We start from the raw sequence: 72,089 nt of genomic DNA, 5'->3' as shown, positions 1-72,089 counted from the left end.
TGACAAGCTTGTCAACAAGGTCACAACACCACCTAGATATGGGCTGTTTTTTATGTAGCTTGAACACCTCAACTTACTGCAATTTTGTGGGTATATTCTTACTCATTAGTTCTTAGACTCCATCCTATAGGCATTATGTTTAGTACGAGTGAAACACACTATTTGCCTTCATTATTATCATTAGGCTCAATCTCGGACATAATGTTCATAACTTTGCTACGAACATCCTCTCTTTGAATAGTTTGGCACAATTAATTGAAATTTGGTAGTAGATGCGACATAAGAATTTGAGTTCGGAGACTTTCATATTTAATCCTGAGTATAATAGGAACTTTAAGACATCTTGTTCTTTTAAAAATATTATTTATAGGCATCTGGGTCTAGGCTGGCTGTCGATACTATAGGAGCTCATCATAGTGACTATACGACTGATTCAAGTAAAGGTGTGTTTGCTATTGTTCTTTTTCAAATTTGAAATGTGAAGTTGCGATTGATACACTAGGGTGTAGAATATTCTACTCACTATACATTTCCTTCAATGTATCCCACATTCTTTTTGTTGTCCCTTGATATAAGAATAGATTAAGATTGATCTGGCCAACCTTTGACTGCCCACTGAAGAATTGGTAAACAGCTTTGGCCCAACTTAAGTAGTTGGTGTCATTTAGAAGAATAGTAGTTATTTTTAATGTACCATGATTTTGGGCATTGTTGTTGTTTTTCAAGCAGTTGGATGAAATTATAAGCTATATTTCCTTGAGCCTCTACCATGGTAGCAAAAAGTGCACCAACCTGAGATTGTTAGTTGAGCTATGATACCATGAATCCTACCATGATAGGATTCATGTATAAACGTTCTTCGACCATTATGGATACATAATAATAACTGTGACCAGTTACATATTATTCAAGATGCTAAGGAAAAAAAATAGAGATAAAGATCCAAAAACACTTGCAAGCGATTAAAAAATTGTGAGAAAATATCTCTTAGATATCCTTCTTAACATAATGCAATGGTAAAGAGATCTTAACAAATGCAAATCAATATCTATGGATATCAAGTTTTATGATATTGCTATTATCTACTTTCCAATGGGTAGTCAAACTATCGTCTTCATTGAAGAGTTAACAATTTCCAACAAAAACTACAAAAGGAAAAATCATAAATAAACAAATAGACAATAGGTGCATTTTTTGTTATAAGTGAAAATTTTTACTCTAGTTAACCAAAAAAATAAAGGTAGGTCAGAAAACCTTTATGTGTGGCAGTTCTAAGAATTAGAAGGTCATCCACACATTTAAAATGTAGTACCTAATTCAGAAACTGCAGTTGTGAGTCTGCATTCTCCATCACAAAAATCACTACTTAACTTCATAATAGAAGAGCCATACACCATTGCCATCAATTTCTAAAACCACTTGGATTCTCTCATAGGTGAACCGGTCTAATTAGTGCATTGTTCTGGGACTATTCGTCATTCGTCAGTGTAAATCTAGCAATCATGTCTACTCCTTAGAATCGTTTCATTTACAAGAGAATTATCTCTATAAAAGGAGAACTACATTTTGTCCTGAGGAAAAAAAAAAACAAAATGAAAAAGGAAAATTGGGTTTCTTGTTTAGCATTTCTAAGAGAGGACTATTTTGAGATAAACACTCTCATTCCAATTGAAATTTTGTTCAACCTTTAGTTTTCTTGACATGCTAAGGCCAACAAATGGAGTAGAGGAGATCTTTGCAAAAGAGACAAGTTATCTTCTTGGCATTCCCTTTTTCAATGCATATGGAGGTCTTTGGGAAAAAGTACATAACATTTAGTGAATAAGACATCATTATTTTTTCTTATCATGTGTTTTTTCTTTATTTATACATCAATATGTTTTCATGTCACAACCAAAACTAAGGGAGGGAATAGGTAGCTAGGTAGCCACTGAAAAGCAGCAAAGGACATAATAATTGATAGTGTACTATCTTGGACATGAACCAAAGAATTGGCATGTAAAGCAAGTCATGCCACTACTATCTAACCAATTTTAAACTTATGGCTAGAATAAGCTTTCCTCTTTCATATATAGAGTTATGCAATTGAAGGGGCATCTCCAATCTCTAAAGAAGGGAATACACTTCATTGATGAATATCTTCAAAAGGGTGAGACCATTTCACAACAATTGGCCCTTACAAAGGAGCTTATTTTTTATGGTAGTTAGATTCTACAAGTCATGCTATGATTACAATCATCTTATTTTGTCATTAGGATATCTATTACCACGTGGGTAGACCTTACCACTCTTAAAAGATTACATGGATTGCTTTAACCTCATAAATCTTATCTTCAACTCACTGAAAAAAATAAGCAACAAAATGAATATGCTATATCAACTAATTATGCTAGTCAAAATCAACAAATGCACAACCATGGCAAAGGAAGTTACCACGAGAACAATAGAGAAAAAAAAATACAATAACCATGGGGGTCAAGACTAGAACAAAAGAAGTGTATTGTCTCAATGCTATGGAAAGCCTAACCAGACTATTTGGACCTATTTTCATTTACTTCTCGCAATCAAAGTAAACAATGTATCTTCTCCTGAGGTTTATTTATCACACCACCATACATGATAGGGATGATGGAAATAGGAACCCCAATTCAAGGGCGACCCACAATGGAACTAGTGATCTAGACAATCTTCTATATATATGTTATATAAATGATGAGATAGAATATCAATTACTAGAGGCTCAGGTTCATATATTTCTAATATTAGTCACTGTAAGTTTAAAGTTTTCTGGTTGTAAATTTGTGCTCAAAGATATACGGTATGCTCATTATGCTACTAAAAATTTATTGTGAAGAAATTCACTAGAGGTAACCATGATATTTTTTGGATCCATCCCGACTTCTCTTTTGTGAAGGTTCAAAAAACAGCAATTTAAATCATGTGTGGGATGAGCAATAATGGTCTCTATCAACTTCAACTTAAGAACAAAGGCTAGCAAGCAAATGTTAGAGAAAGAGTTGACATTTCCCAATGGCCCTAATGTCTTGGATACCCTGCCTTCAAAATAATGTGCCAGATCATAAAGTGTTTTACTTTTCCATTTGTCCATATATATAACTTTAGTAAAATTTGTAATGACTAATAAATATTAGTTAGGAATAAACTATTATTTATATTTTAATGTACCTCGGTATGTTATTTTTCAACCTTTGAAGCTTATATTTTCACATAAGTAGGAACCAAGCCCAACTATTAGGTGGCTTTTAGAAAATACCTTAAAAACTTGGTTTCGAAAAAACCAAGTTTTGTGAATACCTAATTAACAACCTAGTTTTGAAAATCTAGTTTCAATGTTTGGATGACATGACCAAAAATTTTTGGAAGGGGGCGAAAATCAGTTTCGCTGGTAAAACTTGGGAGAAGGCAAGTTTTTCAAGAGCTTAATGAAAACTTGGCTCTCCAAAATTTGGTTTTAGCAACACCTAATTTTGATGTCATCTAAATGCAATTGAAATGTTTTTTTTTTTTTAGGTAAAACTCTATGGGACTGTCATCCAAGTGTTCCCTTAATCTTGATCAATAAATCAATATTATGTGTTATTTGTGGATTCCTTTGCAAGATACATTTGAATCTATATGATTTCTCAAAAATCAAATGTTTTGAATGTTTTATGAGTGTTCAAAAACCAAGTTGAAAATATGTTTCATAGGAATGCCTTCCAAGTGATTGTGTTGGTGAGTATAAAGTTTTTGAACTATATATTTAAGCCAATGAGATAGTTCAGATTGTTTCATGCTTTCATATTCATAAACAAAATGGATCTACTAAATGCAAACATCGAAATGCTGTAGATATATGATTATGTTTACTTGGACAATTGAGTGTTCTCACAAAGTATTGGAGTTTTTCTTTTAGTACAATTGTTTACCATATTAATCATCAACTTACACTTTTTTATGGGTATCAATTCCCTTTTGAAAAAGCTTTTCAAACAAAGGTTTGACTAGTATGTTTATTTATGTTGCTTTAAACCTTATCTACATCATAATCTAAACTTCAAATCATCATGGTATATGTTTGTGGAGTATAGTTCTAAATGTAAGGGATATCATTGTTTGGACATGAATACATTAAAACTTGTTGTCCATCATGACGTAGTTTTTGATAAAATTATTTTTTGTTTAAACCAATAATTACCCTAGACTTGAAAATCAACGGTGTGTCATCCTTTCCTATTCTTGTAGCTCCTATGCTTCCCAAGTCCTTCAAATTTTGAGTCTAGCCTAGATCTAACTATCATTAAAACTCATCTCTTCACTCACTTAGATCATCATGAGACCTAAGAAGAAAAGTACACTACTTCAATGTTTTCATCTCTTATCCTAGAAGAATCAACACTACAACATATTTGAATTCATCTCATTGTTACACAATCACAAGATGGGACCTTTATGCTGAAGGTATACTCTTAACACAAACTCATAAGGATAGCCCTATTTTCTGTTCTTCTTGTAGACTAGGAACCTTCCACCTATACCAAAGTTAGCCAACACTCAATGGAAAACATGTTGTGGATGATGAGATGCAAGACCTTACTCAAAAAAATATGAAATTTGAGATCTTAAACCACCTCAGCTAAGGGAACACGTTATTGTATATAAGTGGGTCCCTTCAATATCAAATGCAAATCTAAAAGTGAACTTGAATGGTATAAAGCTCTACTAGTGGCTAAGGGGTATAATCAAGAAGAAGGAATCAATTATCTTAATAATTGAGACTTATCATCAAGCTCAATGTCATCAGAACAATATTATCCATTATAGTTGAACAAAATTGGCACATTCTTCAACTAAAAGTAAGCAATATTGTCTATGAAATAGGCTATATGTCACAACTACCGTATATAAAGATCCAACTTGACACAATCATATTTTCAAATAAAAAAAAACATTGTATGCACTTAAACAACTCATCACACACAGTACTAAAAGCTTTCTCATAGACAAAGTTAAATTGGTTTTCAAATGTCAAACCACTAGTATTTATATTTTGGTATGGTTATTTATTATACATCAAGGAGTTCTACATAGTTATTTTCTGGTTTATGTCGATGAGATCATTTCTAGGACTTCTCACATTTGTATATGCTACATTATCTAACAACTCTTTTAACCTTTCTTGCTCAAGGATTTGGGAGATCTTCACTACTTCCATGGCACTGACCTACCTGATATGGTTTTATACTTGCTCAATGCAAGTACCTTATAAACTTACTTTAAAAAAGTAGAATGGTGGAGTTAAATCCATTTACGTGCTTAAGGACTTGTAGTACAGTTCTCATATCTACCTCAAAAGCACATTTTTACAATCTCACATTGTGTATACAAGTGCTTGGAGCACTCCAATATGTATATATTACTAAATAGTGAATACTAGTAGGTTGTGCATGACCAACTACTGAACACTAGTAGGCTGTCAAGCGAATATTTAGATATTTAATGGACAGAGTTTGTCACGTCATTTTCATCAAAAAGTCTTCTAATCTTCCACTTCAGACATTTAATAATGCATGTTGGGCATGTAGCATCGATTATAGAAAGTCCACAAATAAATATGCCATTTTCTTTGGTTCAAAACTAGTTATTTTGGAGTTCTGAAAAAAACAATACATGTCATCGTCTTCTAAATTGATTATCAAGTTATGCAAACACTTCTGAAAAATTGATTTGGGTTGAAGACTTATTGCAACAACTCTAAGTTTCATTTCAGAAACCACATGTGCTTTGTTTGATAATGGCAATGCAATTTAACTATATGTCAGCTCACTTGTTTCTCCATTAAGGTAGAAAACATGTTGAAATTGACATACACTTTATGTGAGATAGGATTGATAAATAACAATTGTAGGTCAAACATAATATATTGGATGCTAAAATTGTAGACATATCCACGAAGCTCCTACCTATTAATCAATTAGTTGCACCATGGGTCAAACTCAATGTCTTTCCAAGATCCTTGAATTTGAAGAGTGATGTTATAGAATACAAATGTGTTGATAAATGCAAATGAGCCATGCATGTCGATATTGGTGGATCAAACTCATATTTAGATCAAGATAATCAAGGCAAAATGCTGATCAACTTTTGTTCAAGATTTTGTTTGAATACTTATGTTGCCAAAATGCTGATCAATTTTTGTTGATTCAATGTATTCTCTCTAGAATTAACTATCTTGGGAGGAAGAATCATGCGTTTGTCATCACCAAGACTCATCCCGACTACAGAACAACAACAACAGTTGTTCTTATCGTTCTTGAATATTGTCTACCATTCATTCTACATCATTGCTTGCCGCTCATCCATAGAAATATCATTAGTTAACCAGCTTTTACAGCTCTCATGATCGCTATGTTTTTGTGCTAAGCAAGTTAGGAAGGGCTATGAACATTGGCTCCTTTCAGCCTAGATGCTAAGTTTATTTAACCCTCAATTAAAGATCAGCTATGGGTTTTCCATAAGCACAACACCACCATATAAAAACAGACTTCCCAACACTGTGTCTTGTTTAAACTTACAATTGAACTGATGTTTAAAATTATTTTCTACGTTCCTAGATAGTCAGAAGGTTTTGTCAAAGTGGCAGCAAATCTTCAGCTAAACTCTTATAACTTTATTGCATTCAAAGAAAATATGGTTGGCATATTCTTTGTCTACTTGACTTAAGCAACAAGAGTTCCATCAAACATGATTGGCAGATTCTTTGCCCACCTGGAACCCATTGATCATCTTGATTAGAGGTTTCACTATTAGTCAAGGGGCCAGCCATTGGTTTCAGTGGGCAATCTTCAGGTCCATGCTTGTACACTGCAGGTTTTATAGACAATTTGTTTGCGCCTCGTATATCACTTTATGAGCTAGATGTTTCCATTGATGTATAGACCTAGTTCACTTGAGGTATGCTTGGACCAGAAAATCCTGTCAGATCCAAGCAAAACCACTTTTTATTCTAGTTTTAGTTGGCAAATCAATATTAATCGGGTCTCTTTTTAAGCCATTAGCAACACCTTTGAATTATGGTCAATCCAAGGAATGGCATGGTAGCTCCACATCTATATTCATTCGCATGGGCATTCCCACCTTCCAACAAGTAGCAACCATGGTTTTACCATTAATAGACCATGCCTTGCATTGAAGCACAACAAAGTTCTTCCTCATTTGCTACTCGGATGAGGAAGTCACCTTTAACTAAGGTAGTAAATTTAGGTGAGCATGATTTTCCCACAGGCGAGAATGCTCTCTAAAAGCGAACTGGTTGTTGACAATTACCGTTGAGGTTATGTCACAAGACATGCAACTACAGCCCAGCAAAAGGCTTAAAAATCTACTCATATTCCTCATCTGTGATCCAAACGCTCGGACGGCCATCTCTTTTCCTCATATGCAAAGGTCTCTCCTCTTTGCTTGTTAAAACTTATGTCCCTATTGAGCTCCTATCACTGGATTTCCTACTCCCTAGACCTTGTCCCTGCAGCGGCCATTGTCTTGAGTCAATTCCATGCCCAACACTGGAAAATCGGCCCTTAATGTTGATCTCCATCGACCGGAACCCTAGCCTCCTAAGGCTGAAATTCCACAAACAAAGGCACTCGACAAAAGGTAGTCTCCGTAGAACTCATTACATTAAGTTCTCACTTTTAACATAATTTGTTGGTGCTCAGGGGCGGAGCCAGAATTTTTTTCAGGGGTGGGCCAAACGGTCCATCGAACTTATCCGAGTATGGCCAAACTAAATTCGAATTTAAAAAATACATTACCCAACCAAAAATTTTCAATTTTTATAATGTAAATTTTTTTTAATTAGTTGGGGTGGGACCACGACCTAGGTGGGCCCCCCTCCCTCTGCCCCTGTTGGTGCTGATATTAGCACTTCATTAACATCGACGAGAAGGCAGCATCAGTGTTGAACAAATTTGTGAAATGTGTCCTTGAATTAGCAATAAGAAGGGACTAAGACATGCAATGGTTGTCTTCATCAACCACGATGTCATTGTTCACCTAACAAAATGTAGTCAAGTAGCCAAAAAAGTTGAATTCATCTAAATTCACAAATGCTAGAAATTAAATGGCGATAAACTGGTTAATTGTTATGTTGGAAGTAAATTTAAATCGAGAAAAATAAAAAGTTTCTAGTGGTCCAGTTCCCACCAAACTGTTATGATGCTTTATTAATTTTGTTTAATAGGAAAGACGAGAAATGGAAGTGGGATATTCTACATGCCCCAAGGCCAATTAAGACATCTGAATTTGAACGTGAAAGGGCTCACACTAATTAGAAGAAAAGAAAGAAAAAAAACATTGTTAATTGGCAAATTGTTAAGGGTGTGTTTAGATACACCCTGTTTTGGAAATGTTTGGATGTTGCCAAAATTAGGTCTCCAAGAAACCTAGGGATGCAATGACTCGAATTTGAATAGGATAAACATGCAATCATATTGCCTTTTTAGAATGCTCACATATTCAAGTTCAAATTCAAACAAAGAAAATTCATATCTGAATCCAAATCTGAAACGTTTTGCAATTTAAATCTGATCTTAATCCCATATTTGAATTCACCTGCATATCCAAGTTTGAATTTTAAACTGAATCCGGCTAATTTACAAAATCTAAGGGCATTGGATATAGGATATTTATTTAAAACTAAGTGGTTAAGTTATTTTTTAAATCTAAGTTAGATCCAATATCTTAAACAAATATTAATTTCTTTTCGTGTCCGACTTACTAAAAGGGTTGGGTTGAAATATGGATTCCATATAAGATATATTTACAATCATAGAAAAACCTGGTTTGACCGAGAACTGGTTCTCAACCCCGTTTTCTCAACCAGGAAGCTCTTCGTATGTCCCGAGAAAAGCTGGGAGCACTACTACCAAGAAAACAGTAAAAGCTTTACCTGATAAAAGTCGGCAGTGCTCTTTATAATGTTGGCAGAGATGAGGAAAAAAAGAAAGGAAGAAAAGCTAAGAAAGGAATACGAGAAAAAGCTGGCTGCATGTAACTCATATTTTATTGTTTTTGATCTTCAAACACAAAACGACGCCAATATATGCTCGCAGGAAGGGAGGAATAACGCGCTTTCTACCTTTTATACTTCTCCCAACAATTGCTAGCGTCCAACGCCTGAGAAAAGGGAACGTAGCTGACATGGGACGTGCAACCCACTTCTTCGTGCTTTGAGGTAAGGGTGAACACGAGCCTCAGCTTGGCTCGACTTCTATTTTGCATGGCTCGAGCTCGAATCGAGTTGTATAATGTTAACTCGAGCTCGGCTCGATGAAGCATGTCAGAGTTCGAACTCGAGCTCGTTCAACTCGTTTAGGCATGTTGTTACCCGAGCTCGCTCAACTCGTTTAGGCAGTTGTTATCCGAGCTCGTTCAACTCGTTTAGGCATGCTATTACCAGAAGCAGTGTGGTTATTGTTGCAGTGCTGCTATGGAGGGAGATCACAGTGGTGGGGGAAGGGCAATTGATCTTCCTGAATCATTTAAATTTTGAAACCCTCGCACCCGAGCAAGGGTTTTCCTAAACCTTTCAATGATTCATTTATTCTCATCTATTAAAACCAATGTTGTAAAACGCGTATCGTAAGCCGTATCGGTCGGGCTTTAAGATACGCCGTATCGTAACGTGTCGTAACCGTATCGAAAATTTTTAAAAAAATTAATAATAAATCAAAAAAAATTAAAAAAAAATCGAAAAAATCATAAAAAAATCAGAAAAAATTAAAAATAATAAATTCTTCATAGAAAACATATTTTAGTCTTTTAGATAATGATAGACTTATTAGTTTGCTAAATGCTATAAACTTACTCATTCACGGTTCATCATTCATACTTCATAGACATCAAAATTCGTAACAATATCATTATTTTTCATCTTCATCTTCATGGTTTAACAAAACCTCTTTCCTAAAAAAACTCCTTTCCTCCCAATGGAAATCAACCACCCATGCACAAATCCATGGTTTAATAGATGATTTCATGGTGAAAATCGATGATTTCACAATGTAAATCGATGATTTCCTGTAAGACAGTACAATCTATAGATTAGAAATGAATTAGGGGTGAGTTTTTATAAAAAAAAAACTCAAAAAAATGGGGTTCAAGCCCCCCTTTTTAGAAATCACCCTGTATCGTCCCGTATCGGACGTATCGTACGATATAGGTACGATACACCCCCATTTACGATACAGGGGGTGTATCGTATCGTATTTTGTAAACGATACGATACGGCTCCGTATCGTAAGATACATACAACACTCATTGAAACCCTTTCTCAACCAAGGAAGGTTTTTAAACCCTCGCACCTTTGAATGATTCAAAACCTTCTCTCTTTCATTAATATGCTGAAACCCTCACTCTCCAATAAGCGAGGGTTTCAGAACCTAAAACCTCGCTCTCACTCACTGTAGAAAGAGGGTTTTGAACCCTCGCTCCAGCAATAACAAAGGTTCTCGCTCCCTCGAGCAAGGGAACGAGCGAGGGTTCCTCTGCTTCAGTGAGGGATGGATGAAACCTTCTCTCGGGTTTGAGGACTCTTGCTAAGCGAGTGAGCGAGTTCTTTTTAGAGAGAGAGAGAGAAAGAGAGAGAGAGATACCTTAGCTCTGCGCAACTTACCGGCTGATTTCTACAGGTTTTGTTTTTGTGTTCATAGTTGTCCGACTTATCGATTTGGCTCCAAAATCTTCCTCTTCACTTAGATCGCTACAAAGCATGGTCAGGAGTGGAGGTTGACTCGGTTCCACCTGACTCCACACACACCCTCACTCTTTCTGACTGATTTTAATATATTATATTAAGTTACAAGACCAGTAAACTCTTTCCAATCCCTAAGAATTAATGAGAAACCAATCTAAAATGAATATCTATTAATTAATATGAATATCTATTGATTAAAAGAGACAAAAATCTGAAAAATCTAAATTGAAACGAGGGTCAGAATTATAAACCAAATAGGGGGGGGGATTTAATTAGCGTCGTGTATTTGTAGACAAACTGTGCATCGTTATTATATTTAATATTACTTATTCTACTTTGTTATGTTATTTAATATTCTTTATTGAGTAGGGGTGGGTATCGGGCCCTTCCAGTCCGGCCCGGCCCATTTAAATTAAAAAAATATTTTTTAATTATAAAATAATATTTTTTAATATAAAATATATTTATTAAGAATAAAAAAGTATTATTAAAACCAAAAAATTAAAAAAAATATTTTTTTTTATTTTACCAGACCTAACCGGACTGGGCTGGGCTGACCCTGACCGTCGCAGCCCAAACCCGGCCCATATTGGGCCAGACCGGCCGGACCCCAACCTTATGTGTGAGATACTACATTTGAAAGGTACAATGTATAACCATCAAAGTCTCCAAGCAATCCACAACTTTGGGAGTGAAAAGAAAGAGACAGCCTTGCACCTATTTAATATTTTTTATAAAAAAAACGAAAAACTAATTTGGACAACAAAATCCATTTCATACATTTTCTTTGATATTTTTGTCTTCTTAAAAAATATGCTAACATTGTTTCATAACTAATTTCAAATTTATACTTTTGTCTCAAATTCTTATTTCCAAGTTTGGGGTAAATAGTTCTCTTGCCCAGATTAACTGTCTTTAATGCCCTTGCTGCCGCGCCGTACATTAGCAGCCATGCCCAAAAAAAAATGGCAGAGAGGATGTCTTGGATTTATTCAGCAGAGTGCTTGTACAACTGGCGGCCCAGTTCCACTGGAAATGTACCTTCCTTTTACAAAACTAATGCACCTGGACAAAACTTTCGGCCAACTGAAAACACCCTTAGATTTTTTTTCCCCCCTGTTTTGTCTCTGCCACCAAATCCAATTGAAGTTAGATTTATTATCTCATATCTAAAATAATTTTATAAACATCTTCTAGTTTTTATTGGCATCTGCTTCCAAAACTCACCCTGTTGGGCTGAATGTGCAGTAAAATCAACTACATTTTCAGTACTGGAACCTGCCTTTCGGAGCAGAAGACTTGAAAACGAGTTGTTGGTCAAATTATACGAACTTATTGATCATTGGTGTGTCATAGAGCTCAGATAAAAGAACTTGTGAAATGTTTGCTTTGCAGATACAAATTATTTATAGGGTGGAAATTGTGTTGCAAACAAGTTAGCATGAGGATTGTGTCCATAATTTTAGATTAACGCAAATTCTTTCTTCTTTTGTGTCAAAATAATATGTCGACAATAATGTGCTTAGCTTGTGCTAGCACTCAATTTGAGAAGAGCAAGAACCAGAAATGGCGTGCATGTGATTTTTATTTTGACAAGAGACTCTCTGTTGTCAGGTTAATCGATTATGAACATGTATAAGTGGTGGGGAAAGCAGTCATTAGGGGTCGTTTGGCATTAGAAACATCGACATGAGTATGTTTTAAAATAAGAGTAGATTCATGAAACATTTGTGAATCTTATCTAATTTTGGAGTTTATTCATAAAATACTAATGTTAAACGGCACCTCAGATTTTTTTTTTTAATATATTCACTTTTGTTCTTATGCTAGCATCCAAGTTGGTTTGAGCGGCATTTGGATGACAGCCCGTAACCACATTTTGGTTTTACCTTCAAAATGCTAGTTCAAGCGTGTTTCGGTAACATCAAAATTGGATTTTGCCATAACCTAATTTTGTCAAAACCAGGTTTTCATCAAGGGCTTAAAAAACCGGGCTACCATGGGTTTTGTCAAGCAAAATTGATTTTTGCCTCCTTCTTCATGTTTTTGTTTTATCATTCAAACATCCAAATTTGATTTTAAAAAATAAATATTCTAACCAAGTTTTTATAGAACTTATTAGTTTTCACAAAACCAAGTTTTTTGCGGATTGTCTTTAGTTGCTAAAGGAGAAAATATTTGTTAATTTTTTGCACCTAAGCACAGCCAGAAAGGCGCGGCTAATTAAGCATCATCCAAAAATTTCAAATGTTTTGGTCAGAAAAGTCTACTGAAAATAGATTATATCAAATGTTACACAATATTTTCAGCTCATGTCGCTTTTGTAATTTGTACATTCTAAGTGTAGTGCTTTAGGAGGAAGCCTTATCATTTCTTTTAAGCAAAGATTGTGTAGGAAAACATCGCATTAGGAGATTGCGATGTTCCCACCGGAGAATGGGACAAGGAGTAAACGACGCCTACCTTCCCTCACCAGAGCCTCTTATCCACCAATCAAGGTACGAATTTAAGGTGCGGGTCAGCTTTTGGTCCCGGTACGGGGGCCTGACATCATTATCCTGGCTCCTGGATCTGGTACGGTTGGTTCGCATCCCAATGCGACTCAAATCTTGAAAATGGTAGAAGCATTTTCATCAGGTCTTGGAGTCGGAATGTGAACCTGGAATTGGAACCAGTAAATAGATAACTGTGCTTGTTTTACCTTCTGTTCCAACAAAAATGCAGCAATATTATCCTTTTGTACAGAACGGATACGAACCATATATCATCTGAATTATCTGAGTTTCCGAATAAGAGCAATATCCCGAGCTAACGTGATTAAAAGGGACATGATCTCTATCAAGCGAAACGCGAACTACGACCCGGTGTTGTGGCAGTAAAGATTGTGTGTACTATTATGCGTGCGCAGAGTTTAAGTTTGCAGTAAAAAGAAGGGAGATGTTTTTGAAATTAAAAAAAAAAAAACAAAAGTTTTTTTCTATGTGAACAAAGTACTTTTATTATTAATCATATTCTGCATGAAATTTTGTGCACTCTTATGATGCATATAACTAGCTTTGGTGTTGTGGCCCTACCTTGATACGTAAGGTACGTGATGGCCCAATGAGATCATCCAAAGATCTCAGCTATGTAGATTTAAAGTGCCTGCCAGCAAGCAATGAAACGAATCCGATGCTGTTCGGGAGTGAAGTTAGAAATTTCTTGTTAAGACAAATTTTAAATTTGATGACATCAATATGCAAACGAGAAAAATTGCTCTAATGTGTTTTTATAAAAATAAATAACTTTTGTTGATTTGTTTGGCCAACTAACCACACGGCACCCAAACCTGCCTCCACCCACACCTGACGCTGTTGCATGTTTCTAGAATCCATTGTCTATATGCAATTAATGAATTGAGACCTCCCCAGGTACCCGAGGAAAAACAAACACTACCATAAGAGTGAGTGGGGAAAGATATATTACCTTGTTCCTTTCATGTTTTGGCCTTCTTTATTTTCATCATCCATTCTACCCTAGCTTGTCCATCCACCTAAAACTTCAGTTTCCGAGTAAAATTATTTTAGGAGTTAAATCGGTCCTCAAAATTCTATACAAGTGGGTCACTTGTGGGCTTGTGTGAGCCGCTATCAATACAATCCCACAAAATTTCATAATTTACACGTTGATACTCTCAAAAATTTGTTCATTTGTATATAATAATTGTCATTAAAAGTTTAAGGCTCTTGGCCATAATTCCTATCTCGGCTACTATTATTGATATCTAGTCGGTAGGGCTGCACAATTGCTAGCTCGAGCTTGACTTGAATTTACTTGTTTAAAATCAACTTCAAATCGATTCGTTTACAAATGAGTCGGGCTTGAGTTCAAGTGTACGGTGTCAATGGTGCCAAGTTCAAGCAGTGACTTGATTCAATTACATAATAAATATTGAATTATAATAAAAAAATAGTTAAATAGTAGCAACTAGACAAGTTAATCGAGCTAAACGAACCAACTTCGAGTTCAACGTTATATTGTCGAGTCAAGCTCGCACTTATTCTATGAGCTTGGGAAACTGAACCAACTCTAACTCAACTCGACTCTTTGTGCAGCACTATTCGTGGGTCCTATCATTGTCTTACAAACACTTACTATTTTATTGCACAATTTATATGGAAATTAATTGCACTTAACATGTTCCGGCAATTAAAAGAATTCGACCACGACAATAAATTTATGTGATCAACTAAAAAGGCTGAACACGTAAATTCGTATCCACAACTAAAGTTAAATCGCGAGAGTGACCAAACAAAGAAGCAACATCCGGACATCCAGGAACGTCAGACGCTTACCCCACTCTTTATTACTTTTCGCTTTTAATAGTGGGGAAGCATGTCGCCTTGCGAATGCAACTGTCCTTACTGTAAATTCCTCTTGCACGACTTCGAAATTTCACTCTAAAAGTTGCCAACGTAAAATAAATGAAAGTGGTTTACCCAAAGGGATCTGCATAGAGAAAAGGGCAACAGAAAGAAGGCTGGTAGATCTTCAATTTTTGTTTTCATTATAAAGGAACAAACAATTAGACCTGCAATTTTCCTTTCCAATAGACGACGACAATGAAAATGGAACAAACACTACAAAAATTCACGTGCCCTTTTGTCCTTGAGGAAATGGGCTTGGACGTACAAACGGGCCCTTGGATTTGGAGTTTATTGAGTGCTATGCCTTTCCTTGTCGCCCAAACCATTGGCAAGAAGCATTGGCTGTGTACTTCAAATCTCCCACTTCATTGTTTGGATCCCTAGCAATCACTACAACAAAAAATCCGTTAATTCTGGCACTGAAGTAGCAATAGTTCTGTCGCAAAAACCAGAAGCACGCTGTTTTAGAATAAACCTCAGTTCCTATCCGCGATAAAGAGCAAGGATGGCTATAACTCCTCAATCCATTAGCAACGGCGCTGTCCATGATAACTCGGGATGTTGGTAGAATACTTTGTAGAACAAGAATTAACTATGTTCTTCTAAGTGGTGGAGCAGTACCTAAATTGAAAGGCGCACCATTACTTCTATTGATGTTAATGCAACCAAAAAACTCAACAGTAAGAAAATGGAGAGACATTTCGATCTCCATTGCAGATAGTGGGTTGTCAACTTCTTGCTCACTCAAAACTAAGGTTTTTTTTTTTTTTTTTGACTCTCTAAACAATGATGGCATGTAGTAGAGACCTAACTGCTTTGTCAATAAGAAAACATAAATTAAAATAAATATTATTTGGAAGCAAAGAAAACAATTATAATTCAAATATATATAATTTTAAAACACATTTAAAATTGTCATCTAAAACGGAAATGCAACCCATTGTTGTTTTGGCATGGGTGGACACTGCAAAAAAAAAAAAAATACCGGTGAATTAAATCACCGGAGAGAATCGTCGGAATAAGAGAGAATCGTCGGAATAAGTCCATTCAGGTAAACACCGGTATAGATTGGCATGGCTACGAATTTCATGTCAACGGCTCCTCAAAACGGCAGAAGCCGTCGACCGACTTGTTTTCTCTCTCTCCCAAAAAATTTTCTCTGGAAGGACCTGCTGATGAGTCCCGCTCCCCCATCCGAGCAGCTCTCAGAAGCTCAGGAGAGAAAGAGAGAGGGAGAGAAAGAGAGAGAGAGAGAGAGACGAAGATGCGAGTTATGGTAAACAGACAGAGACGATGATGCGATTTATGGGACGGAAGCACGTCTCTCTCTCTTGAGAATGTCATCATCGAACCTCCTCTGCCTTCCTCTCCAAAAATTCTCAGGAAGCCATCTTTCGTGCTTGCGTCAAAGGCAGGAGAACTTCCTGTAGCTAGGGTTTTTCTTCTTCTTTTCTCTTCATAGGTTTTCCATTTTTTACAATATCGCCAGGAGCACCTCAATTTTCTCTTGCTGTCTGGCTGGAAATTAATGTTCGTCGTGGAATTTGTTTTCCCTGCCCTGCAGATTCTCCCTTCTTAGATCCTCATTGGCCCCCCCTGAAGAAGAAATGAAGTAAACCGCCGCTTTCTTGCTTGCTGTTGTCAGAGGAAACCCTCAAAAGGACTGGTAGGTAATTCTTTGTTAGTCATAAGCACTAGTAGAAAGAAAGTGCTTATCACTTTTTATGTCTAATTTTTATATAAGGTCTCAATTTTACTAAGATTCCATGGCTGCAATTTGAATTTTTCTTCTTATTCTAATTTTATTACATCCTATTTTTATTGCAGCCCATTGTTTGGCTTGTCACTGTAACTAAACTTAATGTCTGTTTATCAGGTCCCAAATTGGCGTTCACAAGTATTTTGCTAATAGTACTTTTTTTCTTATTGAATGCATGCTAACGTTATTTAGTGTTGCCACAATATTCTGCGAAAGGCATATTTCCCATCTTATTTTTGCGTCCTTCTTTATCTACGCACAGGAGACGGGAACCTCACGCAGACGTCAGAGGAATGCTTGAGGTCAGCCACACTTGAAGCTTCCACACAAATAGCTGAGCATACACGCTTCTCAAAATATGTAGTTGTACAACCTTTTCTTTTTTCTAAATATATGTTACCAACACAAATATATGTAAGATGATAGGATTGTACCAACACAATTGTACCAAATGTTTCAAAATATATGTCACATGACTATCTTGCGCTTCTTTCTTGTATATCTTGGTTTTAACTTATCTTATGCTTTATGCCTCAGATAGGGGGCGAATTGCAGAACAGGGTGAGGGGCCTTTTGGTTCTCCATGAACCACTTATCTTATGCCTGTTTTCGATCTTCAATGTAGCTATCTTGTTAGTATTGAACTTTCTAAAGATTGTGATCGTAACTATAGTGTATTTTTTACTGATAGAATAGAACTTATGTTGGTATGGTTGATGAATATTCTAACTTGATTTATATATATTATTTATTCCAGTTCACTTTCTTAATGCCGGGGCAGTATTGCTAGCTTGTTCACTATGTAAACTCAAGAAATTGAATGCCTTAGCTTTGACCTTCTGTAGACTGTCATGGTTTTTCTTTAATGTTAAGCTGTAATCTAAATAGTTGTGTGCTTTTTCTTTTCCTTTAACAGGGATATCGTCTCCTAGTTAAGCCACGTTTGGTAATACACGAGTATTGGTACGAGTATTGACCGTTCTCGATGTCTTTACATATGATAACCAATTCAAGGGCTATGTTTATTCTTAATGTATTTTATTTTGTCTTAAACATCTTTTATTCTAAATGTGGTGCGGTGTTTGAGGAAACATTGAAGATTTGATGTTTCAAATTTTTGAGAAAGTTTTTGAAGACTCATTTGAGAGTATAAAACGCTTTGATTTGAGAAATCTTGAATCGAAAAATCATTACAAATATTGTTAGAAAACATTTGAAGATTACATTTTCAAGTCAATTTAGTGTTCTCTTAAGAAATTAAGTAGGTTTGACACTTTTTTCTAATTTGGTTGCTACTTAGCTAGAACTCCATCATATATTGCATAAGTTCTTTTAGAGAGGTGTTTGTGATCATTCGTGATTTCACAAGTGAATGTGAATATATGAATGCATTGCCCTTATATAGTTAGGAATAAATCATTCATTCCTATCATAACATTTATATAAAGACATTCCTACCATCGTAAGCATCTAAGTTTCTCATTTTTTATTTATAAAATTGTCATAAGTATTTTTATGAAAAGAAAAAAGTTTTTGAAAGTGGAATGAGGTTTTAGACTATCAAACATTATTTCAATATTGGGTCATTACTTGAGTTTTGGTCTTAGTGAAGTAGGCAAATGTGATATTAAAACCTTAGATCTTGAAAGAAAAAATACTTTAGTCCCAGAGTAATACGGAAAAGGGGATTTTAAAATCACAAAATAGAACTTTTTTGAAAAAAGAAAAAAGAAGTATATATATATATATATATATATATGAGCATGTGAAAAGAAACTATTATCTCAAATGGAGAGGGAGAAGAAGATTTTAGAAAAAGAGATTCTAGAGAAAATGAGATTTTTAGAGAAAATGAAACTCTAGAGAGAGAGAGAGAGAGAGAGATACATGTATATATTCATATGTACGTGTATGAAAATTTGTAAAAGAATATTTTAAATCATAAAAAGAGAATGACAAAGAGAGATAGTTATGTGCATGTATACGTATATGCTCTCATGAGAGTTGAAATCAAGAAATAACTTTAAAATATCTGACTTCAATTTTTCTATGTAGATCGGAAAGGAACTTGGGCACATGCAAGAGCCTAGGCCAAGTCTCCAAGGCCTCATTAAAGAGAGTTGTTTCTTTTGAAAATCTTTTAAAAAACATGATTCCAAACACTTTTATATGTGAACATAAAACCATAATTATTTCGTTTCTTATAAGAAAGTCTATTTCTTTCACCATTGAGTATGAAAGAAAATCAAATACACATGAAATGGGAGCAACGTAACAAAGCACTCATTGGGCTTCCTAATCGGGTGATTAAGAGAGAAGCTCAATATAAAAATAACATGAAAATGCATTTTAATATGTACATATTCGTAAATGGCTTTTTCACATTGGATAATCTCAATCTCAATATCAACATAATAATGAAAAAAAAAATCTTCAAACAACCCCTCATTTTCGCCGTGCATTTGCTCATTAATTAAAGAAAATTAATCTATCACACATGCACATCATCTCAAGTATAAAAGATGAATAAAGCAACATAACAAGCATATTTTTAGAAATAAATGAAAAAATAAACTTTATTTCGCCTTGCTCATACTCCCAATGCACCCAAGAGTAGCTCTCAATTCCGGATAAAAAATCGTTAGAGCTTTTTTGCATGGTCATGGAAAGATAGCAAAGGAAAACAAAAAATGAAAACAAAATGAGGACTACATATCTCTAATATCTTCTCATGCTCCCTTGAAGAGTTGGAACTTAGAGAAGAAGAAGAAGCAAAGAAGCGAGAAATGGAGAAAAAAAGCCAAATAAAACTCTAAGCCTTTAAATGAAGAAGCACTAGAGATTTAACCAAGGGTTAGCCTGTGCCCAAGGGAAAAGATTGTCTGGGTATTTATAGGGAGTTTTAGAGAAAAAATTCAAAATTTGAATTTAACAAGATTTTCATGTGAATTCTAAATATTTATGAATAATTTCAATTTTTTTAAATAGGCTTTGACTAAAAAGGGATTAGTCATTAGCCTTCCAAACACCCCTTTGGTGTGTGGGCCAGGCTATTGCCCACCGAACAGGGCCAAACACCCCACCCTCCCCCACCCCCCCCGCCAAGAGGTGGTTTTAGCTAAGAAACGAGCATGCGCAGCACACGCAGGCCTCGTCTCGTCGCGCAGTGCGCTGTGTAGATCAGCGTGTGGCAGCGTGTGACACATGAAGGGGCGCTCATGCGCGACCGTGTGGTGTGCGTTTGCGAGTGCATTTGTGAGTGCGTGCGTGTGCGGCCCCGCTGCACTGAGTTCATATAAATGGGGAGAATTGCCCCATTAATGTCTTGTATGGATCAATAAAAGGCAGATTTTGAATATATATTTAAAAAAGGTAAAAATGTTTTGTTGCAAACGGAGCCGACTCCGTTTTGAATGATTTCGGGCTTGTTTTAGATCCGAGTTGGATTTAATTGGCCGTCCTACACATTCTAATGAGTGGTTTAAGCATAGAAACACATCTTAACGCGATAATGACACATAAGACAGAGAGAAGGTCCGTACATGAGCACGACGCGCTCATAGCATCAAATTTTGTTGTTTTGATCTCGGCTTTGGATTTTGAGTTTGAAATTCTTGCTTTAGATCTAAACCTGTCTTTATTCGGATTCAAGAGTTGGATTTTGGATTTGAAACTCGCATCTAAAGTTGGGTTTTGAATTTGAATTTTGTTTTTGAGTTCAAACATGGGTTTAGAGATTCATTTTAGATTGAATAGTCGCGAATTTGTTTTGGGTCTAGGATTGGACTTAGTGTCTAAAAATTTAAGTCCAAATAACTGATAATTTCGTTTGGGTGAAAATAAAATACAGTATTTTTGAAAAAATTTAGGGTGATAACAGATGCCCTCTTTGTTATTAAGCCGGCACTACCCGCACTTAGTGATAAAGATAGGCTGGATTTTTTAAACAAAACATACTTGGGGTGATGTTTCAGGTTTAAACCCTTACCTGAATGGGTTATTTGAACTAAATGTTGTAGGTTTAACCCTTTACCTACACGGGTTTACTGAAATTGAATTCAAGTTTAACCTTTTTGAATTGGTTGTCTTGACTTGCATTGCAGTTTAACCTCTTACCTACGTGGGTTGCTCTTACCTTGCGTTGCAGGTTTAACCCCTTACCTACATGGGTTGCTTTTAGCTTGCATTGCAGGTTTAGTCCCTTACATACATGGGTGGGTTGCTTGATAACAAGTGGCAATGCCAGGAAAGTACCCTCATCCCTTCAAATACTTTTGTTGAAGCTGAGAATAAGACCCTATTGCTCTTCCATTGGTTATGACAAAAAGACTTCTTATCACCTCGAGTGTCTTATGGTGAAGTTTTTGCTTTCACTAAAGGCTGGATTTTGAACTTGCTTAGTAAAATTCCCCAAACTAGAGGGTTGAGCTTATTTTGAAAAGCTCTTGGCCAAATGGCCAAGTTGCTCTTGCTTCAAAAGATTCCCTTGTCCAGTGCCATGGATGAGTTAGCTTTAGAATGTTCCAAATCGCGTGATCAAATATTTAGCTTAGCAATTGAGTTGATTTGATTGGGATATGCTTGTGAAAAAAAAAATTATGTCACAAAAGCAATTTAGAAAATGCCTCAAAATATTCATAATTAAACAAAATTCCTATATGTTAGCAATTGCCATGACCCATAAGAGATAAGATCTGATTCAAAACATAATGCACCATCTACTGGGTATGGGTAAAAGATAGATGGTTGATGTCTTAGATTGAGATTGGTGCAAAGAAAATAATGGAAAATGCCCCAATAAAAAGAAGGTGTGGGCCAAATTATATAAAAAAAATTGATATATTTTTCGCTAATAGAAAAATGAGGGTGGAAGGTCATATCATGCCTATGAGGTTAGATATAAAAGAATTTTTTATTTGTCTTTAATGACAAGAAATTGAGACAAAGCTTGTAGAAAAGAAATTTGTTATAAGAATATGATCAATAAATAGTGACTTTCATAGCGAGATATCAAGTTGATAATGTAGGAAAATAGAGAAAATTATGGGCAATCTATTACATGTGAAGAACCTTAATTTTGAAACGATTAAATCTCAAGTAGAGTAGAAATACGCGAGGTTTGATTTAGGAAGATATAGACTCAATAGGAGTGAATGAATAAGTCAAAATTATGATTGAAAACAGAATATACTCGAGTAAAGCAAATATTGGTAATGAACTTGGAATAAATGATGATTTAATAAAATCATGGAAGTAGTAAAATAAGAAGAAAGACATATTGTGGTTATTAAAGCTAGAAAATTATTTGGATAAATGTAAATGAGAGAAAAAAATAATGCATGACCTGAGTCAATGAAAGTTGGTAATTGAGCCAATAGATAGGTATTTTGTTCAAGAATATAAGGTTGAACAAATGAGGATTGACAAGGTACGATAAAATGTAGATTTTGAAGTAATTATAAAAAAAAATAGGCTTGCAGAATGATAGAATTTAAAAAATCAATGTCACTTAGGGGCCGTTTGATGGCCTGGAAAAAAATTTCTGGAAATATATTGCTGGAAAGCTGGGAAATGGAAAAATGGAATGAGAAAAATTTTTCCGATTCCAATTTTGGTGTGTGTGATGACTCAGAAATATATTTCCAATTCTATATTTCTGAGTTTGATGGTACAAAAATATATTTCCAGAAATTTAATTCTTAGTTTGATGATATGGAAACATTTGTCCAGATTTACAAATGAAGAACATGCATAAGAAAATAATGACATGAACACAAATGAATGAACTGCATAAGAAAATGTCTACCATAGAAAATGTGAAGTCACCTTAATCAAAATAAGGGTGCCACTTTTACAACTGAAGCAATTAATGACTCAATGAGCAGGTTCTTAGTTTAATTCACATAATTCAATCAAGATTTGCATAATCAAACATATAAGATCAGACCACACAAAACCATCACAATTCAACCTATTTAATTTGTAAATTAGGCTATACTTGGTTCCTTCTGGTTTCTTGTTGATTTCTTACTTTTCTTTCATCGCTTTCTTCCTTATACAATTACACAAAAAATCAATATTCCGATAAATTTCTCTGTTCATTACAACTGCTTGCCTTGAAATGAAAGCAACCTTCATTAAAGTTCGGTCTCAATTCTTAAATATATAGTTCTTGACAAGTCAATCTCTATGGAATGACATAATTTGTCATTTTTAGTCATATTTTAACCAAGCTTGTAATCCTAACTGATTCTTTCATCAAGCAACTCAAACATACATGATACAATAAAGTAGTCATAAAGGATAATTTAAGCAACTTAAATTCGATATCAGCATCTAAACTTGAATCTGTTTAGCATGTAACTAAACAAATCAAGGTTCAGCAAGAGGTCAATTATGTTCATGGATCTCATCTTCTTTGTGTTCAAGATTTCTCTCAATGCTATCAGTTGCATATACATTTTCCTCGAGAGGCCTTTTTTCCTGCTGAGGTTTTCTATCTGTTTCTACTTCTCCTCCACCTCTGCACCAAGGGCTCGATGCTTTTCTTGAGAGAAGTTGTCAGTGATTGCATTTCCACAAGCTTGCTCTTCAGCTCAAACTTCTGGTTCCCAAGGGATTCTATTTTGGCTTTCAGGTCCTCGATCTTCACTTTCAGCTCGCTGGACAAATCTTTTTCTCTCCGACAGAGGTCAAAACAGGTATGATTTCCCAAATGAAGGAAAATCAGACTTTTAAGTGACTGAGATGATGACAAACTAACAACCAAGATACTGATTCAGTTTGTTCATGGACATAACATCAATGTACTTGAGCAAACCCAAACACGAATGCTGATTAAAGATTCAGAACCACAGTATCTAAAATACCCCATCTAAGAATATTCCCAATTGGAAGGAAAATACAGCTCTAGTCTCTTACACAACAAGACTCCAAGCCTTGATAGAACAGCAATATAACCACCACCAAGCCAAATCCAGTAATCAGAAAATGGACTGTACAACCCATAATACCAAAAAAATTATAAATTTCTTCATAAATCATCCCAAAACAAATCACCAAGTTGCATATCAACACGAACGAGAACCAAAATCTTGGCGCTGGACTTTATTTATAACCAATATAACAGGCTTTCAACCATAAAAATCACACAGGCTTCAAAATCCTCCTCAAAAAAAAACACCGCATTGCCAACGCAAGGGAAAACCAAACTTTAGAAACCTATTGCCAATAGATTACTAAGCTACAAATTTTATTTCACAACAAATTTCCTGCAAATAGCACAGAGTTAAACCCTCGGTCTGCTACATTTATGTCAAACAAGTAAAATTTGTCAAATAATAAAACAAGCGGCAAAAGATGAGCATAACTAGTGGCAAATAAAGAGAGCAGACATGTAGACGGTGGAGGCTCACCGTTTCAAAGGGAAAATAATGGGACAGAGACGGTGGAGCCTCACCGGCGGACGGCTGGAGGATCACGGCTGTCCAGCGGAGGAGAGACGGTCTCTGTGATGAGGAGGAGAGAGGGAGAGGGAAGGAGAAAAACGCAGCAGCAGCAGGACGATGCGAAATGTTGACGACTCGAAAGATATTTCCACCTCTCGCGGTGGAAAAAAATCCGTTTTCAGGTTTAACGGGCAAAAATATTTTTCCGCGTTTGATGAATCGGAAAAGTTTTAAAATTTGAAATTTCTTTCTTGCGCTACGGTAATTTTCCGGCCCATCGGGCCCTTAAGTAATAGGGTTAAAGCATGAGCTTATGTCGTGGTCTTGTTGAAGATTACATAAAGTTGATCGAAAAAGATATTGATTTAAATGAGAAAGATGGAATGTAAAATTATTAAATTGATCAAAAAAGTATATGGAAGACACACATGCATCCATCATACAATGATAAACGTCTAGCATTTTCTAAAATCACATTTTCAAATATTTTTGAATAATTTTAATTTTTTTTAAATAGGCTTTGACTAAGTGGGATTGATCATTAACCCTGCAAACACCCCTTTGATGTGTGGGTAGGGCTATTGCCCACCCAACTAGGCCAAAACCACCTCCCCAATACCTCGTTGCATAGGCCCCGTCTCGGCGTGCATCTGCATGTGGCAGCATGCGACGCACAAAGGCGCGTGCAAGTGTTTGCGCATGCACTAGAGCGTGATTGCACGCACCGCCATGCTAGTGCGGCCCTGCCGCGTCGAGTTCGCATAAAGGGGGGCGAAATGCCCCTTTATTGTCTCATAGATTTCGCCTCCCTAGCCTCTTCGGGGTCGTTTAAAAAATAAAAATAACAAAAAGAATGTAAAAATCATATTTTAAATATATATTTAAAAGGGGTAAAAATGGTTTTTGTTGTAAACATAGCCAACTCCGTTTTGAATGATTTCGGTCTCGTTTTAGATCCGAATTGGGTTTGATTGGTCACCGGCGTATTCTGATGAGTGGTTTAAGCTCATAAACACATCTTGACGTGAGAACGAAATATAAAACAAAGGGAAAATCAATGCATGTGCACTCGACACTCATAGCGTCAAATTTTGTTGTTTTGATATCGGCTTTGGATTTTGAGTTTGAAATCCTCGATTTATATCTAAACTAGGGTTTTAGATCTAATTGGGATTCGAGAGTTGGATTTTGGATTTGAATCTCGCGTCTAAAGTTGAGATTTGAATTTAAATTTTGTGTTTGGGTTTGGACTTGGGTTTAGAGATTTATTTTGGATCGAATAATCACGAATTTGTTTTGGGTATAGGATTGAGCTTAAGGTCTAAAAACTTAAGTCCAAATAACTGAGAATTTTGTTTGGGTGAAAATAAAATAGTCTTTTTAAAAAAATTTGGGGTGATAAACATTTTGGTAATTGAAAGCTACTTTTATTTCTTGAATAATTATAACCATCTCATCTGGGTCTCTATGTAAGGGAGTTGTCTTCCATAGGTCGTAAAGGGACCATTGATGCCATTGGATCACTCGTTCAGTTGAAAGTCTTAAACGAACCCTGTACTTTTTCATTTCCATTGTAAAGCTGTACAGAATCAGAATTCCTGCTTTTATGGTTCTTTCTTGTTCGGTCTATGGAAGTGACTTTCATCTGCAGAACATGTAGAGTTGTCCTCTACACTTTATTTATGATTAGTTAGTGTATCTCCATTCAGTTTTTTCAGTAATCATTATTCTTTCAACCTATAGGATAATAACGAAAGAAAAGGATCTTAAAATGGATGATACCATCGTTATTCTTTGTGCTGCTTGGTTTTTGCATGGATCTCTCCTGTAAGTATTTTCTTTCCCAGTCTCTGTTACTCACTGTCTCAGTGATGACTATCATTTTTTAAATTGGATACGAGACCTTTATTTTTCTGTTTGCAGGATTGTGTTTGAACAAAGCCCTTTACATTAAACCCCTTTGCAATTAGTTATATCACTACTGGTGTTTTTGGAATTGCATTCGCTGGTATATATATATGTGATGGTCAGTTATGTTTTGCCATTTCCAGAAAATCTACCAGCACCTTTTTCTTTTTGGAATAACTGACAATGCATCTGACGGTCACTGGCATGAATAGAAAAGATTTTTTTTTCTCCATTTATATGATGTATAAATGGATTCACGTGATTTTCTTGTTCATTCTTTGTTGCGGAGACCATGGTGACAAAAAAACGTGTTTTTTTTTAATGCGATAAATTAAATGGCCATTTAAAACAAAAAAAAACACGTTTTTTTTTTAACGTTAAAAACAAAAAAAAACACGTTTTTAACTCATTTTTAACGTGTTTTTTCACGTTTTTTCATTTTTTTTATTTTTTAATGCCAAACAGTTATTTTTTTCATTTTATATTTTTTATTTGTTGCAAATCTACTTATCATTTGATGTGTGCTATTAGCTTCTCACTTATTTTATTTTCTCCCAATTTTAGTTTTTCAAAATTTTATCGTACTTTTTCTGTTTTTCTCCTTTTTTTCAAACTCATAGTATTTTACCCGAGAAAAATCTCACCATTTAAACTCTGAAACGTTTGACTATGGCTTAGACTAGGTACATTTTGGTAACCTCTAACATAGTTCCTATTGTACTTTAACTTTTGGTTTCTCAGTAGGCTTTGTGTATTTGGGCTACTTCACCAAAATTTCACTTATCTACATCAAGCTGTTTTTTTTCTAATTTAATGAAGCTGTAGTGGTGGTGCAGATCACTGGTACCAAAAAATCTATACCGGTGGCTTAGAAGACCAGTGTAGGTTAGCTATACCATGTGAATAGCAGCAAAAGGTTGACATGTATATAGCATTGTGGTAAATATGGTTATTGGGAAAATATCAACGAGGTTTTTCTCTAGTATTTTTCAGTGAAATTGTTCTCCATAGAGAAATCTAGGGAAAATCTCAACAATTTTTAAAAAATTAAAAATTTCATAAAAATCATAGAAAGCCTGTAAAAATTTTTAAAAATAAAAAATAAAAAAGTATTAAAATCTGGACATCAGGCCGAACCGGGCCGGCTCGACCTGTTTACTAAACGCTGTTAACAACCCAACTTCGGACCAAGCCGGCCTGCTACCCGGCCCAACTATTAAGGGGCCGGGCTGGGCTGGGCACCAGGATTAGTCAACCACGTCTGAGGCCCAGCCCGGTTTTTAATTACTAAATGGGTTGGGCCGGGTCGGGTTGGGATTTGGCCCCGCATCCCTTCGCCTGGTTTTCCAACAGCATTTCATGGTTTCTCAACTCCCACCATTTCACATTAAGCAGTTAATCATGAGTCGAGCTTACTCAACACCATATCAGTTCAATGACAAACAAAGAACAAATCCAAATGATGACCAATTCAAATTTTGTAATTATTCAAACATTAAATTTGAACATCACAATCACAAGCCCATAATATTTTTCTCTATAGAGGAAGATTTAGAACCAATATTCTTAATCATCACATAGTTACAACTAATACTCTTAACCATGATCACACACTCTGCTTTCACTTAGTTACAAACTATAATATAAACAAGGCCATAAAGGAGAACATGGAAGAAATGCCTTCTAACTTAGTCTTTCTCTATTATTGAGGCATAATGAAGGAGTGCACAAAGGAGTTGGAGCAAAAGAAAATAGTGCAGCAATATGAAGCCCAAAAGCAGAAGAGAATAAATTTATATTGGGCATCACAATTCATAGGTAGAGCTACCTACCATTGGATGTACAAACCAAATCATTTTCCTGATTTATAACCACAAGTATAATATCTAAAAGTGTACATTCCAAGAGTTTTACATCATCATTTCATGCTATCATAAGTTTATCCACAACTTTGCACCATGAAAGATATTACCTGCAAAATATTTACAATAGTTAGTTTACAAATTAAATAAATAAAATACTAAACACTACAAACTGAAAATAATTTACCATGATAATCATGTATTGGATTAACATTCCTCGTCATAATTTTGCTCTACATCATGAGAACTGTAAGCACAGTACTATGTTAAAATGTAAAATAAATTAGATTGAACTATGAACATCTTACATTTCACACAAGTTGTATGCATCATGAATCCAACTCTGTGTAGAGATTAATGATTCAACATTTTTAGGGGTGGTGGAACATCGATAATCATTAAAAATTCTTCATGATATACTGAATGCAGATTCTAAACTATGGATATAGGAATTACTAATACATCTTGAGCCATATTTGCTATAATTTTATATTTGTTTTTGTTTGTCTTCCACCAAGATAATATGTTAAAAAGTCTATAGTCGGTGCAATTTCTTCCATTGAATCAATCAAATACTTATCTAGATTTGTGTGAGCTACTACAAGAGATACAAAGCTAAAGTATGTTTTGAACTCATATCTAGCCACACTTTTATACTCTTCTTTTATACTCTTCTGTTGCAATCATGGCATTAGTAGATGGATTGCCCCTTTGTATATTACTTGTGTCACTATCATCGTGTATGTTCTTATACTCAGCATAAAATTCATGAAGAATGCTTTCTATAACTTCATATTTTACAATTGTATCAGGTTTATTCAAATCGTCAAGCAAATACTTCAAACATGACAACTTGAGCCTAGGATCCAGAACAACTGTAATTGCAAAGAGAATATTATAGTTGTTGAAGTATTTGTCAACTTTTTCTTGCATTTTGTATGCCAATGCCATATATGTTCATTTGTTGTTCTATGATGCCTATGCAAGTTATGGTAAATTGATAAAATTTCTTCAAAAACAAGATTAGATGTTATCTACTTAGTGGTAGAGAACAAATTTGTTGCATTGTAAAATACCTTCAAGAACTAAAATAAAATAGATGCATGAGACCACTCATCATCAGAAGGTAAATATGCATAATTAGGATAACATGATGCCAAATGTTGAAAGACATCTTTGAATAACAATGCATCTCTCAACATTATAAATATAGAGTTCCATCAAGTAGGAACATTATAGTTTAAACATTTTTGCTCATTCAAACACATTGTCTTTACACATTACTTGAAAGCATGTAGTCGTTTTGGTGATCCCCTTACATATTTGACACTGTCACGAATTTTTGAAATTGTATCAACCATGTTATTCATACCATCTTTAACCATGACATTTATAATATGTACACCACAATGAATATGAAAGTGTTCCCTTCTCAATGAAAATGAATTTTTTTTTTTCTTTCTATAGTTTTTCTCAGTAAACTTATTTCACTATCGTTTGCTGAACAGTTATCAGCAATAACAGAAAACAACTTCAATTGAAGTTTCCACTTAGTAGCAATGCACTCTGATAAAATGTTACATAAACAACTTGCATTATGTGTTGGAGGCACATGTGTAAAATTAAGTATATGAAAGTTCAATTGCCAATCTTTATTAATATATTGGGTTGTTAAGCATAAGTATCCTAATATCTTTTGTGATGACCACATATCAAATGTCAATGAAACCCACTACACGTGGTTATTTATAACTCTTTGATATCTCATTTAATCATTTTACGAATATTGACTGAACCTCTTTTGTAAGTGTTTTTCTAAAAAATAAAACAAACTTTGAATTGCAAGCCTTTAGAACATCATTATGATATTCATATTCTGCAAAACTGAAGGAAAGTACATGCATTATTGTACACTTAGTCATACATTTTCTTATAGTCTTCATATCAAATTTATATAGGCAGAAAGAAGTGGCACCAGATGCACTAACTCCAAATGACAAAGTTTGTTGTTTTTCATCAGTAACTTGTTTTTTGACACAATTATCTCTTGTTGTTTTAAGTGACTAATGCCATTAGAACTATGTCCACCTAATCGTTCACCATAATGGTTGCATTTTGCATGTTTTTTTCCCTTAAATTGTATCAATGTGAAATCATTCCATACTATTGAAGTTTTTTTTTCTCTTAGATTCAACTTTCTTTTCAGCAAATGAAAAGGACTATTTTTCCTCCATATCTGTCATCTGATGATATTCTTCATTCCGGATGCTAGAAGACATAACTTACTATTTGAATGAAATCTAGACAACCTAAACACATGAAATGATTCAATTGTTGAGCTGAAGAAAAGGCTAACAAGATATATATGACATCACGTATATGAAATCATTCAGTAACTAAAAAGCTAATCAAATTAAGTAACTAAAAAGTTAATTATTGCAGGTGGCAATACACTACTAGCCCAAATATTTTCTAAAGATATATAACAATATAACAAATAACAAATAATGATCAACCAAATTTTGCCAAGCACACTTTAGGGTCTATTTGAATCATAAGATGCACAAAATGTGTTTTATTTTGAACAAGTTGATGCCTACACTTAAAATTGAAAATTGAAAATTGAAGTGCCAATACATGATGACACTACAGGAGCTGGTTGAAATATTCATTTAACAAAGACAGAGGACAGAACGAATGCTCTTCTTGGTCTTCATCAAATACTAGTTTTGCACATTTAACTTTTCTCTCCATGTAACAAAGACATAGTAAGAAAGAGATGAAGGAATTCTAGAAAGAATGGTAGAGGTGAAATGTAAAATAGTTAAAATCTGAAAGAACTGAACATATAGGAAGGGAACTTGAAAGAGACATAAAGAAGGAAAACATGTATATTACATGCACATAAAAAGCAAGAGAAATAAAATGCAGTCATGTCTATAACTATCAAAAAATAGAGATGGGTAGTGTGTTCAAAAAAACAATAAACTCATTAAACAGAACAAATAACAACCAAAATAATGTTTATGTAGCATGATATCAAACATTTATTCAATCTTGCTTAATGAATGCCTGTCAAATATGAGTGCTAGGAGAGTCTCTTTTGAGGTATCTTGAGGAGGTGGAATCTTTTTCACATTAGCATTAACAATATCCATTATTCCCACTCCTTCCTACACCCAAAAAAAAAAGAAAAAGAATATTAGGTCTTCCCATACAGATACTGTAAAAGCAAAATCTCATAGAAATATTTTAAAAAATTTGCTTCACCTGCCACTGTTTCATTTAGAGAAACAAACTGATAGAACACTTTCAATAGGCACCAAAACAAACTAATAGAATACTTTCAAAAGACACTAAAGTTGGATAGGAACAACTCAAAACTACCTTAGGGGAACATAAAATGACATCACCACAGTCCAAACCAAGGACCTACAAATCAAACAAGAAGTATCTCAGAACATTTCCCTCTTACATTAAGAATCTAACCTCACACTTAAACTTTGCAGCTTTTTCTCTTCTTTTATTATTTTTTGCATGTAGATGAAATTAAAAATAACTAGTGAAAAGGTCCCTAAAGAAGACTTACGCATAAACATTGCCAATACTTTGCACAGTTGAAAATAGAGAGGCTTTAGAAGACCTCCATTGCCAGGACTTCACATCAAACCTGACATCAACATTCATAGGAACACCAATTCAACTCCAATGAACTAAGGTTTTACATTCATTATTATATCCACAAAAAGGGAAAATTAAATTGCATATACTATCATATAAGATTCAATCACAGTAGAGGCAGAGGTCTAGAACTAAGTGCAAAACAGAGTTAGTCTAGCATATTCATGTGACCGGCATAAACATGTCTTCAGAGAAAGAAGAATATATATATGGGAGGACATGAGTATATGGGAGGACATGAGTCTGAGAGCAGCAAGAAAAATGATCTAGCAACAACTGAGAGCAGTTCTGTTATTGTACGCGCAAACAGTTGGATGAATCTAGCATGTATTATGATGCAATATAAAACTGAAGGGTGTTCTCTCAGAGATATGTCAAAACTTAAACCTACATGAGGTAATCTCAATAGCAGAACTCAAGCTATCAAAAAAAAAAAAAAAGAAACGAAAACTCACAAGAGAGAGAGAGAGATCAAACGTAGAATAAAACATCATATGCTAGTAAGTGGTAACGCTGCTACGTAAGGTGCAGGCGCGATCGCACGGCCGCGTGGCAGACCGTTCAGTGGCGGTGGCGGACGACTCAGAAGCGGCGAACGATGGCAGACCATGATGACTCACAGCCACAGAGCATGTGCCGTTTTGTGCAGTGGTGGTGGTGGCGGTGGTGGCGGTGGCAGACCAGCGGTGCGGCGACAGTGGATGCCGAATGGCAATCGGTGAGTCGGCGGTGGCAGTCCGGCGGACTCTGAAGTCTCAACTCACACAACTTTTTTTCTCTTTCCAATGAAAAAGAAAAACCCTGTCCCCCATCATGGGCTTACCGCGTCCCCGACGGGCTTGGTCGTTTTTCCGATACCCGACTCCAATGGGCACCGGGCCCAGCCCGGCCTGTTCATGCAGGCCCAATCTCGACACTACAGTACCTGGGCCCAGGTCGGGCCGGGTTTCAGGTACCCGGTGCCCAGGCCTAGACATTGGTATAGCGCTATAGCAGTGGCACCTGCGAAAAATGTGGTCAGTATATCCTGTAGTGGATGCTAAATGTGTCTTTCTCTTAGGCCATGTTTGCTTGCTTCGATCTTAGATTCGAAATGGATTTGAGATCCTTAGATCTAACATCCAAGGTTCTAAGATCTAGCGTCCCTCTAATCTTAAGTTTGATAGGTGAACTGAGCACCCAAATCTCTCCCTCTCTCTTTTGAAAGCTTCCCTCTACAACAGCAATTGAAGACGGAGAACAAATGGTGGTTAGATGATTGCTTTCGCAGATGCATGTGGGTAGGTCGACATCTCTTAAATCTTACTTCAAGGATATCACCAACAATGCCTCCCTCCTCACCCTTCTCTCTCTCTCTCTCTCTCTCTTTGTCGATCAAGGGTTTCAACCAGGAAACTATCCGTCATTGCAGGGGGCCTTCACACATATTTATGAGGATTTCAGGTGTGAAACAGATTTTAAAGTTGAGAATTTCATATTTGTTGTTTGACTGGACCTCAGATTTCAAAACAGTTCCGTCGTAGGATTTGATATCTGGGCTATCAAACGCCCCCAGAAGTTCTCAATGATATAGCACAATTGCAAGCATTTCAACTGTATCAGTTAATCTCTTATCTTATACAACCACCTTTTATCAAAACATGTGAAAATGATGATGATAAATATATTACAATTATGGACTTTAGAGTCTTAGACCCCACTACCAAAAAAAAAAAAAACAGCCAAAAATCTAGTGCTTGTCAAAGAAAACCGAAGCCTGGGATCAGTGGCTGATAAAGAGCATGACACAGCACAGATTGACGATCCTATAGCCTCCATGGCGGGCAATAATATCATATTCCTGTTAGTGATGAACTAATATCATATTCCTGTTAGTGATGAAAATAAATTTATGCAGCAAAATTGATGAATAAAGGAACTCCGACTATGGACAAGGCCATCGTTGGAGCGCCATCCATCTTTGATGATGATGGTTAGCGTCAGAGCTCCCAAAATACCATTGTTCCATGATTAGGGTGGGTCCTCATGCCCTGATCAAGTAACTAATAGTGGAGCATTGTGTCGACATCCACGTTAAGCAGGTTACTTAATTTCCAGTTGTGAATGGCTCTTAACTGCCTTATATGGACCCTATCTTTTTAACCTATGTCACATGGGTGTGGGGTGCTGCTATGAATGTGGTTGCAGCAATCTTTCAAAAAAAAAAATTGCTATGAATGTAGTTGCAGCAATCTTTCAAAAAAAAATTAGGCATGGGTGCAGTGATGATATATATATATATATATATATGTGTGTGTGTGTGTGTCATTTGTTATATAGTTATTTAACTGTTTAGTAGTCTTTATATTTGCATACAAACTTTTTGTATTAGAGCTAGTTTAGACGTGCACAGTTAAACTGGTCAATTTTGGGCTGATTTCGCTGACTGCACTGCATGTGTTGTGTTAGAAAAGCTTCAGCACCAACACCAGCGTGCAACAGTGGTTTAGGAAAACCCACATGACATAGGTTTCAACTTCTAATTAACCAAGATAGCATTGGCCTCTCATCGGTCTCTTGCTCTCTCTCTCTCTCTCTCAATGCTTCTTCACGAAGTGCTCTTCGTGGACTTGCAGATATGTGGTGGTATAGCTGGTAGCCTCAAAATAACCATTGGATCCGCAGTGTTGTGACAGAGCATTCCATGGAAAAAAAAAAAAAATCAACAAAGACAAACAACCTACAGAAAGAAAAGGTTAAATATATGCGTCCAAGATAATAAAGCAGCATATGGTGAAATTTTATTGTCTTACAAGAAACGTCAAACATAATACATTTTGACGTTTCAAGAGCAAAGAACCTAACAGAAACAATCAATCTTTGGAGTCATCAGAATGCAAAAGGGAAAACATGTTACATCACATGGTACCAATGTCATAGAAAATGTGTTTTATTTTTTTTAAAAAAAAGCGAGAAAACTGATAAAAACAAGTCAGCAAAAAAAAAATGGAAAAACATGTCTTTTTTGAAAAAAAAACACCAAAATGAAATAAAACACAAAAGAAAACATGTTTCATATCTTTTTTTAGGTTTTTTTTTCACATTTTCTTCACGATGTTGACATTTTTTAATTACCAGACTTTTATTTTCACATTTTAGTTTTAGTTTTTTAACCATTGGCTGAGAGTTTTCGGAGAAAAACAACTTTGCAATATTATACCTAAAAAAACTTCACCGTTTCATACCCAAAAACTATACTTGTGACAATAGTTGCCGCCGCTACAAAAGATAAAACTCATAAAATATGGACAGCGTTACTCAAAAAATATAGACAGCTTTACTAAGACATAACAAACCGTGCAAGGTTTCCATATCGGGTGATATGAGTCTGTATCATGTGATACCTATGTTATAGGTGAAAATTTATTACATATGCCTACGATATACGATATGTTTGTGTATCATAACACATTGCCGAGATACGGCCAATACACCTTATATCATATGATATGGTGACAGAACGAATTTTATTTTGTGTGTTTCTTTTTTTTTTTTTTTAAGAAACCTTCCCTCACTCGTTTGTGAAAATGTCTAAAAGCGTTGGGAGGGGGGAATTTTGCTGAACACCAATTTTCGGCTTTCGCGGCATTCATGAAGTGACGCGGAAAATCACCAATTTTCGGCTCCCGCGGCATTCATGAAGTGGCGCGGAACATCATTCCTGGCTTTCAGCGCCGGCTATTGGGACTTCCGAACCCGGCGGTTGGGATCGCCCGGAGACGTCAGCATATCAGCACTTTTGAAGCGTTGGTAAAAGTCCCTACCGCCCACAGCACAATTGAAGAACATTTAATCGTGTTAAGGTATCCAAATGATTAGACCAATCAATTATATGCAAATATCCACCGATTCATGGAAAAACTGAGCAGGATAAACATAGATTACTATAGAACCTACAAAGATATTACAAAAGATCCTATGTTACATCATTGATCACCTCTTGCATCTTACAGAGGCTCGCTGAAGTTTAGCTGCCTCTATAGCTTCAACATAGGAAGCCATCTGCTTGAAGAAGATCTTTCGAGTCGCTTGGTTTCAACCCCGAGACTGAACATTATCAGCATCAATCGAGAGCCTGGAACAAGTAAATAGGCAAAATCTTTTTTGCAAAGTACACGAACAGAACTGAACATTGCGGAATTGAAGTCCAAAGTTGCAAACGCTTGTAAGAGAGGCATATACAGATACCTCTGCCCTTCAAATATCGGAAATCCCACAGCTAGAACTAATGGATAGAAGCAAGTTTGTAGCATCGGTAGGAACATAATTTAAAGACTAAAGTCCAAATTCTAAGCAGGGCACATCAGACTCAAGAGTAAGCCACAGTATCGCACCAATAAAGGCTGTTTCTGTTACGCTTCACTTACCGCTGTCTGACCATGATCCACCACTATAAAGGGAAGTAGAGGGATGCTCCATCTCCTTGGAATGGAGATCCACGGCCTTCTGTGTATAGTGAAGTGGTGACTGAAAGCTTTTGTTATTGACATAGGCTAAATTCTAACATGTAGAGAAAAATAAACTAAAGCTACTCAAAACAAAACAAGGTAGAAAGCACCAAAAGACCCGGACCCTTACCTGTTTAAGACTTGATTAAAAACAATAATCACATCTAAGACCTATTGCTTACACTTAAAGAAAACAACAAGAAAATCTGAACACACGTTGTACGAGAATCTTCAAAAATTGCCCCTTCTGGCCAGAGCATTTGCTTTAGCTAATCAAAACCTGGAACAAAGTCTAAACCTATCCACATCTTAAAAGCACATCCTAGAGCGTTTATCTCACTTTATGTCCTGTATGTGTTTTATTCATAACCAAAGAGCAACAAAATGAGTAGATAAGAGAAACGAAAGAGGAAGCCTTGCATCTCATGCACACACCATAGTATGCACTTGAGGTTGTTGGTTCAGTGCTTGGACTAGCTGAAGAGTTGCTGACACACCTCCAGCTGTCCCTTGAAGCAGTGGCCTGGAAGTAGGAACAACAAAGAAAACTTAATATAAAAACGTGCTTCAGGCTTCAGCCTACTAGTGTGACAAGTACCAGATCTACAACCAGAGAATTAGAAGATAAGTGAAGAGAAGGACACTGAGAAGCTAGGGGAGACAAATGGCATGATAGATTAAGTATAGAAAAGATGTATGAACGTAAGGCAACTGAAAAGGTAAGGGAGAAAAATGGCATGATACATTAAGTACAGACAAGATGCATGAACATAATCAATGTTCTTGCCTAAATAGCAAAAGTTTCCAGTCTGGTATGGTCCATCATGTTGACAACTTGACATGCAAGATAAGATCAGAAATTTTATTTGTTTAAAATGTTTATATGCAAGAACCGTGCATATACTTTGGATGTTCCATTTATGAAGTTAAGCAAAACAGCCTCCACAGCACTGTCCAAGTCTGACATCTATTTGTGCATAATCATGAAGAAGCTTTGTATTAACAACAGCTAGAGCATTGTTTACACGTGTCATACGAAATTCCTGTAACAGCTTCACCATGGGAACACGTGCACAAGTTAAAGCCTGCAAACAATGAAAATGAATTATGACAGATGCAACCTATAAAATTACTCCAACGAAATTTTCTTAGATTTCCAAAAAAAAAAAAGACAAGGAAAGCAACGAGAACTGAAAGAATGCAGAAAAGGAATTTTAGAACTGGGGCAACCGAATATATCTGCTCGGGTAGAGGAGACGCCTTTCTTTGTGCTGATGCTTTTCAGCAAGATCCTCCACTCGCCTCATGAAGATGCATGATCTGTTTGGTAGATCATGAAGAACATCAAATGAGAAACCACAAATAGACTATGAGCACTGGAGAAACAGCAGTTTCCTCACATCCACATTTGAAAATAGATATTGTGCAAACCAAAAAAACATAGAGCTTCCTCACATCCACATGCTGTCTGAGTTTCTGTGAGTGTCAGTTGAGTTCTTGGACAGGATGGGACTGCTATGCTATGTGGGGTTTCTTAAGGCAATTCTTTAGTTTTAGTAATTTATCTCCACCTACTTCCTTATAAACACAGAAAAATTGCTTTTCTTTATTTTTTCCCCTGCAAAATGGCCTGACCTTTATTCTGAACAAGTGTATTTTTTATCAAATATACGACCGCAAGTTCCCAATTTCTATCCCCAAACACATTGGGTATGAGTATTAAGACCCTCTTTTTCTGCCTAGAAACAGGGAACTTCTCTTAGCCAACGTGCTTTTCTAAAAATCAAGTGATCAATTTCAAGATAGATTTGCAATGAAAAATTATGCTTTTCTGCACAACTAGTTGATCTAAATGACATTCCTAATCGGCATCTAGCATGCTTTATCTTAAAAATGAAGAACTCTTTTCATTTCCTATACATACATCAAGAAACAGACGCATTTCTCAGCAAAAGCTTCTCAAGCAAAATCCCTGCAATGTCGTGGATTTTCTTAAAAGAATAAGAGATTATATTTCTCAGACATTTCAAGAAACAGAAATAAGAGAAGAAGTGATTTTCCATTCTTGAGACCATTTAATGGATGATTCTCGCTTGACATGGAACCTACCAAAAAAACCAGCTGAAGCCTGAAGTAAATGAAGAAGTGCTTAGAAAATCAAATGTTGCATGTGCAAGCTTTCAAGGGAAGTACCATGACAATTGGCAAAGATGCGGCTGTACCTCCTGTGAACTCGTGTACCTGCACTCCATCCAATCCTGTGACAAATATAGACATTCACTGATCACCAAAAAAAAATTAGAAGGTGCTATGAAACGTAATGAAACACAAAAAATATATACAAAACAGATTTTCGAATTGATTGTTCAACAGCGAAAAGGATAAAGGAATATCCACTTCATATGGAGACATCCGCAATGGAAAGTAGAGGTCAAGCAGACTATTGACAATTTGAACCACATGGAACAAGGACTCACATGAAATTGCTCTTACAGTAGAAGTTAAATTCTATGGAGAGCACACAAAAAATGGTGAAAATCCATCCTTGCTGCCTACAATGGTCGGGTGCCGCAAGGCCCAGATGTTGAAACGGAAAGAACAGGAATGCTGCAAATAGATGGATGTCTTGTCATTCTTCTTCACGCTCTGTCCTAATTTCCCAGTACAGAACGAGCATTTGGTCCTTCTCCAGCACATGAGAAACTTGTTTTTGCTTATGCAACAGAAACGGCTTTCTTCTTTGGAGGATGTCATTGTAAAGACGTGAGAACGGCGGCCCAATCGACCTGATCGCTGATGACGAGTCCTGGGGCAAGTTCGCCGTCGATAAATTAATCATCATAATCTTCGCCAGGAAGTTGTCGTCCACAACATCGGAAAGGCTCACCCTTGCACTTCTTCTCCATTGACACTGCCAAACCAAGACAAGAAAAGATGCAGAAAAAAACAAGAATGCTAGAGAACTGGAAGGACGAAACCATACCCCCAAGGAGATCCTAAAAACCCTACAAGAAAAAGAGGGGGACAGAGATAGAGAGAATGAAACAAAAAAAAGTTCAGAAATCTAATATGTTAAAATCACAAAAGATTTCAGAAAAAAAAGAAACAAAGAAATAAGCCAACACAAATAGAATACGTACCAGGATGATTACAAATAATCAGCAAGAAATCAACCCGCCGAAGAAAGGACACGCTCGCCCAAAATTTAGACAGCCAAACAAGGGCACACCACGATTCAATGGAATGGAGCAGCTCGACCGACCACGTGAACAATAGTAATAACTTGCATATTCTCTAAACTATTTTGCAATGAATTGTATGACATGACTTTCTAAAAAGCATTTGAGGGCCATTTGATGCACATTAAAAATTTAACGTGGTAAATTTATCATAGTAAATTTTTCTGGAAAAATTTATAGGAGGAAATTTCTCCCTCTTCCAATCTGAGGTCCTGTTTGATGACAGAGTAGAATTTAACGTGGTAAAATTAACCATGTTTGATGCACAAAGCATAAAATTTGAGTGAGAGATTTTTTTTTAAGACTGTTAGTAGTAGTTGTTTTTCTTTTCCTTCTCCTCCTCAATTTCCTCTTTGTTTATATAACCCGTGCAGACAAGCATGGTCTATTTTTTTGGTCATCTAAAACCAAATTCTAGACACACAACCAATGGAATGGCCTATTTATTTACCAACGAATTGAGGTTGCAATCAAGCATGAAAACCCAGTTGAGTGCAAAAAAGTGACTTTCAACTTCCAGCGCTTTAATTCAGTTGAACAAGCAGTAACTTGCAAAATCCTTCACATGATATAACATTAGCCAAATCAAACATAATTGCAAAAGTAACAGCTAAATGTGATCCATAAAGCATTTTACCATATCTATATGCTAATGAATCATATGAAGAGAGGCACTGCCATGACAAAGTTTTTTGTTTCTGATGTGAAGATTTTCACATCACAAAAATGTATTAAACCAAAGCACACCATTACTCAAAACGCAGCTATTTGCTAGCAGGCAACCGTCACTTGTTGGCTACCTAAGGTGCAACAACATGAAAACAGAGAATGCAACAAACACTAACATAATATGAAATTGGTACTGCAGTTTACAGGAAGGTCAATCAAATTGCAGTTTACTTGAAACCTGTTGAACATCAGAGAGAAAAAATTGCCTTTACTTCACTGTATACATTCAAGTGCGAAAGAACATCAGAATCAACAGAAGATTGTCCACTCTCTAGAAGCAAAAGGTAATTTTTCAGGACGCCGAAGAACTGATGTCTCTCTTGTCTCAACAAACCAACAAGCTTTTCGTCCAGTGCACTATCACTAATCCAGGAAATTAAGTAATTCACCAACAAGCTTTTAGTCCAGTGCACTGTCACTAACCCAAGAACTGATGTCTCTCTGTGTCTTTCTTGAATGCAAAGCCGAGAACCGCAATTTTTTTACCAGCAGCAGTGTTGAACATGGACGAAACTACCAGTTAACAAACGGGCTCTTCTGGTAGTCATTGATCTTGATGACCTGCTTTATCTACTCCTGTGGCTTCACAAAGTGCAGACATTGCATTCGGAGGTGATCCTCTGTGCCAAGAAGGGAAAAACCGAATTAGCCTGGGTCGAAATGCATTCAACTTGACTCTCGTTTTTCAGCTCCAAATCTGTGAACGACGTCGTGAAAACACCAGATCTGGCTACATATTATGAAACTAGTTGATGAATTGATCTAAAAAAATATGCACGCTTCAAGGAAAAAAACAGACATCCAGAATCGCAGGGATTCAAAAAAGAACCTGTAATAGATAGTTTTCATATTGTTCTGCAAAATTCTCAGCGTTGAAGATAGGCACATCCATGTTACCATTCTTCAATTTCTTCTTGGAAGCACCCAATTCATCTCCAATCGCCATATTTCTTCCAAAATAATTAAGTTACTGAACTACACAAAATTCATGCTAATTGATCCAGAAAACGAAGATCCCCAAAAACAAAAACTCATCGCCATCAGCCTCTGTCCAAAACGAAGCAGATTTTGGGGAAGTTTCCGAGTTGGACTGAACATCCATTAACTACTCAAGATTCTTGACACTCACATCTCCAAGAGAGAAGACGAACCCATGAATTGATCCATTGACAAAACCAGTCAGTGTGAAAAAGGAACCTGAGGGAAGCGGCGAGGGTTGAGCAGCAGCGATGAAGGAGGGGAAGTAGACGAAACCCGAGGGGAGCGCCGAGGGTTGAGCAGCGACGGTGAGGGTGGCGACGGCGGAGCGGCGGCGGTGAGAGCGGCGATGGCAGAGCGGCGACAGTGAGCAGGCAGCTATTCTCCAATGTGAGGGAGTTCGTCGACTGCGGAGGAAGATGCGCGGGTGAATGCCTTCGGAAGGAAAATGTCAAGCGGGTGAAATTTCACCCGCTCACTTTATCGTAAACGGGGTGAAATTTCACCCCGTTTGATGGTTTTTGCGTTGAGCGGGTGAAATTTTACCCGCCCGTACATATTTCAACCCCTCCACCAAATTTTTCTGGGCAATCAAACGGGCCCGGATGACATCTATGAGTAAGAAAATCAACTGAAATTAGTTTTCTTTAAATTAAAGAAATAAATGTAGTATCATCGAAAATACATAAACTAGTTTTCTTTAAATTTTATGCTTAATATATGGTGTCACTACGGAATGATTGAATAGAACATATAGATGTGCATCATTCAATGTGGCATCATAAATAATAATCAAATTCTCTTTTCCTAAGTGCCGGCCCTTTTTCAATGATAGTCCATTGCTGTCTTCGTATTCACCATCTTCATATTTCGTGCAAGACAATTTCATCTACTTTCAACATCATCTACATATTTGGAACAAAATGTCAAACATTCTTATATTAAGTAAGTTTATGCAATCAAACCATTTGGATGACTTGTATTTTGCACATACGACTTAAGTATCATAAGATACCTACACACATGAATGTACATAATGTATAAATTATATTATTAGAAATAGAATAAGCAACCAATCAGGTTCAATTGACACTTACCTTTCAATCGGATACATCCAACGAGATTGAATAGGTCCTCCTAAATTGCTTCTTGAGTCAAGTGCCTTGACAGATGCACCTAATATCAAAAAATGCAGGTAGAAAAGTTTATTCAAGCTTGTAAAGCATAACATCAATTTTGTTTCTTTCATTTACATAAATCTTGTTTCTTGAGACTTACTAATTTTGTTTCTTTCATTTACATAAATCTTGAGATATTTGATGCAAAACTATCAGGGGTCTTTAGCTTCATCAACATTTCGCAAAAGATTTTTTTCTCATCCCTCCTTATTGAGAAGCAAGCAGATGGTAGACGAGCTTTAATACAACTAGAAGTAAGTCTTCACGGGTTGAACTGTGTGACTGATATTTTTGTTTTCTAAATCTAATCTAGCCTTTTAAGAGTCATTAGCCGTCTATTCTACCTTCAACAATGTCTGCAAAATATTACACACATTCTTCTCAATTTGCATGACATCAAAATTGTGTCCTAATATATTAAAAGTCTTTTTTTTTTCTATTTAATGAGATTGTTGACAGTTGGCATTTGACAGTTAAGTCTATCATTGTTGAATTCGGGGGTGGGGTGTGTGTGAGGGGAGGAGGGTGACTTCAGGGGTGTTTGATGAGGCCATAATTCTAGAATTCTAGAACTAAAATTCGCATTTTTTGTAAAATAAGAATTGTGTTGGGCAACAATGAATTTTAATTCCATAATTATGGGTTCATTCTCAAATCAAAATTCAAAATTGTGCACTATGGTGTGGAATTATGTTACTCAAATTTTAGAACTTTTTCATCTTTATTTATACCCTAAATTTTCCTGAATGGCAATTTTGAAAATTTTCACAAAATATCTCAGACCGAGCAAACGTTCGCCTCATCTAATCCTCGACTCAAGTGTAGGAACCACTTGCAAATCCAATTCACAATACGGAAGTGCAAAAATTAGGATTTCTGTCGAATTTGAGAAAAATTCCAAGATTAAGTTTGAGATCAATTCAAAATAGAGATCTACAACCCAAATTTTCAATCGAGATTAAAATTCGTATTAGTGGGAATTAAAATCTCCCATGGATCCTATTCCAACAGAAAAAGAGAAAGTAAGTCCAATTGATTTTGTTTTCTCTCTTTGTCTCTCTCTATTTTCTTTCTTGGATTTATTCAAAGCAAAATCAACCCAAGAAAAATCTAAGAATGATTTGCCTAGAGCTGGATTTCCTAAATTTTCTTAAAAACTATCTAGGAGTTAATCAAAAAATTAACTCCCTCTAAGAAGCAAGAATCTTAATTTGGATTTACTCGGATCAAACCCAGTCCAGTTGATCCATTCGAAGTTAAAACAAGCTGAAAGCTCTTCTTGATGTGCTATAATCGAACCTATTCCTGAGCAAATCAATGAATAGTTCGAGACTAGATCGATAATGTTCTAAATCAATCAAGCAAAGAGTCGCTTAAGCAAGCTTACTCTTTTCAACATGTTCTCATTTACACGCATGATAGGTAAGGCTGGGCACCGGGCCAGTCTGCCGCCGGGTACCCGGTATCAGGCCTGACTCGGGCCTAGGCCTGGGCCCATAAAAAAGGTACCCGGGCTGGCCTGTTATAGGGCCGGCCCGGGTGGGCCCGATTAACCCCAGTAATTTAATTTTTAAATTTTTTATTAATATATGTATATATATATATATAACATTTTATTATCATTAATTATATTTATGTATTATTTTATATTAAAAATATATATTTTTAAATTTAATCGGGCCAGGCTCGAACCCGATTTTTAGATGTCGGGCCAGCCCGAGCCCGACTCGTTATCGGGCCGAGCTGGGCCCGATGCCCAGGCTTAAATTGATAGGAAGACCAGGGTGTGAACAATCTTTCTTAGAAAACATATCATGATAGATTTAATTCATCATTTCTAGAATTTTAATTCATATTTTATCAAGTACATTATTTTTAACTTTGAAATTAAAATTCAAGACTATCAAACACAAATGGAAACTAAAATTGAAATTTTCATTTCATTTGGAATTTGAGGTGGAATTTTGTTTCTACAATTTTAGCTCTATAATCAAAATTCAAGGCCATCAAACACCCCCTAGGTGAGGTGACATCCACATGGTTTGGCTTTCTCTAATTTTTTGTAGAGTTTTTCCTCTGTAAAATTGTATATATTTTAACCTTTTTATCTTTAGGTAAAACCTCAAACTAACTAGTCTCTATCTTAATATGAAACTAAATAGACTTCAAATGTTTATGCTAGCGGACCCACATATGTGGCATCTTATAGAGAATCCTCTAGAATTCACACCCCCACATGAAACATCCTTGTATTTGATTTAGTAAAACTCCTAAATAGTCTAAGTAATGCCTCCTAATGTTCTTAACGTAATGTTTACTAAGAACTATTTCTGCTTTTAACTAATATTTAAAATTTTATAAACCCAATTTCAAGGCTGTTTCTGATTCTGTTCTTAAAAGAACATAAGAACACAGCTTTAGAATCATTCTCACAATGGAAGATTGGCAATTTCCATCCACCATCAAAGACGGTGCTCAAATGGGCAATTGATCCCACACAATTGCTTGTCTTGCTTGTCATATATATATATATATATATATATATAAATGAACTGGTGACTCTAGCTATATTTGTGTTATTGGGACTGCTCAATCGGAACCATCTAATCATTTGATCAGATAGCTCCTTCCTTCCCACCTGCAAGACACCAATACAAATGTTTTGAAGATAGAACAAATGACACTTTTCTGCTAAGAAAATACTATTGTAGCAGTCTGTTGTGAATTGATCTGACATTGGCCAATGTGTGTCCCATCACCCAAACAAAACCAATCAGTAAGAACATCGATCGATAGCCCTATAATTATTTTATATTAGTTACGATCTATTTTTAAATATGAAAGTACAAAGACAATTGATCTTTTAATATAATGATACCGCTTTTACGATACGATTCTGTTTGCATCTATTGTTCACCTACCCCACCGAAATTGACGCCATTGGCCATCAATGCCGTGTGCATCTTCAATAATCTCTTCACTATTTTCTGAGCGTGAAATCTTCAATTAAGATGCAATTTTTTTTAAAAAAAAAATTAAAATAGGGCCAGGATCCAAGCAAACCCTACCTTGGTTCTATCCCGGATCACATGGTGCCTCAAGTTTCACCATGACATAATGGAGCACCTGAAAGTATATTTGTTTCGACATTGTCATCTTGAATTATTAATTTTTTTTTTAGTTTGTGTTTTAAGAAAGATATTATTGTCATTCTTGTTATTATAATCCATATCCCAAACAGAATTGAAAAGCAATAAATAGTCCTTCTTTTCGAAGTTGTAAGCAAAGTCACGACCCATATCAAAAAAATGAGAACAGCCAGACCTATATTAAGGATTGTGACCAAAAGATGGTGGTCTGTTAAATGAAAACTAAGAAACCACTCAATTTCTGTCATATTTACATTTTGTGGAATAATTTATAAAAACATGTTTTATGGCTAAGAAACATCAAGATACACTTAAAGAAGAATATTTCATTTTGAATAGGAGAAACATTTCAAAATAGTCCTTTGAATTTTACATTTTCTTTTGTGGTCTCTATTATTCATAAAGCACCAGCAGAGCTAAAAATTTTGACTCGACAGGGCACTAAGCACTAATTCGTTGTCTTTAATTCTTTTGGGAGCACTTACTTATATATATAAACAATGAAATATATGAAAGCATTGACTTAAAACTAAACTAACTTTATGCCCGGCACTGCTTGGGGGAGAGAAAGAGAGATGTGAACTTGTGGAGAAATTGACTGAAAAGAATACTTGGTCATTTTTCTTAAAGAAATTATCTTGAGCAAATTAATATCTTTATGTGTATTTTTTAATAATTCTCATAGACAAAGTGTGCGCCTGTGAATGATTAAATAAAATCAAGCAGTTAATTTATGGCCTAACAGTCATTTGTAGATTTCTGGAAAGAAAATCGGCCATGCTGCACGCGTGCGTTGCTCCATTGCCAAATCAGTACGTAAAGGAAAAAAGGTGTGCGTGTACACGTTCCTGCTTTAGGCAAAGCCATGGACCACCGAGTACTAAAACACTCGCTGCCAAAGAAAAAATAATCAAAGGGAGGGAAGAAGACGAAGAAAGGAAAAACACAAAGTGTTTGCTATAGCGGCCAAACTGGGGAGTAGCACATGGTTGCATCCAATCACATGTGCTTTATTCAGAGACTCACCTTCCACTAACAAACAGTCAAAACATCGCTTCTCCTCCTTCACTGACCTTTCCTCCTTTCATATCCACATGTCGTTTCCTTTATCAACGTTTTCTAGGAAAATTTATGAGAAGGGGCTCCGGCGATGGAACGGCAGTTGAACCAGCAGAATCAATGCGCGTTTAAAATGCGAGTGAAAGAATATACTCCAACGGGATATAATTTATTTATTCTTTCTCAAATTTAATCCTCTTTATATACATAAATATGTTAAAGAAAGTTGAATGGTTGACTTGAGGTTTTTATATTTGGAAGACATCCAATCTTACATCTCAAATTTCCTTCTCTGTCCTCTCTCTCTCTCTCTTCTTTGTGAATCTCTACCTTTACTCTCATTTTTACTTTTTTTTTATTGAGAGGGGCAAAATTAAAGTTTCTAAATTTTGACTAGGATCGAAATATAGTTTTTCAAAATTTTTATATAAACATGTGAAATTTTCTAAAATTTGAGTGTATAATTTAAAAAAAAAAATTGAGGTGGGTGCCCATGCAGGCCTTACCTTGCCTCCACCCCTCCTCTCCTTTTGCTCATCTGGTTGCAAGGGAGAGTCATCCCCTACCCTCGCTGGTGGACCTCTAGGCAGCATCAAAGAAGGAGCCATAGAGGTGCTCCCGAAGGAGACCGAGTTCACTTGGGGAGAGAGGGGAGATCTCAGTTGTTCGATTTTATTTAATGTCCCCATATGTTCAATTATAACTAGAGCCATTATTCAGGAAAATACCAAAGCACTTAAAGTAAAAAAAAAAAGAAGAGATACTAAAAATCATTATTAAAGTGTTTTTATGCAATCTAATTTTATGGATGTGATCTTAAGATGTGCTCTTGCAACATCCAGATTTTGATAGTAGAAAAATAAAAACTTTTTTTTTTTTTAAATGTGAACTTGAATTAAAGCATATTCACATTGAATTACTGTCTATAAACATGTTAGAATGTTCACATTTTGTTTAATCATGAGGTTTAAATTTTTGTCTCTCACTTCACTTTAGTGATATTGTATTTACTGATAGACTTGAATGCTTGATGGATACACAAGGCCTGAAGGATGCTTCTGGCCGGACAAACAGATCTGGTCTATCATGTGGGTAACCATGCCATGATGTAACACATCCATGCACTTTTGATGTAATTGGAAGGGATCCAAGGTGTGTGTTATATATATAAAGCTTCCTTTTTATTTGAATTCTTAATAAGAAATGAAAATCATTTTACACTAAGTGTAAAAGAGAAAGTAGATGAGAGAAATGATAGCAAAAGTGAACCGGAAAAACCATAGTCACCAAACAGAACTAGTGGGTGCAGGGGCGAAGCCAGAAATTCTACATGAGGGGGCTCGAATTAAAGTTTCTAAATTTTGACATGACCCAAAATATCATTTTTTAAAATTTTTATATCGCATAATTTTCTAAAATTTACATGTAAATTTAAAAAATTTTTGAGATGGAGCGAGGGTCCATGCGGCCCCCCTCGGCTCCACCCTTGAGTGGGTGCAATTGTACATACAAATGTTAAAGGGGTTGAGATGAGATGCATACTCCCAAGTGATGGTCAAACTTCGACATCAAATTATTTTTAACATTTTGATAGATTGAGGTGAATGACAATTCTCATGATTATCAATTGTTGTGGAGGAACAAGGAGAGGAAAAGATGCTCCTGCTTTGCTTCAACTTCTTCTTGTAGACATCTGACCAAGAACAAGCCAAACAAGGGGACTTGGATTGTCCACCACAAACATGCATTTTAATTTTAGTGTTTAATTATTAAATTAAAGCACCCAGGGGCTTTATCAAAGCTAGTTGGGCTAGTGGCTGGCAAACGGCAGTAGCTGGTTGGGCTAGTGGCTGGTAAAGGGCGGGTCATTCCTTCAAATCATGCATGGCGCGACAGGGAAATGCCAGACTTGGGAGTTTGCAACCGCAAAATTTGATGAACTCTCTCAACTTGTGGTGGGTTTTATCACTAAAATTTGAAGGAACAATTCATTAACTAAAGTTTTAGAGTCCCAATGAATGAAGCAATTTCAATGGGCATTTGGGTGCGGGCACTTTTAACTTTACAAATTTTCACGTTTCAGTTTTCCATTTTTTAAATTGATTATGTGATCACAATCATTGGCTTATGGAATCCATCATTATTTATATTTTCGATTTACTTACAAATGTTAGTCGCTTGAGGAGTCAAAAAATATTTTCTCCTAGTCGTTTGTACTTTCAAGTTTCAACTTGCTAGTATCAAAAGAAGGGCACACTTTTCAAAAGGAAATGTAATTACAGATTTTATTAACGATGTCAAAAATATTTATATGGCGAGTGGCCATGAATCAAAAACCTTACAATGCTTATAAGTCATATTAACATATATTAATTTTTTTAATATTTTTTTTTATGATGAACTGCCATAACATAAAATTCACAAGGCCATACCTTCAAAGTAAAGTCGTTGCTTGCTTTTAGGTTTGTGTGGAACTATCATACATCATTCAACTCAGATATTATTGTTTGCAGCTAAGAAGCATAACTCATCAGAGCATAACAAAAAACCACAAGATTCAAACGTCGAACTCCTTCCTTTAATATGACTTGCCGTGCTGCATAATTCCACTGCTCCTCTTCAAGAACTTTTATGCGTTAATAATTGTTATTGGTGTTAAACCACTAGGTTGATATGACAATCGAATTAACAAAGAGTTACTTGTGAGCAAAAGATTCTCTCCGGTCATACCGGTTCGCCAACGGTATTTAAGTTTCTGAATATATTAATTGCAACGCCTCTTCCTCGCCGTCCTTCTCAAGCAGTGGACGTTGACGGGTTTAAGTTTCTGCTGCCCCTTAACTGGCGTGGTAAATTGCCATTAATATGGTTTGCGTTTTGAATGAAATTCACACATTCACACGCTTACGTTGGTTTGGCCGCCTGGTTGCACTCTGCTAGGTTTTTTCGAAATCTGATGGGGAAAGACACTCAAACTCAACTTACAAATTGAATTTTATGACTCCTTTGATTTTTTATAGTTTTAAAAAACAATAGATTTTGAGCCTTCATTACTGTTTATCAGTGAAGTTGGATTTCGAGTAAGATGGTAAAATTCGATTGAATGGGACTGACAACCACAAATCGCAAGCAGCAAATCTATTAATGCTATAAGGATTCACAATCAAGTTTCATGTTGTTTTCAACTTATCAAAATTTAAAGACTAAGTGAATTTCAATATATATATATATAATATTTCCTTTCGCGTTAAAGTTGAAAAATTAAGCCAACGAAATAAACAAACGTAGAACTCTTTTTTATTTTTTAGCTGCTACACCTAAACATCAGTACTTGGCTTCATCTAGCCCGGGCTAGGGCCCAAAAAAAACTGGCTTGGGTCAGCTCGACAAGGGCAGGGCATGATTCAACTCGATAAATTTTAATTATAATTTTTATTTTATTAATAATATATATTTTATTATTAAAAATATATTTTATATTAAAAAATAATTTAGATTTAAAAAAATATTTTTTTTAAATATAACTGGGTTGGGTCCAGGCTCGTGCCGAACCCGGGCTCAGGTTTCAGACATTGGCCAGCCCGATGGCCAGGTTTGCTAGCTATCTTGAACTCCATTCATTTTATGGCCATTCGATCCATTGCTTTAGCTCAGCATGATTAAACATACTGTTTAATATATTATATTATTGCATTAGATGGTGTTTTGTGATAGGTCAAAAGATTTGTTATTTAAATTTAAAATAATAAATATGCAAATGATATAGACATATATAAAGTAAATGATGATTTTGGCTCAGCTACCTAACCAGGCCGCTTTAATGAGTATATTTTTTGGTTTTTTGTTAACCATTTATTATTGGTTAAAGATGATTGGTTTACTTCAAAAAGTGAGGGTCGCTATTGTTGGCAAACACAGGTACACATTATTATTATTATCATTTATTATTTTTTTATAGACTTGCAGGTTTTTGACGTGACAATTCTGGCCAGAGATAGAGCGTAGCACATGGTAAGTAGCACGACAGCCGAGCTAACGTGTGTCCATCTCGCTAATGAGTTAGGTTGGTGGCTAACTTGAGATGATGCCCATATTGGGCTTAACCCCTCCGTAACCCTAACCATGTTGCCCCCTTCCTAAACAAACAAATCCTCTGTCTATATTCAATGGTTAAGCTTTTCAATTTTATTTTATTTTTACGTTAAAATTATTTACTATTTACTTTGTTATACATATAAATATCTCTTCAAATATGAAAACATATAAACCCTTGACTGAATTCTCCTTTAAAAAAAAATTTATTCACTCCTTTAAAAAAAAATGTTGGCTCCGCGACTGCTTGTAGTTTGCTTTGTTAATGTTATTAGCTAAACAGTGACCCTGACCATGCGATACTAAATAAAACATCAAGGCTTTTGTCGGGCTTATTACAAATGTGGAAACAGCTGTTATGCGGTTTATAAGTATTGCATAATGGAGGGATATTATTTTATCTTGGAAGGGGGCAGGTGGTGCAAATTTGCGGAATCTCGTGGATTTTTTGTAAGCTCCACCTTGCAGTCAGCAAGAGACCAAAGACTCCGAGGGGAAGATGCCGAGATGGGTGATTTAGCTTAGCAGCCCCACAGCATGGCGGGCCCTCCTTCATACGGAGGGGCGTTCTTGCTTTGCCTATTAAAAGCCTACCGACCTACCTTAAGACCAATCAGAGAGAGAGAGGGAGGGAGGGAGGGCAGCCATAGAGTTGCGATGGGGAGGTGCCCGTGCTGCATAAGGGAAGGCCTCAACAGAGGAGCTTGGACTGCTGAGGAGGACAAGATCCTCACCGATTACGTGCTGGCACACGGTGAAGGCAGATGGAGAGTTCTCCCTAAGAAAGCAGGTTCAGTCTTTCTCTCCTCACTGTATAATGCTTGCATTCTCACTACTTCCCAGAGAGAGAGAGAGAGAGAGAGAGGTGGTGCTGTAATCACTACATTACTTCTTATCTTTGTCTAATCTTTTTCACGTTTCCAACCGTATAATTTCATATGTTTTTTTTAATAACAAATAATTTTTTTTTTAAATTTTACATATGACTTTATTTTTTTTAAATTAAGGTGAGGTCAGGCCCATGCGGCCTCCCTTGAGCTCTGACCTTGCTTGTAGGACATTTTTTCCCCACGAAAGACAAGCCATGTCTCGAGGAGTAAAGGCCCCCACGATTCACTTGGGGAGTACGTGTTTTGTGCAAAGCCCTACCGGAGAATCAAACCACCCATAGCCCACATGGAAGCAGACAGAAATTCGACACCTTAATTGGGGGAGTGGGTGACCCACATGAGTCTAGATGCATTCTACCTGCCTGACTCTAAATTCTGGCTCACTTTTACCTCAACCACATTTCATTGTCTACATAGCTTTTGTTTCCATGTAAAAGCTATCCTCAGTGGATTATGGACAGTCTAACACACGATGAAGAAGTAGCTAGCTGAAAACTTGCCTTCCCACTGCATAACTTTCCATGCTTAGAGTCGAGTGAAGAAAGTCCATGGAAGGAAATGTCCTCTCACTATATTGACTCAATTTTCTAGTATATGCTTGAGCAGTTATAAAAATCTACCACAACCATACTTGCACGTTACTCCAATCAAAGCGGGCCTCTTAAATGATCAACTTATGTGGGTTTCTCCAGAAATAATTGGCATATGAGTACCCAAATCTGATTTATATGCAAAATTTCCTATAATTACAAAAAAGAAAAAAAAAAGACGGCTGTAGTCTTTTAAGAGAAAAAAATTCTTTACTTAAGACGTTTTGGTTTAAAGGTTAAGAATAAGAAATCGACTATGACTAATTTATCCAGGGATTCCTGTATTCTGGTGCGCGTCGGAAATGCATGTTCGATGTGAATATATTTCCTCAGAAAAACCAAAACTGCAGAACTCTTAAGAAGTAATAGAAGAAAGGAGATCTTATCATGCTCATATATATCATGCAGGACTCAACAGGTGCGGGAAGAGCTGTAGGCTTAGGTGGTTGAATTATTTGAGACCTGATATCAAGAGGGGAAACATTTCGGAGGACGAGGAGGAGCTTATCATCAGGATGCACAAGCTTCTTGGAAACAGGTTAATTTTACATCTTGAAATGGGAAATAGTCGTGGAAATTTCTGCAGACAAACGATGCGTTTTCTTCTTCTTTTTCGTTTTTTTTATCATTCTCAGATAGAAGAAACTGCACACGTGAGTTATAGGCTCCAATGTGGGTGCTTCCTCCTTTGTCTCATAAAATTTTGTTTGGTATTTGTTTCACTTTCCTCTTCTATTTTCCTTTCAGCAGAACAAACTGCTATCTTATATGTATTTATAGTACACTTCTTTAACATGAGTGATTTGAAAAAGCTGCCTAACATTTGCAGCACTCTCTCTCTCTCTCTCTCTCGTTTGGCTCATGCGATGCGGCCAAGTCGTTTCTAGACGGTCCATTTCTGTCTCTTCTTGAACAATAAAAATTTAGTATTGGAAAATGTGAGGTCTGGCCATGAACGGGCCACCATTTTTTATTTACTTTTTCATAGCTCTAAAAGCAGATTGCCTTCACAATTTGGAAGTACTAAATTGCTATTGGCAAGAAGTACAGTTCTGATCAAGATAACATTGGCCTTATGGTCTATGCTGCAGATGGTCTCTGATAGCAGGACGCCTGCCAGGGCGAACAGACAATGAAATAAAGAACTACTGGAACACCAACTTGGTCAAGAAGCTGCAGCAAAGGCACGCACCTTCTTCTTCATCATCGCCCACCAAGAAGAAGCGAGCCAGTCCCGGCACCAAGGCCAAAAAATCTGCGGGCAAGCGGCCAAAGAGCAGGGCGAAGGCTCGGATGGCGGCCGAGAAGCCCGCGGGCAACATGAGCCCGCCGCTCGATAATAATCCCGCAGGAACCGCTGCTGCCGGTTCCAAAGCCAGAGAAGAAGAGGAACAGGAAGAACACGGGGAAAGGCCTAGACCGACTCCAGACAACCTGGCTTCTCAGGAAGTGCCCAGGGCCGGGTCGGAGGACGCTCCGACGGATGCTTATCTCGATCTCATCGGCGGTGCCTCGGCCCCGGAGAACTCAGATTTGTTGAGGTTTGATGGAGAAATAATGGTCACTGACTTGGAGAATAACAACGATGATACGGCCTTCCTTTTCGAAAAGGCGCTGGTAGAGGAGTATTTGATGGGTGATGCCTTCAATGTCCCACCTGGTATGGATTCAGACATCGAATCTCTACGTGGTTTCTTGGACTCGGAGAATATTGGTTGGATCTGAACAGGGGAACTTGTAACCAAGTTGAAGGAGTAAAATAACTATTGAGACTTGAAACGGGGAACCTGAATCTGATAAGGGCGGGCCATCGTTCCTTTCAAAGACGTGTGTGTATTTGGTCGGGCTGGCCGATAAAATGTCACGCTTGAGCTCGGTCAACTCGAGCTCAAGGCCTAATAAAATAAAATATACATTTTTAATATAATTTAATGTATAAATATAATTATATATATATATATATAGTTAAATACAATATTGAAAAAATTTATCAAACTGACTTGACAACTTATGGGCCCACCTTGATGCCCAATTTTAAGACCTGGGCCCAAGTCGAAGTGAATGCTGGGTACCTCTAGATCCATGATGTCAACCCTACTAACAAACTATCCATATGTGAACAGGACATAATAATATAAAAGTTTAAGAATATAAAAAATTATGAAAGAACAAGAAAAGTGCAAAATATATTATTTTTTAAATGACAAAACTGATTTTAAGAATATAAAAAATGCCGTAAACAAAAAAGGAAGATACCGAAGTCAAACCTTTTAGCACATTAGATAGAATTTCGCACTACATATTTGGTTGTTCGGCTTTAAACATTCTTTTTGTCTAGAATAAACAATCTTTTATTCCTTTTAATGGCATGTGTGCATTGAGCTTGTTGTGTATTGATCTTGCTTAATGGGTTTTTAATGGCAATTATTGCACCAAATAATTTTTTAGATATATAAGAACCTGTTTTTTATTCATTTTTTTCTCTATACCTATAAGAAATGGCTGGTGGAGATATTTGATAAGATAAAAGAAGAAGTGCTCAAAGGACTCTTCTTTTTAAATATTCTTATGAAAATTTTCTATAATACATTACTTATTTTTGTGTTAACTCTCTCTCTCTCTTTCTATATATATATATATATATATATATATATATATATGGAGACAAGAAAATTTTCTATAATACATTACTTATTTTTGTGTTAACTCTCTCTCTCTCTCTTTCTATATATATATATATATATATATATATATATATATATATATATATATATATATATATATATATATATATATATTGGAGACAAACACATACAAGGTATAATAGTTAGGCTGATCATAGCTTTTCTCATGACTAATGCTTAAGTAGTTGTGGTTGTTGCAAGGAACAAGCACAACCAAAATCATGGCCAGGAGTTTAGGTTGACCATGTGTAATAGATGCAACAAGAACAGTCAAAATCATATCAAATGGTTATAGCCGGGTTGTAGCCACAGTCGCTTTAGTTAACAATCATGAGGAAGACCATGGCTGATGATGCATTCAGCCATGGCTTTTGAGTTTACCAGCCAAAGTTTGGCTACGGTCATGAATATCCCTTTTTGTTGTAGGTGTTTTCCAAATTAATTCAATTTCGAACTTAATCTCATATGTATTCACACTCCTGTTATTAGGATGAAAATATAACATTTAAGAACATTTAGGCATTAAGCACAGTAGTTTTTAAACCTTGAATTAATTACCCTAGTAAAAGTGTTAGAAATGCTCAATCCTCATACCGATAGGATGAGGAGGAGTTTTGTCTATATGTCTTTGAAACATAAGCAAGCATCTTTTATTTCCTGCTAAAGTTGCACGCAAAGATTCCCCATAAAAATTTTGCATGTAAACAATGTGTTAACCATGATGGGACATTCAAAGTTCAGGTGTCCTGCAACTGAAAGTTTTCATCCAAGTCAGTTGGTGCTCAGGAGTGAACATGAGCCGAGCTCAAGCTGGACCTCAAGCTCGGCTCGCCTCATAAAACCATCAGTTAAGCTCGAGTTGAGCTGTGCAACAAGACCCGAGCTCGACTCAGTTAGCTCAATAAGCTCGACCCTTCGATCCAGGGGCAGAGTCAGGAATTTTTCATCGCAAGGGTCAAACTATAGTTTTAAAATTTTAATAGAAGCCGAAATGGAAATTTTCAAAATTTTAACATATATTAAACTAAAATTCTTTAGATTTACATACAAATTTCTAAAGCTTTTAAAATCTGAGAGGGGGGGGGGGGGGGCGCTAAGGCCCTACCTGCCCACCCTCCCTCGGCCCCGCTTTGTGACTTTGTCCCATGGATCTCAGGTTCTTCACCCTCGCTCGAGTGAGGCTTACATTGAGAGAGAAAGACTTGGAGAGGGAGAGAGAAGGGGAGAGTAGAGGGAGGCGAAAGCATTGAGAGAGGTTACAGGGTACCTGGAGCAGCAGCGAAGTTGGAGGAGACGGGTTGTTCGCCCTCTAGTGCTGCAACGAAGTTGGAGCCTTGAAGGAGAAACTGAATGAAGAGAGAGTCAATGGGTTGAAAAATAAAATCAACAAATGAAAAACATTGATCGAGCCGAGTCGAGTTACACAAGTTGGGTTGAAGGAACTCAAAATTCAACTTGATAATATAGACGAGCGCACTGCTCAGCTCGAGCTCGGCTCTTGAACAAAAAAGCTGGCTCGAGCTAGTGTTCGAGTTGCTTGGTCGTTGTTCACCCCTATTAGTGCTTTTTTCCACTCACAAGTCCTTCAAATAGGTAATTTTAAAAGACTTTCTTACGGGCTGTCAACAAAAACCAAGCAAGAAGGCAAGCTGACGAACGTAAATCTAGGGTTCATATCTTTTATAGTTGACAATGATTATATATGTTTTGTTCTCATTGCTGCAGTCAGTGACCATCTGCTCCAAGCTTGCACAAAATCATAATAGAGCCATTTTCTTTTTTACTTTAGTCCTTCATTGTCAAAAGAGAATCTTGTATATTTTTTTCTCTTCGAATAAATAAATGTATACAAAGGGGGACATGATGAATTAGACAGAAAAATTGTGAACCTGCCTCTTTTGAACACCCAAAAAAATATGGTCACAGAGAATAAGAAGAAGTAGAAGAAAATAAAACTTACATAATATAGGAACAACACTTAGGAAACAAAAGATCCAATACTGAGACTGAGTTACGTAAGCCACCTCAGCGTACGCGGGCTCTATTATCAACATGTACATTTACTTTATGATATAACAAAAGATTTATAAAATAATGAGATAAGGAACAGACAAATGTATGAGATAATGCCAAACATAAATATGTGATAGTGTTTATGTGATAACAAAAAATTATGAGATAATAATACATGAATGCATGAGATAACACTAAACATAAGTAAGTATGAGATAATGTTTATGAGATAATAAAATATTTATAAGATAATGAGATAATAGATGGATGTATGAGATAACACTAAACATAAGCATGAGATAATGTTTACGAAATGATGAAATAACACTATAAACATGACAAATAAATGAAAATGTTTTTTTACTGCTTAAGGGAGTATATTGGTCATAACGATATACATATATGAACTAACAAATTTTACCTTTATCGAATCTTCATTTTTTTTTACGGATTTTATTTTTATTCCTACAAAAAATTTATTTTTATGTTAAATCATAGTTTTTTTTTTATACTAAAAAATGATGCATGAAAGTACATACAGGAAGCTGGTGTATATAACCAGCTTCATCCAACACTTCCTCATGTAGACACACAGTTGGAGAAAAGTCCAAACTGCCTTTTTGCAGCAAAGACCAAGCCCTACCATCAAGAAAAGAAAAAAGGCAAGGCAAATCTTCATGACACAAATTAACTTAGGGAGGTCAAATAAGAGCGGAAGGAGAACGAGAAAAAGATAAGACATATGCGGTTGTTAACTTAACTGAAAAAAAAAAAAAAAAACTAGGAAAGTGAGATAACTGGGTATGGGCACATCATCCAACATGTCCATGATTGGTGATGTTGTAGTTCATACATCATTCCCCCATCATTTATAAAATTTTTGCTAGGTAGACATACTCAATTGGATCGAAGATGGGGGTAAAGGATCCTAATGAAAAATTGATGCGTTGAATTTGAGGTTCATGAACACGAAGGGTGGATTGATGCATCAGAGGTGACAATTCTGAATCCACGGCTCCACCCATACCATCAGAGATGAAAGGAACAGCCACCATCGTAGACATCAATCTTCAGGGCTCTGTCTCAATGGGCGGTCTTCCATCAAGGATGAGGTTTAAGAGTTTCGATGCCTGAATTTGGAAAGTTTGACACCAAGAACTTCTGTTACGGATTAATTCTCGCTGTTGATGAAATTGCTACCATTGGCCAAATAAACTCGAAGCGTAGCTGTCTTTTAGTGATAAGTGAACAAAAGATAAATTGGCTTAAGTGGGGAATGACATACTTGTGAGTTTCATGTGAAACCATAGATTAATAAGTTGCGTGTAACATAAAACATAATATTGGATATCTGCTTTCAAAAGCGTACGCATATATATATATATATATAAAAGTAGGATTGGCCAACTGCTCCATCCAATCATGAATGTGTTTCAGCACGGCAAGGAAAAGCACATTCAATGTTGCACTATTTGAGTTACTCAAAGTCAATAGTAATGCTCAATCGTTTTGTGATGCAGTTGTTGCATCACTGGTTATAATAATATTGTTCAATAATTATATAATATTTCTTATTTTACAACTTTTGGCTCCCGAATGTGTATGCCGACCTCTTACTCTCAACAGCCATACACACACACACATGAGAGAGAGAGAGAGAGAGAGAGAGAGAGAGAGAGAGAGAGAGAGAGAGTTTTTATTCAACAAACCGGAACCAAAAACTAGCATTCAGCATACATCTCACGCCAGATGAGCTAGCAAATTCCAAACCTAGAGTTAGAAGCTGATTTCTGTTTCTTTACAGATACACCAACATGATGTGCACTGCAATCAGTTGACTGTTCAAAATGGTGCCTCTAAACGTAACGACATTCTACAGAAACCATATAATCTAATATGGTCACATCCTCCACCTTCAACGCATACATTGGCCAAAACTTGCAGCTCGGACTCCCTGATCCAGTTTGCAAGAATCAGTTGTTTATTCGGAGCATCAAACTTCCATACAACTACACAAATATGACCATTGGTTTACGAATGCTCGAATGCAGCCTTAAGAGAAGTAGGGTGACACAACACAGGGACCTGAACCTTGGCACTCAGCTCCGCCTCTAGATTCATTGCTTCTAAATGAGGGATATGAACATCTAACATCCTCAATGAGCACCGAATGATTTAATGCATGCCAACGCGAGGAGCCAGCACTGCCGTCTGCATGAATAGTGCTGAAAAAGTTGGCCATTGGAGATCATCCGGCAACTATGGAATGCCAATCTTGACTTTGCGATGAACACCTCTCGACCACCGAAGAGCCATCTGATCTCCTCTAGCAGGGGACAAAGTATCTACAAGTAGGAAAACACTTTGGAAGCTTTTCCTTGCCACACCTGAAGCAACACTGCCGTCACTGACAGCATGGTGCAGACGACCACCCGGTTGGATAGTGGCCCTGAGCCCTATCCTTTTCTCTGTAACTGCAAAGGGGATTCAGCAGTTACTAAATTAAAACAGGAAATAAATCTCAATATTAATGTTTCCGTTTACATTCTTACCACCGTAAATCTCCATGCCATAAAAGTAGCTGGGAATAGGGGAAATCCTGAGAGGCGATCTATAAAACCCAACTTCTATTCATCTAACGGTTGATCGTTGTTAATTAACCTGCGCCTCTCAAAAGCAAACCCCAAAAACCTATTCTGCTCTTGCTTCTTCATTTTCTTCTTTGTTTTGACACAGGTGCTGTCTCTTGACGTTGCTGCATTGAAGCCGCTGGTCAGACGCTACTGCTATTTCCGCTGCTATTGCATTGCTCAGATTTCATCATTGGTATCAGAGCCTTTTTCATCTAATTCCAAGTAAGTGAATTCCGACCCTAGCAGTGCCTGTGATGCATACTCTGTTTGCACAGTAAGAGTTCATAGTTATGTCAACATGCCATTTTCAGATCGTAACTCTTGAGCATGCTAGAATCTGCTAATCTAATGAATGAAGCATGCTAGTTAGAAATTTTTCATAAAGTTCCATAGATTTGATATATCATGTTACGCTTTGCTCTATGGTTGTTTCCCTGTTCCAAGTGACAGAGACAAACTCTGACCTAAGCATGTACATACATTAAGTCTCTTTGTAACCAGTCTTTCGAAAACGTATTCGACCCTCATCGAGGGTCTGGCCAGGGAACACACACAGGAGCAGAAGTCTGTTGTTTTTTGAAAACACTGGAAATATTAAGAAAGCAGATAGTATTACCTTCGAGTTGTCCTCTATGAATTGAAGACTGCAAATTTTTTTTTTTAACTGGACTCTCTGAAACTCAACAAATCCTCTACTGCTCTCGACTCTAGCAGACGCGCAAAAGCGCAAATTACCCAAGAACACCTTCATGAATACCCCTGTTCTGACATCCTTTCCAATGGAGACCCAAACCCACGACTCCCTTGCTTTGTCACAGACGTCGACAGTAGGTTCCCAAGTTGAGGTTTTTCCCTCTGTCGCCTACGCGTCGACGGGGCAAGGACAAGGTTGGCCCCTTTCTGGATGGTTCATAAATCGAATCACCTCTGCACCCATTTTTCCTCTTCTGTCACTCACTCCCTCTCGTTTCCCTGATTTCTGCGATTCTTGTCCCCGTTCTACCTCTCCTGTTGACGGAGAGCTGAGAGAGAGAGGAATAAGGAGAGAGACCAGACGCCGTCGACCGATTAACCTGCTATATCTGGCGGAACCTCCCGACGGAATAAGAGCAGCGGCAGCGGCGTGGCGGAAGAAATCCAGCGGAGCTCACTCGAGAGGAAAGAGAAGCTCCCGAGAGGAGAGAGAAGGAAATCAGTGAAATGGGAAAAACTTGTTCGGAGGGGTATTTATACCCAAAACTTGAAAATTACAAAAACAGTCCATATTTTTTGTTAGGTTTTCAAAAAGGCTGTCATATTTCTTGAAAATTAAAGACGCAACATTTTTGCTGAAAACTTATTTCAAAAAAGGCTTGCGAGTTAATTTCAGCAAAAACCGAGAATTTCATACGAAATTGCGTGGTGGTACCCTCCAAGTTCTTAGAAATGGTAAAAAGAGGGTTAGTAATTTTGTTTGCAATTTTCGGTAGAAAACCGGGATGTTATGTACATTTGCCTCTTGGTACTCTTAGAGGTCGTTTGATTGCTGTCTATTGGGACAGGACAGACATGACGTCCTGTCCATTACACCATTGTCCTGTCCTCATGGACAGTGGTGTTCCTTGTCTATCGTTTGATGATTTTAGGAACAGAACACTATGTCCTTCTTGTCCGGCGTTTGTTTCGTGTGTGTCTGTTCTGTCTGTTTTGTCCGTCCTGTCTAAGGTATGTTTTTGTCTTGTCTTATCTATCCGTTCTGTCCGTCCTGTCTGACGTTTGTACTGAAAGAAACCTTCAATTTCAATATCTCTTGTATCTATTTCTATAGAATATTTTATTTACAAGTACAACTTCATCAACAATAAATAAGAAAAAACAAAGAACGTAGAAGACTTTTATCAGGAAGCAATACAAAACGCCAGTGAACAAAGGGAAAAGCATTCACATCACATTGGAAGGAACATGTTCAAATAATGTAAGAGTGTGCACCCTTCATTTCAAATGAACTCTTCTTGTAAAGAGTAAAAGCATACATTTAATCAAATACATAGGAACCAGTTCAGAATGTCACAACCACAGTTGTGACAAAGCTTTTATGAAAAACTGGAAGAACAGTTGACACTTTGACAAGAAGAATGTGATGGAAAGAAAGAGATCTGGTGGGTCTCTTAGCTACAACATGACATCTCTTCAAATATCTTTACAGTTCAAGCAGGAAAAGCTTTCAATTAAACATAAAATGAATCATTCTTCCTGAATGCCATAGTACAAAAATGAACATCTCACAATTTTCCTTATCAATGTTAACAAGTATTAAGTATCGAACAATTACAAAAGTATCCGATAGATGAAGCAGGGATTATTACATCGACTGTAAAAGCAAAATACAACTACGACAACTTGCTAAATAACTAGTCTTCTGTCATGCACACTACTCTTCCCATCGAAGTCATGCAATACTTGAGAAGATGCATCACCGTCTAGTTCCTGCATTTCAGAAATTAAAAAGACAAACAAATAATTAGGTTATCACCATAAAATATTAAAATAATCAAGTATAATTAAAACAATGACATATAATATAATGAGAATGTTACACAATTAATATCTTACTTGAAACATAATCATTCCACATTGTTGAAGTAATCTGCTCACGAAGTTCATTGTTGCTACCACGTATTTGCGTTTGTTCAGTATTTTCATCATCATTTATAATTTCACTTACTTCACTATCATTTATATCATCAGAAGGAAATTGTTCAGCATTTGGATTGTGGTTGATTATAAAATTATGAAGAACACATGTTGCTTGTACAATTTTAACTTGAGTGGATATTGGATATGACACATGATTCTTCAAAATCGGAAACCTTGCCTTAAGTAAACCAAATATTCTCTCCACAGTAGTGCGCAAAGATGAATGTCTATAGTTGTACAATTCTTCTTTTGTCTCAATTTGCCTAGATCCAGACACATTAAACTCTGATAGATGGTACCGACATGTTCTATATGGAGTTAATAATCTGACAATATTTGGGTATCCAGCATCAGCAAGATAATATTTACCTATTTCATAATCAACAATATGTGTTTTGTCAGTCAAACAATTAAATTAATGATAGTAAATTTAAATCATGAATCTTTGTTTTCTTACCATGTGAAATTTCTAATGGATGAAGATTATCTTTCAATGCACTATACAATACTCTTGCATCAGTTGCACTTCCTTCCCAACCATCTAGTATGTAGTGCAATCGCATATCGAATCCCACCACTGCTAAAACATTTTGAGATAAAAACCATTTTCTATTTCGCCAACGATTTTGACCATCTCTTCGAACATATACTGGAATGTGTGTATCATCAATTGCTCCCAAACAATCCTATTGATACGTAATATGTGTTAGTATTCTAAATGTTTTACCATAAATAAAAATGTTGACTATATTTATTATGGATTATAGTTGTTTACCTTAAAATATGGAAAGAAACGTGGATCTCCTCTAATTCGAGCTGGTGTAGTATCATCTCTACGTCCCACATATTCATGTGCAATGCGAAGAATTGCTTTCAAAACTAAGTTGAAGTACTTACTAATTGTTTGTCTTGAGTGCTGAAAATCATATTGGGTTCGTCGATTTCGTTGATCATGTCCCAAAGTAACGAGAAACATCGCTATTTGTTCTTCAATTGTGATTTCTCTTGCATCACACAATAACTCCCTACTTTTTAGCAAATTGCATAATAATGCATATGTTCGTTGATCTACCCTCAATAGATCTAAACAATTTCTTGGGTGTCCGTGCATACAGTCATGCACAAATTGGGCTCCTGCTAGTCGATTAGTATGTACTAAATTTCTAGTAGGTTTACTTTGAGCTTTCAAGCGTTCTATCATCAACCACATAAGAAGAATAAAGATAACTGTGGATATTTCGTCCATCCTGATAAAAATACACAAATTTCATGAGAATAAACACTATTTAATTGCAAAGAATTGTGAAATAAAAAATAATTGCAAGCATGAGTTTATAGCAATTTAATATATATCGCAAATTATAAACAATTAAAAACATAAAAAATACACTATTACAAACAATTATTATATATCACAAATTACAAACAATTACACATATCAAAAGTAATGCATAAACCTCCATAATGATACTTAGCTACAGACATTACCTGCTGTTTCGCCAATCTGCATGCGCAACCAAGTAACCTGCAACTCACGTGGCATCATAAGAAAAACATTTGCTTTATCAAAATTAGAGAGTAAATCAACTGATCTGAAAAACAAATGATTATCTATTTCCCCTTTTGCATGCATATCTCTTAAAATTGTTCCACTCTTCTGCAAAATAGCTGTAGGTTGGGTTTCCACAAGTTGCCGTATGTACTCACCAATGGTTTCAAAAGTATCATAATTCATGGTTGTAGAGGTTCTCGCTCTTTTGTTTCCCCTCATGCTGTTAGAGGTTTCTCCATGAGTATGAGTATTGCTATCCATTGGTGAAGTAGGTAACTGAAAATCATTCTCTTCTTGCTCATCCACATTTATTTGTATATCACCTAGTGGCCTACTATCTACGCTACTCCTATTGTCACCCAATGCAGTAGAAGAACCCCAAATTTCTATTGCATGCTCATAATATTTCCATGTTGCTGACAATTTATATTTTTTTCTATTTGGGTACTTTTGTATATATTCTTTCCACACATTATCATCCGCTTGTATAATTTTTTTATCTGGGTCCCACCCAAATCCTGAAGCAGTAAGCATCTCTTTCATCAGTTGTAAGTCAGATTTTGCTCTTTTCAACTTGTTTCAAATTTTCTCTAATGTAAACATTGGTCCATATGCTTCTATCATTTTTTGTTCAACCACCTTCATAGCAGTTTCTTTTAGTCCACCTGATGTTCGCATTCCTGGAATCTTTGCTTGCTCTAACATCATGTCAAATAGAAACTGCACTTGATTTTCATCCCACTGTAGTTTGTCATGGTGGCTACTCATCTAAGTGTAACAAATAGAAGTACAAGAAAATCAAACAATTTAGTTACATGAAATAAGTTCAAACAATTGACTGCTTGTGCAAATAAGCAAATATACAATCAGCAACATCAAATAAACAAATATGTTTAAGCAATGAGCAGACCGATCAAGAAGTCCCCATTTACATTATAGTTCAACTCTCTGATAAGCCATATCAAGGACATGTGCACTTTGGTGATGATATAATGGACATTATCAGAGCAATTACAAGCAACTCATGGAGCAAGAAGGTCATTTCCCCCCTCTTTCTATGGATTAATAGGGCTCTTATTTGCTGAGGGTTATATAATGACCATCCACAGGTTGGAGAAACAACAAAAGTGATGCTACTAACAAAGCAAATATCCCACTGCTTTTAGGATGCCGGTGTATTGCAACAAAGAATTCTTTTAGTTGTCTGGTATAAAACAGAGTACAGTGCCAATGAGAAGAGTAGATCTCCATATACGGTGTGGAAGGAACAGGACAATGAAAGGGAGCATCGCTTTCATATCGTCAAAGGACTTTTCTTTTTACATTTTATTTTGATATTCACTCACTATCTACTAATATAAGAATTTTCTGCACAGGAAACTTTGGGCTACACCATCTAGTCTCTCGCATCTTTTAATTTGCTACTGCTAAGATTGTAACTGACAACTTTTTAAAAAAGTGACATACGTGCAGTTATGATCGATAACAATTCACTCTATGAAACGTCAAAAGTCCTAATCTCAAATCAAAAAGTTCACCCCATGCACTTAAACAAATCTGTTCATATCACAGTCACACAAAAAATGCACAGGTTAATGAAAGGATAACAGAGTTGTTCACTTGTTTCTAGGATATGTGTATTGACACCAACTTTGGCTAAGGGAGGATGAGCACATAAAGGCTCTATAAAATTTGCAAGAGAATAAATATTGATATCTGGGAAATGAAAAGCCAACTATTTATCTACAACAAAAAAATCGAACTTGATTAGTAACCTCAGAATCCTTCATTCATCGCATTATGCAATCATTTCCATGGTAAAGATAATTTGATGCCGTTTTAAAAGCAGTTGTCTTTTCAGTTACAAGAAAAGTAGGAAAAGATAGAACCATCAGAAACCATGTCAAGCCGTTGCTAGGAAGGAGTCAGTTAGTACAGCTCAGTACTAAAGAGGATATTTCCATCTTCACGTAAAACCACACATTCTTTAACACTAACTACAGAAACCAATTGCTCCCATTCTTTGGCCTAGAGCTAATAGAATATATGGTTTTCATACGTCAAAATTAGTATGGGCCTCCCTCCATAACCTTCCCTATGAGGCCCAAACTCAGAGATTTGCTCATGACCAAAATACTCCATAGCCTTCTCTCCCTGAACACACTCATTAAAACAACAAAGGCATTTAATGAGCATTTTCATTCAGCTATGGCATCATTTTGTGCTATTGCCTGCAGTTACATGCTTGTACTGCTGCATTTTATTGTCTTATAAGAAGTTTTCAGTGTTAATCATTGGTTGATGCAAATACGTTAATCATTAGCAGATTTAGGGGATGCATACCCATGTCTAGAAATCAAAGCTATGAGACAGATCTGTTTCTAATATCTGGTGCTTGTTCATCAATAGCTTTTGCAAATCATGCCCCGATTTGCTCTGAACATATTGATTACAGGACTAGTTGCTTGTGTGTGTGTTGTGAATAACTGGTGCTAGCAGGAGCAGCAGTTATTGTAGTGGAGCAGAAGGCCAGGATAGTGGTAGTAATCATAAAAGAAGCAAATTAATACTCTTACGTACAGTTTTCATCTTCTTCAATTTCTTAACTTCTTCAATGAGCTCATCTTTATTGTCAATGTCTGATTTATTGTTCTGGGCCCAGAACCATTCAAAGGACCAGCTCAGATCTAGAAGCGCCAGCCAATTTAGGTAATCTCTTCTTGATATGCAACAGAACAACTCCAATCAGGATGTAACTAAAAAGCAGCCATTTCTTCTTTTATTTTCCTTTTAAAAGCTTAATTTTCTGTAGGATCTGGTCATGCAGCTTTGACTGCTGGTTCGTAAAACAGCCAAACTTTTGTAGGCTTCTAAGGTTCCTGCACGCAGTAAGAGATTCAAAGATGCAGGAATCCATAGATATGCTTTCTGAAAGAAGGAAAAAAAGAAAAGGTTACCAACAACAATGGCAGCCATGGCAATGATGCCAAGATGATGTATGTGGGAGAAAGATGAGAGAGATGCTATCTCAATTCATACATGAAATTTTCTTTAAGAAGTTAATGAGGAAGGACAATTCTATCCTCTTCTAACTCCCCACATCTCTTCTGCAACAGTGCTTCCATGGAAGTGAGTAAAATGTTGGCGTTTCAGAAAGCCAAGAGCATTGAGTTGTCCTTTTTCAGGAGAACTCCATGATATGCACAAGTGTATGATTCCATCGGAAAGCACCAATCTTTAGGAGCTGGTAATCAGAGGACGCCAATTAATACTATTTATTATTGTAGACATCAGGCCTAATATATAGTGCTTGGAAGTTTGGTCGATCGTCATTCAAAAAAAAAAAGAGGAGGAAAGAAGGAACTTAACGAGTTTGTGTTCAGGCACTTCATCTTCTTTGAACTTAACGAGTAACAACAGAGTAATTCAGGAAAAAAGAAAAAAAAAAGGGCAAATATGTAGTTCAAAAGGCAAAGCTTGAGTGTCATTCGTAGTTATCGGCCTGACTTATATACAGATTCAGGAGATGCATATCGTAATTACAAAGGATCAATGAACACTAACCAAGCAGAGAGAAAGAGGACGCCCTTACCTTGACGAGAAGCTGTTGCTGGGCTGCAATGGAAGCTACGACTGGTCTGCTGGTGGCCTGTAAACGATAACCGGCAATGGAAAAAGGGCAAGAAAAAGGAGTAAGCCTGCGGTCAGGGAAAAGGAAAACAACAGAGAGAAAGAAAGAGAGAAGCAGCCTACGCCTAACCTCAACAGAGATGCAGAAGAGTCGCTGCTACGGAGAGCTGTCGTTCCTGCTAAGGAGAGGAGAAGAGGAAGCTGAGGAGCTGCTAGGCAGAGAGGTTGCAGATTGCTTGATTGGCAGGGCGAGGGGCAGCTGAAGGAGGCAAGAGGTTGAAGGAGGGTGAAGAAGCTTGAGGGGCAAGGAAGACAAGAAGGGGCTACAGGGTGACGGCTAGGGCAGCTCAGGCGGCAGAGGAGAAGGAGAGAAATAGGAATAGGGCAGCTCGGGGGCGTAGATGAGGGTGGAGATAGAGGAGAAAGTAAGGTCGGGGGCAGAGAAGAGGAGAAAGGCAGGGGGATGGAGGCGGAGGTGGAGGAGAAGGAGATGGGAGCAGAGGTCGAGGGCTTGGGGAGAAGGAGATGGGGGCAGAGGCCGAGGGCTCGGGGTCGTCGGGGGCGGGAGACGAATTTCTGTCCTGTCTGTTCCGAGGGTTAGCTCGGAACGGATAGGGACAAAAAAATCATTTATACCCTCCTTCAGTCATCCGTCCTGTCCAGTCTGTCCGGTGTCCAACGTTTGATGAAAAAATCTGCTAAACAGGATACGCGTGTCCTGTGGCCATCAAACGACCTCTTAGTCTTGTTTAGAATTGAAGATAAAGGGTTCTGAATATAAATTTGAAAATAAAAGAGGAAATTCACATTGTGTTGCTTCTTGACATGATGCCTTAGAATTTTATTGGGGATTTCCTGACATATATTCATTGTGTTGCTTCATGTTTATTGTTCTTTGCTTGCCATTATAAGTTAATTTAGAAATAACTTCAAGAATGGGAGCCTTTGAACTGGCCAAGACTGAAAAACTTAGTGAAAATAATTTTTATGCATGGAAACATAAGATCATGTTGGCTTTAACTCTAGAAAGACTGATTTATGTGATCAACAAGCCCTTTTTCACTTTAGGAGACAAACCTACTGATGAGGAAAGGAAGAAATATGAGGTTTTTGAGAATGATGACTTGATGGCCAAAACCATCATGTTAACATTCATAGAAGATGATCTAATCAGAGTGTTTGAAGACTATCCGACAACCAAAAATATGTTAGATAGCATTTCATCCAAATTCAACACCACAACTACTATGCATGTTCAATTATTGTTAGAACAATATAACTCGAACAAAATGAAGGAGTCAGATAGATTTGTTGATCATGTTAACAAGATGTTGGTCATGACTAAGGACCTAGCAGTTGTGGAAAATGTAATATCTGATAACATGCAAATATGCACCATCCTGAATAGTCTACCACTTTCTTGGGATATGATTGTCACAACATTGAGCCTTCAGTTTGACACTTTGACTCTAAAGAAATTCTCCATATAATTAGCAATTCAGCAAGAACGTTTGGTCAAAAGAAATGATGCATAACTTATGACTGTTCAAGAAAAACCAACTAATAATCATGTGCGTGTAAGATCCAGTGATTTTAAAAAGAAAAGTTATGGCAAGTTCAAAGACAATTTTGCAGTAACTCCAAGAGCTCAAGGAACTGTAGTGAAATGCTACAGATGTGGGAAGCCTGGACACATCAAGAAGAACTATAGGACAAAATTCTTGAACAAGAAGGACACAAGAGTCAAAACAACAAAAACAAAGGAAAAGATCATGAGGACTGCGATGAAGAAGTCATTTGTGTTGTGTCAGAGTGCTTGTTTGCAGATGGAGATTTAACTGGTTGGTGGGTCGATTCGGGAGCTACACATCACATTGCAAAAACAAAAAAAGGCATGATTCATATGGAAGACTTAAGTCCGGGAATGCAAAAAATCTATATGGGTAAAACTCATATTGTGATGTCATGGGAGTTGGGTCATATCAACTGAATGTTTGGGGTACAAGCGTCATTCTTACTGAAGTCTTGTATGTCCCCTCCATGCGGAGGAATTTAGTGTCAGTCTCGGCACTAACTGGGAAAGGTTTTGAAGTTCATTTTGTTCTAGGAAAAATTACGGTGGGAAAACATGGGAGGACAATGTTCCAAGGAAAATATGTTAAGGAACATGGTATGTTCAAACTTAGTGAAATGAATAAAGCTTCTAGTTTTGTTTATATTGATTGTGTAATGAATGTAAGTACAAATCTATGGCATGAAAGATTAGGCCATGTAAGCATCAACAAGATGAATATTCTAGCACAACAAGGTATTATACCTGATATAAATGTAAATGATTTCACGAAATGCGAGGCATGTTTATGTGAAAAAATGACAAGAAAACCCTTTCCATCTGAAGTAATTCGGGCCATTGATCTATTGGAAATAATCCATACCGATATTTACCCTTTCCATCTGAAGTAATTCGGGCCATTGATCTATTGGAAATAATCCATACCGATATTTATGACCTTTTAGAGTCCAAACACATAGTGGCAAGTTATATTTCATAACTTTTATTGATGACTTCTCAAAATTTGGTTATGTTTATCTCATTAAAGATAAGTCAGAAGCACTTGAAAAATTCAAGGAATATAAATCTGAAGTTGAAAGACAACTTGGGAAAAATATCAAGGTTATAAGGTCTAATCGAGGATGTGAATATACATCAAATGAATTTCTCGAACACTACAAAGACCTTGGAATTAATAGACAAAGAACAATGCCCAGGACACCACAACAAAATGGTGTCGCTGAGAGGTGTAATAGAACCCTCTTGAACATGGTGAGATCTATGTTGGCAGGTGCACAATTACTCAAAGTTTTTTGGGGAGAGGTTGTGTTAACAGCCATGTATACTATAAATCGAGTGCCCTGCAAGGCAGTCCCATCCACTCCTTATGAGAGATGGACTGATGTGAAACCAGACTTAAGACATCTCAAGAGATGGGGATCTGTAGCACATGTTAAACTTTTAAATCCAAAAATGGATAAACTAGATAGAAGATCAGTAAGATATGCGTTTATTGGATATCCAAAAAGATCCAAAGGCTACAAAATATCACTCTATTATGGGGCTCATAGAAAGTAGAGATGTAGAGTTCCTAGAAGAACTCAATAACAAAGATAATAATATAATGGGAGATTATAATGATCTACTGGAGGATCTGATTTATTCAGAGGATCAGTCTGGTAATGAATCGATTGGGGATTAGTTTGGTAATGAACCAACTAAGCATGAATTGTTTGAGGACCAGTCTGGTAATGAACCAATTGGGGATCCGTTTGGTAATGAACCAACTGAGCATGAATTGTCTAATGAATAGTTTGGTAACGAACCGACTGAGGAACAGTTAAGCAATGAACCAGCTGATCCAAGCACCTTATCAACTCAGACTTTGTTAGGTCGTAAAAGACCTAGAGCTCCTCCTTCATGTTTGAGTGATTATTATGTATATCTTATAGATGAGCTATGCTATTTAGTAGATATTGATAAAATGTCTGACAATCTGACATATGACGATGCGATAAACTCGCATGAATCATCAGATTGGGTGAACGCTATGGATGAGGAAATCAAATCCATAGAAAAGAATAAAGTTTGGGAACTCGTAGAACTTTCTAAGGATAGAAGACCCATTGGGTGCAAATGGGTGCTAAAGAAAAAATATAAAGCCAACAGAACAGTTGAGAAGTTTAAAACAAGGCTGGTGGCGAAAGGTTTTTCCCCAAAGGAAGGAATTGATTACATAAAAACTTATTCTCCGGTAGCAAAGTTTGCATCAATCAGAATAATTTTGACTATCGCAGCCTTCTATGACTCAACCGCAGGGATATGTTGTCAAAGAAGATGGATGTGAAAACTACTTTTTTGAACGATGAATTAAAGAAAACCATATATATGACTCAACCGCAGGGATATGTCGTCAAAGAAAATGAAGACAAAGTGTACAAGCTACATAAATCATTGTACGGATTGAAGCAGTCTCCAAGACAGTGGTATTTTGCCTTTCATAAGGCAATTACAAAGCTTGGATATATAGCAAATCAACTAGACCAGTGTGTATATGTTTGGAAAAGTGAGAGTCTCTTTTGTATCCTATCTTTATATGTCAATGATATTCTGTTGACTGGAAACGACAATAGTATGATATCCAAAACAAAGACTTGGTTGAATGAGAACTTCAAAATGAAAGACATGAGTGAAGCTTTCTACATATTAGGAATAAAGATCACTTGAGATAGAGACTCGACAATTCTGAGTTTGAGCCAAGAATGATATATCGATTATATCTTGAAGAAATTTCGAATGCAAGATTGCAAACCAATTGGAACTCCCATAGCTAAAGGAGCAAATCTAAGCAGGAGCGATTGTTCTGGAGAAGAACAACAGAAATTGCATGTTCCTTATGCACAGGTTGTTGGTAGTTTAATGTATCTAATGCTTTGTACAAGACCAGACATAAGTTTTCCTGTTGGTCTTGTGAGTCATTACCAAAGCAATCCTGGTTAGCCTCACAGGCAAGCGGTTAAAATAATTTTTTGGTATATAAAAGGAATTAAGGACTGAAATTGTCTTATCAAGTGAATGAACTAACTTTAGTTGGCTATACTGATGATTAGAGTAAGTTCACATCTAGATATGTATTTC

General features: G+C 36.5%; 1 protein-coding gene and 3 long non-coding RNA genes across 8 annotated transcripts; 2 read left to right on the top strand and 2 right to left on the bottom strand.

Moving 5' to 3' along the window:
• Positions 1-16,220: 16,220 nt before the first annotated feature.
• LOC116263221 (uncharacterized) lies at positions 16,221-17,411 on the top strand. Its single transcript, XR_004174605.2, has 2 exons — positions 16,221-16,828; positions 17,184-17,411. It is a non-coding gene; the product is annotated as an uncharacterized LOC116263221 (long non-coding RNA).
• Positions 17,412-35,690: 18,279 nt separating this feature from the next.
• On the bottom strand, positions 35,691-39,583 carry LOC116261897 (uncharacterized). 5 transcript variants are annotated; one of them, XR_007574375.1, is made up of 5 exons: positions 39,448-39,541; positions 39,291-39,312; positions 38,785-39,218; positions 38,501-38,565; positions 36,964-37,627 (listed from the first exon to the last, which is right to left on the bottom strand). It is a non-coding gene; the product is annotated as an uncharacterized LOC116261897 (long non-coding RNA). The 5 variants fall into 5 exon arrangements; XR_007574374.1 differs by lacking the exon at positions 39,448-39,541 and adding an exon at positions 35,691-36,830 and having other exon boundaries at positions 37,212-37,627; positions 38,785-39,420; XR_004174376.2 differs by lacking the exon at positions 39,291-39,312 and having other exon boundaries at positions 39,448-39,583.
• An 11,784-nt stretch (positions 39,584-51,367) lies between these two features.
• Positions 51,368-53,997, top strand: LOC116261829 (transcription factor MYB1-like). Its single transcript, XM_031640712.2, has 3 exons — positions 51,368-51,521; positions 52,620-52,749; positions 53,303-53,997. Exons 1-3 carry the CDS (start codon positions 51,389-51,391, stop codon positions 53,934-53,936), a joined length of 897 nt encoding a protein of 298 aa, XP_031496572.1. The 5' UTR covers positions 51,368-51,388; the 3' UTR covers positions 53,937-53,997.
• Positions 53,998-58,584: 4,587 nt separating this feature from the next.
• LOC116261901 (uncharacterized) lies at positions 58,585-60,736 on the bottom strand. The gene is made up of 3 exons (XR_004174377.2): positions 60,158-60,736; positions 59,461-59,804; positions 58,585-59,382 (listed from the first exon to the last, which is right to left on the bottom strand). It is a non-coding gene; the product is annotated as an uncharacterized LOC116261901 (long non-coding RNA).
• Between the last annotated feature and the right edge of the window lie 11,353 nt (positions 60,737-72,089).

This window comes from Nymphaea colorata, chromosome 10 (genome assembly GCF_008831285.2).
Source record: "Nymphaea colorata isolate Beijing-Zhang1983 chromosome 10, ASM883128v2, whole genome shotgun sequence".
Classification (NCBI taxonomy): domain Eukaryota; kingdom Viridiplantae; phylum Streptophyta; class Magnoliopsida; order Nymphaeales; family Nymphaeaceae; genus Nymphaea; species Nymphaea colorata.
The sequence above is the reverse complement of the archived record's forward strand: the minus strand, read 5'-3'. Positions and strand labels throughout refer to the sequence as shown.

Coding starts and splice junctions, on each gene's coding strand:
- LOC116261829 (XM_031640712.2), top strand. CDS start 51,389: ATGGGGAGGTGCCCGTGCTGCATAAGGGAAGGCCTCAACAGAGGAGCT. Junction 51,522..52,619: donor AGTTCTCCCTAAGAAAGCAG/GTTCAGTCTTTC, acceptor TATATCATGCAG/GACTCAACAGGTGCGGGAAG. Junction 52,750..53,302: donor CACAAGCTTCTTGGAAACAG/GTTAATTTTACA, acceptor TCTATGCTGCAG/ATGGTCTCTGATAGCAGGAC.